The following is a 72,089-nucleotide window of genomic DNA, read 5'->3' as shown; positions in this document are numbered from 1 at the left end:
GTGGTCCTTCCTCTCTATTCAGCCCTGATGAGGCCATGCCTGGAGTACTGGGTTCAATTCTGGGCTTCCCAGTAAAAGACAGATATGGACTTACTGGAGCAAATCCAGCACAGAGACACAAAGATGATTAAGGGGCAGGAGCTTCTTTCATATGAATAGAGGCTGAGAGAGCTAGGACTGTTGAGCCTGGAGAAGAGAAGGGTCAGGAGAATCTTACCCTGATGGGATGGAATGAAGAAGAGTGAGCAAGGCTTTTCTCTGTGATGGAAACTGACAGGACAAGAGGCAATGGGCACAAAGTGAAACACATGAAATTCCATCTGAACACAAGAAAACACTTTTTTACTGTGAGGCTGGTCAAACACTGGCACAGGTTGCCCAGAGACATTGTGAAGTATCCATCCTTGGAGATACTCAAAACCTGACTGGACACCGTCCTGGGTTTAATCTGCTCTAGCTGACCCTGTGAGAGCAGAGGGGTTGGACTAAATGATCTTACGTGGACCCTTCCGGCCTAAGACATTCTGTGCTTTAACCTCAACAACTCTGTGCTATTTTGGGGGATAACGTTGGTTTATCTATGAGTTATTTCTGAGGATATATAAAGATGTTAAGAATGTCTTTGCTCATTTTTTCATTTTTTTCCCTTGTAAAAATGAATTTTCCTTTTCTGAAAATGTATTTTTTTAATGGAAAAATATTTTTGAAATTCAGCCTTTGCTGTTAAAATTTCTGCTTTCAAGTGCACTGTTTGCCTCAAGCATCCATTTTTTTTAAACCATTGGAACATTTCATGTGAGGAAAAGAAGTATATTTCATGAGGAAGATACTGATCTTTTCTGTGAGTGGAAAAAGTGGCCCTTTCATACCTGAATGGTAAAAACATCACACTTTAAGTAGCTTGGGGTTTTTTGTGACCATTTCATATACTATGAGATGACTAGTTTTTAAATTTACAAGTAGCTAATTTAAAATGGACGTTAGTATTTCTCCTGTAACAGGGATTTGAGAACTATTATTCTCTACATTAAGCAGAAACACTTTGTCATTTTAGAGTCACAGTGTCACAAAATGTTTAGTGGGAAGACTGAACAAATTAGTTTTGATAACAAGCCATAACTGGAGATAACATAAGGTTAAGCACATATTCATAGAACAGTTTAGAGGAAGAAGCAGAATCTCGTTACCATTTAGAGACCGTTTTTAAACAAGTGAAGGGAACAGCCATCATGCCCAAATAGGGTCAGCGGCTGGCAGGAAGTAATACTCCACAGCTTAGATAAGTGGAGTGAAAGTAGCAGTGGAAATAAGTAGAACTACGGGATATTTTAGACACTTGTCTAGTTTAATGCCCCTCTGTTGTCTCTAGATCACTACAAACAGTGGCATTATAGAAATCGGTTACGGTAATGGAACAGCATGTATTCTTGCTGTGTGTTCTAGTGACATTTCTGTCAGGTCTTTCCCTCCATTTATACATATATGTACATTTGTCATTTTCAGAGGGGAGGAGTTTGATCTGGTTTTGATCTGCATGTTGGTGAGTCTTAAAGCCCATAAAAAGAGTTAGCTGGTGTGAAATAACTGAAACAGTTGCCATATAAGCTAGAGTACAATGAAGTAAGCGTATTAATTTTGTGTGACTGTAGGGTACTTCATGTTAAGAGCAAATAGCCTTGTAGTAGTTCAAAGGGAATAAAAACATAAATTAATCAAATACAGCCAATGAAATATCTCTTTTTCAACAGATCAGTTGACCTCTTATTTGTTTTGATCCTGTCATTAAAGTTAAGCAGACAATGCATTAGCTTTTGTTCAGTGCTTGAATCATGTACGCAGTTTCAGTTTTAAAATAACAGCTATTAATTTCCAATTCCAAAGGTTTCTCCTTCAAGGTTAATTGAAGCAAACAAGTTTATTTTTCTAGGCCTCATTCCAGAATGCTCAAGTGCATATGTTCTGGCTGAGTGCTTGGAGTCCAGTTTTCTTTATACTTGAATCTTCAAGGAAACATAAAAAAGTGGGGTGGAAAGGGTGGTTTTATTAGGAGAAATCTGGGGTGGTTTGCAGTGAGCAGATGTCTTTCTAGTTCTGTTACAGTAAAAAGCACTCTTCAGTTAGTCAGATCACTCAGTAGCCTAAATATTGATTCCTTTTTATTAGGTTGCTGTTTTCTTTTCGAATGAAGAAGTAAAATCACTCTCTTTTAATATTAAATGTAATGGTTATTCATGACAGCACTAAATGGAGTAGTATTTAAAAAAGCAAGAAGGAAATACTTCCTAACAGCTAAACAGACACTCCTTGCCTTAAGGTGGATGACATCTTAGTCACACAGATATTAATGGCAAAGCTTGCTTGTATTTTACTGGAGCTCAGAAGTCATCCTTGGAGTAACACTTCCCTTTTGCAGTAAGTTATGTGGAGTACTGTTCAGTGTGCTAAAAAAACCCAACAAACATGAGGAAATGTGTCTTAGTAAACATACTTTTATCTTCACTCTGTGCATCCTGACATACATATTACTTACAGACTACATAGTGTCAGTCATTGTAATTGTTAAAACTACTAGATGTCAAAATGCCTCAAGTTGTGATGAATTTTCCATGCAATTCATGGGGGTAGAAGAAAGCGTAGGTGAACCATACATTATTACCTACTTCCACATGACTTCACTGAAATCATAGAATCATAGAATAATTTGGATTAGAAGGGACCTTTAAAGGTCATCTAGTTGAACCCTCCTGCAATAAGCAGGGACATCTTCAACTAGATTGGGTTGCTCAGAGCCCCATCCAACCTGACCTTGAATGTTTCCAGGGATGGGGCATCTACCACCTCTTTGGGCAACCTGTTCCAGTGTTTCACCACCCTCATTGTAAAAAATTTCTTCCTTATATCTAGTCTAAATCTACCCTCTTTTAGTTAAAACCATTACCCCTTGTCCTATTGCAGCAGGCCCTACTAAAACGTCTGTCCCCAGCTTTCTTATAAGCCCCCTTTAAGTACTGAAAGGCCACAGTAAGGTCTCCCTGGAGCCTTCTCTTCTCCAGGCTGAACAACCCCAACTGTCTCAGCCTTTCCTCATAGCAGATGTGTTCTATCCCTCTGATCATTTTTGTGGCCCTCCTCTGGACTGGCTCCAACAGGTCCATGTCTTTTTTTATACTGGGGACCCCACAGCTGGATGCTGGGGTCTCACCAGAGCAGAGTAGAGGGGCAGAATCGCCCCCCTTGACCTGCTGGCCACACTTCTTTTGATGCAGTCCAGGATACAGTTGGCTTTCTGGGCTGTGAGTGCACTTTGCCAGCTCATTTCCCTTAAGACTCCATAGGTTTGCTTTATATCCAAGCAATATGGATGAATATGTGATCTTGAGGTCTAGGTAGATGAGTAGGAGTTCAATTCTGTTTGGCCAGAAACAAATACATTTGTTCTTATCTAAAACCAGTGCTGAAAGTGAATTGACTTCATTAGGAGCAGAACTGGGGTCAGTATTTGTGCCTCTTCAGGGCTGCTGGTGGATTGTTTCTGCATGTCTGGAATGCAGAGTTTTTCTGAAATTAAATTTAAAAATAGCATCTTTTGGTCTTGGAAAATTGTTGTGCTTTGCTGCATTCCTTCTTCCTGTCCTGTCAGTGTAGCTTGTGCACTGATGGTACTTGCGTGGTGATTAAAAGCAGTGCTTTTATTTTGACTTGCTTTAGAAGTATCATACTATTACAAATTGCTGCTATGAACTTTTAAACTCAGGAAAACTTCTGAATAAATGTGATAAGGGATAAGGTAATCCTGGTCTCAGAATTCATTCCCTCTTTGAAAGAAATCACATAATTTTTCAGCCTCACTGGTAACTTTTCTTTTTTTTTACAATAAATTGTTATTTAAAATTCATCTTTACTTTTTAAAATCTCCCCCTGCTCCTATTGAGCCTTCCCTTTATATTTTTATATTTTATATTTGACTGGACAGATAATTTCCTTTGCACGATATATTTTTCTTGGCTTACATAGAATGAAGAAAAGTAAATAAAACAAACTAGTACGAGAGGTGCTCAGTCAGTAATACACAATCCAGACACTGAGCATGACAAGTAATAGAAAAAATGTTATTTCATGTAATTAAAAAAAACACTTTGGGAGCCCTAGAAGGTAATAAAAATTGTTTGCACAGTGCATTTCAGACTGCATTATAATATCACAAACCCTTATAAGCATGACACTGTAAGTGTCAACATAGTCTAACCATGTGTCAGGTTATTTTATTTGAATGCATGAAGATAAAGTGGTATGCTTGAAAAGCAAATGAACCTCTGAGCTGCAGTATCACTCTTTACATTCCCAAAGTCATGTGCTTGAATATTTATTGATTATATCCAAGTAATTCCCCCCCTTAAAGATAATGAAAGTGTAAATATGAATGAGAAGCTTGGGTATTCTAAGAGTGCATGTATGTATAGTATTAAATTTAAAGTATTGCTTATGACTAGATGATCATTGTAGGTCCCTTCCAACTGAAATATTCTATTCTTTTCTATTCTATTCTATTCTATTCTTTTCTATTCTATTCTATTCTATTCTAGTGAAACTGCAAGCTTTCTATGTCTTTGATGCTTTCTCCTTGTGTTCTGCATTTATCACCTGCAGAAGTGCCATCTGTATTTGGTGGATAAAGTTTTTCAGTTCTCCTGGGGATCCCCCACAAAGCTACAAATATGACCTCTTCCAGAGTCCATTGCAGTGTATTTGCATCATGTTTATTATTTAATTGGATTACTCTTGTACCACAGAGCTCTGTTAGTGGACAAGGACACAAGCTATGCGAAAAGCCAGACAAATGTAGAGAGACTACACAATACCCATCTCAAAAGAACATGTAGTCTTTAATATGAGACAGAACAGAGCTAGGCACCGGGGAGCATAAGAAGTAGTAAGAGGTGTGACAGCTGGAGAAGCAGTGGTGTTAGCCCAGACTAGCTTTGCTAGGACCCAGTGGCCAAGCTTTCTTGCCATTCAATAGTCCAGCTCTCATATCCCCTAATTATGGCAGTGCCCTGAACATACTATAGTGCTTTCCTTATATGCATAGTAGATAGTGTTACAAGGCCAAATTAATTTTTGGTTCACTCTTAGTGTTGAATATGAGGATGGAGGAACTGAATTCAAAGTTCTAGATATTTCCTGCTGCTGACAGATGGTGTGCTTTCCTGAACTGTAGATTTTAATCTGGTGCTGGGCTTTTCACTGCCTGCTAAATACATTTAACATAATGTAACATTACACTGTTCTATTTGTTTGAAAGTGAAAAAACTTGCGTTTATGCTCTTGGTATTTCTTAATGTTAGGGAATGAAATTCAGATGCTCACCAGATTTCAAGCATTATTTGAAACACTTACTATGTGCTTAAATTAAAGATTTAAAGTCTTCCCTTTCTGTCCATGAATCTTGTTCATCTTGAGCTACTATAGCCTCTGATGCCTAGGAAAGGGCAATATGTTATTTTGTTATCTTAGACCTATAATTGTAAAATGTAACCTTATCCCCTAATTAAAAAAGCAACCAACATGGCATTCTGGCATTTAAAGCCTAAATCTTTAATATTAACTGTGCTTAAGGAAACAGCATTTTACCAACCACTATAGAAGTATTTACATCTGATTTACTTTATATTTGATTAAAAGTTTAAGTAAATCCCCAAATATTTTGGTATAGTAGTTCTGAGATGTGGAAAATAAAATCCCATGTGGCATTTAGCAGGATTTCTTAAGAGTTACAACTGAAGTAGACATTTAATTGACAGCAGATCTTTTTATTGTTATTTGTTCTTGTTATTTATGTATCCATAAATAAGCAAAATGATGCATTCTCAATTAGTTGTTTTGGTTTGGCTCAATAAAGGACATTTCCCCTGTGCTCCCTCTTGGATTTAGTCTTTCACATGCAGCACTGAGACTGTTTATGGCTGAGGTACTGGATCACATTCCTTTCGAAGCTACCGAATCTGCTACAGCCTTGTTGCAAAGGGGTCACTACAAATCTGCTATGCTGGTTTTTATTCCATAGTTTTGCAAATATAACAAGAAACTGAACCTGATGCTTGCTTACTTTCTGCCTGCCACACCAGTCTCTTCATTCACTCAGTTAATTGACAGACAGCAAATGCTTACCTGTGTGGACTTGTTCTTGCCTGATGTGCATTATTAAGGATAAGGCAATGGCCATTGGCTTCACAATACAAAGTCAGCGTTAGGACTGGCTTTTAAAGCATTCCTGCCATTCCACATTGAGTCTTCTTCATCCTCAAAAGACACACCAGCTCCTAGGGATTGTTGCTGGTGTAGGTGTTTTTTAAGACTGTGGCAAGACAAATCCAAGGCTTGATCTACCTTAAAAAAGAAATTTGTGAATAATGTAAGCATTTCACCTGTAGGTAATGCATGCCATCAGTCTAGAGTGGAGTTTTAGTGTATGCAGAAATTGATGGATTTGTTCTCTGTATCTAATACTTCATTGCTTTTTAAATTATTATTATTGTACTGGGAATTGCTTTCTTTGCCCCTTTTTTTCCTCATTCACTTAATTTTGTCCGTAACAGGATTTGAGTTCAGACAACTAGTTTTAGCTGAGAAGGACAACAGCAGAGGAAATATATGTTTTGGAAAAACAATAAGGATTATTGCTGTTGATTGAAGAGGAGAAGGTTTGGGGGGGGGGGGGGGTTTTTTTTTACAACCTAATCACTGTTTAGTATCTGTTGCAATGCAACATATGCAGTATGTTATTATACTGATACTACTATTACCACTTTTCTGAGTGGTAATTTTTAGCCAGATGATTTCTCCTGGTGGAACTGCTTCATGAAACTATAAAACCCACTTTTTCTTCAATACATATGGGTCATGTTTATGCAGTTTACTTCTTTTAGCTGTGAATTCTGAGAGCAAACAGGATTCCTTTTATCTGTATAAAATGTATATATGTGTGTGTGTCTCTCTGCAAGCTAAATTGCCAGACAAGAAATGCCCATTTTTGGGTTAAAATTTTGTGGAATATTTAATGACTAGCTTCCAAAATACAGTTAGGAAAACTGATCAGTTAAATGTCAGACATTTCTGCTGGCAGGCTAGAGACAGTCATCTGTATTGCTTTGGTATTGATGCTGGAAATACATTATTCATCTCATGTCATCCATTGCGGGCAATTACAATTTTGGTTGCAATTATTTTTACCTTGTATTTGACCAGTTGTGCTTATGATCTGCTCGTGAATGCCATTCAGATTGTTTATACTTCTGCTGATATGCTGGATTCAGCCATTTCGAAGGTCTCAAAATAGTCACAACTCTGAGTACTATCCTTACCATATGGTTCACATTATACATGGTGTAGTTCTACTAAGTTAAATTGTATTAAAAAAGTGCACCTCCTGAGTAAGACTCCAAGTATAGCCATGGGAAATCTTTTTTGGTCATAGTATTTGTCCTGAGTTGCTGTCCAGTTTTACCTCATCAAGAAAAAAAAATTAAAAACTTATAGCAAACAGAATGCATGAGACTCTTGCCCTTTCTTTATATATAACTGAACACTGTCTTCAGAAAGATAAGTTTTCCATAGAAAATTTGTTTGTTTTGGTTACCAACTTTCTCTTCAGACTTTGTGTGTTTCATAGTCTTTATGTTTTGAGAAGACAGAAGATAACATTTTGGGGAAGTAATGTTGCAAGACTGTGGACTGGCATGATGAGTTTTGTACATCTCTAGGTGAAATGCAGTTCCTTCATCAGCCATGGATGGATGCAGCATTTTTTTGCCTCAATGGCTTCTTGCAATTTAGAATTAAGAAGTAAGTTCAGAAGGTTGAGATCTTTTTGTTCTAAAATTTTGAGATATGTGGTAACCAGGAATAGTATTTTTTTGTTAAAGCTGTGGAGTTTTTTTACCTGAATAAATCAGTTTTAATTGCAAAATAAAAACTTAAGGTCACTTCTTGATTCTGGCTTTTTATGTGGCATGTTTAGAGTAGGTTTATTTATCTCTTCAATTGATTTTTAAAAATACTGTGTGGGGTTCTTTTTAATCCATTGAATTCCAGTGAAAAACTGAAACTCAGTGAAGTTTTGGGTTGTTTTTAGGCTATTTGTATGTGAAATGGTCCATATATGTCTAACCTTTAAACTTTTATATTTTCATTCTCATTCTTACTTCATACATGTATCATTTTAAGGAATGACACTGGGTAGATTCTACAGTCCTGTAATTTGTGTAGGACGGTACATGTACAGTTGGCATTTATCTTGCTTCTAAAACTGACTTAATAATTTGGTTTGAGCTGGTATCAATAGTCACAGTGATAAACTGACAGCTTGTCTTTACCTCTGTGGAGGGACACTGTGATGGGTTGGTGTTGGCTGGCTGTCAGATGCCCATCCAGATGCTTTCTCATTCCCCCTCCTGAACAGGACAAGGGGGCAAAATAAGATTAAAAAGTTCATGGGTTGAGATCAAGACAGGGAGGTTGCTCACCAATTACCATCACAGGCAAAACAGACTCAAGAAAACTAATTTAATTTACTGCTAATTAAAAATAGAGTAGGATAGTGAGAAACAAAAAAAACCCCAACAACACCTTCGCTCAGTCCCTCCCTTCCAAGGTCCAACTTCACTCTTTTGTTCCCAACTCCTCTACATCCTCCTCCCTGAGTGGCGCAGGGGGACAAGGAATGGGGGTTGTGGTCAGCCCATCACATATTGTCTCTGCTGCTCCTTCCTCCTCACGCTCTTCCCCTGCGCCAGTGTGGGTCCCTCCCATGGGCTGCAGTCCTTCATGAACTGCTCCAGCATGGGTCCCTTCCATGGGGTGCAGTCCATCAGGCACACACTGCTCCAGAGTGGGTCCCCCGTGGGTTCATAAGTCCTGCCAGAAAACCTGCTCCAGTGTGGGCTTCTGTCTCCATGGGTCCACAGGTCCTGCCGGAAGCCTGTTCCAGCACTGGCTTCCTATGGGGTCACATACGACCTCCTCTGGGCATCCACCTGCTCTGGCGTATGGTCCTCCGTGGTCTGCAGGTGGATATCTCCTCCACCATGGACCTCCATGGGCTGCAGGGGAATCTCTGCTCTGGCGCCTGGAGCACCTCCTCCTTCTCCTTCTTCACTGACCTAGGTGTCTGCAGGGTTGTTGCTCTCACATATTCTCACTCCTCTCTCCAGCTGCAATTGAGCAATTTGGGGTTTTTTTTTTTTCCCCTTCTTAAATCTGTTATCCCAGAGGTGCTACCACTGTCACTGATGGACTCGGCCTTGGCCAGCAGTGGGTCTGTCTTGGAGCAGGCTGGCATTGTATCTATAAGACATGGGGACAGATTCTGGCATCTTCTCACAGAAGCCAGGCCCATAACCCCCCTGCTACTGAAACCTTGCCACACAAACCCAATACAATGACGGTGCACTTTGCCACAAGTAGGCTGTCTTGTCACCTAAATGCAACACATTCAAGCATAACCCTTAAAAAAATATACTGAAATTCTATATTTCTGTTAAGACAGCAAAATCTCTAATGTGGAAAAGAATCTGAAGGCTTGAATGTGTCATGTTTTTTCACAACAGCTAAGTCCTTTCATTGCAAGGATTTCGTCTGATTTTAGTGGTTCCCTCTAAGAATAAACTTAGCATTTGGGAATTGTGCAAAATGAAAAGCTTCTGATTAGTTTCACATTATACCCACTTCTGTTTCCTCATATCAGGTTGGACTGAGGGCTTTATACTGTTTTTACCTTTTTGTAGCCATCTCCTTTCCCACTGCTTCACTCAAGTCTAACAGTGAGAGCCAATAATAGGTAGCTGAGGTTGTTCTTACATGCTGCCTTCCTCCCCAGTTTCTCCTCCCCAGGAGTTCCTTCCTTCTCATGTTGCAAGAGAAATATCCTAATACATTAAACAACAACAACAAAATGTTTGGAGAGGTTTTTTCATATCCATTTAAAGAGAAAATTATGCTGAATAGTCCTTTACCTTCAGTAACTTGGTGAGAAATAAAAATGTGCTTTTCCAGCTCTTTCAGCTTAAAACTGTAGATTTGTCTTTTGGTTCTTCTTCTAATAACTTTTCAAGAACACATGTTGTACTCGTTTCATCTGGAATAAACTTAATTTTCTTCATAGCAGCTAGTATGGGGCTATGTTTTGGGTTTGTGCTGAGAACAGTGTTGATAACCCAGGGCTGTTGTCGTTACTGCTGAGCAGTGCTCACACAGAGTCCAGGCCTTTTCTGCTTCTCAACCCACCCCACCAGCGAGCAGGCTGGGGGTGCACAAGAAACTGGGGGGGACACAGCTGGGACAGCTGACCCCAACTGACCAAAGTGATATCCTGTACCATATGACGTCATGCTCAGAAAGTAAAGCTGGGGGAAGAAGAAAGGGAGGGACGTTCGGAGTGATGGTGTTTGTCTTCCCACATGACCGTTACGTGTGATGGAGACCTGGTTTCCTGGAGATGGCTGAACAGCTGCCTGCCGATGGGAAGTGGTGAATGAATTCCTTGTTTTGCTTTGCTTCTGTGCACGGCTTTTGCTTTACCTGTTGAACTGCCTGTATCTCAACCCACGAGTTTTCTCTCTTTTACCCTTCCAATTCTCTCCCCCATCCCACCGCAGGGGGAGTGGGCAACCAGCTACATGGTGCTTAGTTGCTGGCTGGGGTTAAATCGTGACACTCCTTTTTGGCACCCAACATGGGGCTTGAAGTGGTCAAGACCACTTGAACCACAGGTTTGACTGGAATGTGCTAGATCGAATTTATAGCTGTTATTGCTGTATAGCTATTAATTGGCAGGGTCCTGTACTTGCCATGGGGCTTGTTTCCATTACTGTATATTGGAGTCTCGTGGTCATTAGTGGCTGCTTTTTGCTTTCTCTGCCTGCTGTGCTGCTGTACTAGATAGGCTGGAACTCCAGTGTGAACTCGAGTCGAAGGGACTGTGATGAGTGGATGAGTCCATGTGGGAGCAGAACACTCCAAAGCATCCATGGCCGTGGTTATGTCTGTGCCGCAGCAGGTATACCTTGGAAGGGATTGTGGCCCAGGGATAAGTCCACACTGGAGAAGGTACACCTCGAAGGATCTGTGGCTGTGGATAAGTCTATGCTGCAGCAGGTATACCCCTGAAGAGGGTGTGTGGTGCTTAGTTGCCAGCTGGGGTTAAACCATGACAGATGTCTTAGGATCAGCTTTGTGCTTGGGTGGGGCATTATGAAGGAGATTAATGACTGAGGTTTTGTTTGCCAATAAGTATAACACCTGCAGAAAAGCATTTTCCTCAAACCCCTTGTCCTAAGACATTCTTAACTGCATATGAATGTTTCACACAGTGATTTTATTTAGACCTACGCAGCTGAATTCATTATTCATAAACATATTTCTTGGCAGTTGTCATATGAATAAACTGGGCTTGTATTATTTTTTTCCTTTAAGCATTTCCTTTTATTATGTACAAGTGCTAGAAAGATTTAATTTGCTTCCATAATAATACTTAAGACTTATGTAGTGCTTCACATTATTTAAAAATGCATTATGCTTTTCTTTTTCAGCTTCCTTTAAAACAGCTTCCTTTCCACTTTTACTCCTGTTATGCCTGTCTGTAGTGATAATGCACACCTTTATTCTAGTCAGGATTAAGAAAGTAATGAGAGTTTTATTGTCTTTGGTCTTCTGATTGTTTAAGCACCAATTTACTCAGAATTACATATTGACTTTTCCAGCCAAATTTCTTGCTTGCAAGAGAATTTTCTCTTCTTTTTCCCTTACTGTGAGGAAGTGGTTAAGGCCCCTGATAATCAGTGCACACTGATGTAATTCTGGTTTTGCCTTGGTTACTATTTTGGGGGAAGTGCACTTGCAGGCTGAGGAGAGATAAATCATCCATCTGTAAAGCACTGACTGTATTCTGTGTTAGTCTGCTTGTAAGTTGAGATAAGGTGTGATAGGATTTTGTTTTCTGTGCACAGCATGATTCTCAGTTCTTTTCTGCCTTCTTGAGCAGAGGAAAACTATAGTAACAGAAGTTGCTGTGTTCGGGCCAGTAAAGTAATAGCATCCTTAACAGAAGTTACATCATTAACACAGCTAAGGTTGCAGGGTTATGAGGGTGCTCAACAGCTTAGGTCTTTACACCTATATTGAACTTCTGGAAGGACTGAGTGACTGAAGCAAGTATTTTTGACTTCCAGTTCAAGTACCACTTAGCTATTCTCCCTAAATATTGAAATGGCTTCTTCATGATATGCAGAGTAGAGATAGCAAATCATATTTAGCTTTTAGGATTAAGTTATGAAAGCCTACTATACAAGTTAAATGTTTTCAGTAATCTAGCAACTATATTAAACCATTTCTGTGTGGTTTTGACTCTTTAGTAGACAATCCATTTCTCTTTTCTTAATTAGGTCTTTACTACTGTGCTGACTCACCCAAAATGTCCATAGAAGAATAATGGAAGCCCCTGAATACCTTGATTTGGATGAAATAGATTTTAGTGATGATATATCGGTAAGTACAAATCTTATTTTATTTGTTCAAGTTGAGACAATCTTGGATATCTCAATCCTGATATAACAAACAACACTATTTTTAGAAGCCACACTCCTTTTTACCTCATATATAGGAACGTTTAAATAGGTTGAATCTAGAATAAAATAAGGTGTTTTTGTAAGGGAAATCTCTGATAAGCTTGGAAGGAAAACTTGATTCCTCTCCTTCAGGTAGTAAAAATGACTTGCAAATCAAATTAATAAATGTGGTTTATTTCTCGTTCTTTATCTACTGTCTTGTTTTGAATGAGTTATATGCACTCTAATGTTAGCCTTAGAAACCACAATAATAAGTTTAACCTTTTTTTAAATTGAATGTATTTCAGTTGTAAAAAAACTCCTGCCTCTCTCACCTCTGAATTGCTCCTTTTTCATGTAAGTTGTTACTCTGCTCTTTCCACCAGTAGCCATCTCCAAATACAGCAAGATTTTATCAATAGGTGTGGTGTAGCTACCTGTGACATGGTAGGGTACAGAAAGAGGCAGGACTTCCAGGGGTTCATAGACAGCACTGATCGTTAGTGTCACAACTAAACCAACTGCAGCTGTAATTGAAAGCAAAAGTACTGTTCATCTACATTGTTAGTGGTTCTTATAGGAAGCACTGATAGAGTATATTCTATTACTCATAATAATACTCCTACTGCTAGTGTTTCTGGTTTTTGTGTAAGAGGTTTGCTAATATGTTGAATGCCTGATTAACAATGGACTTGAATACATAAATTAAAAGTGCTATAAGAAAGTTTATTAATTCAATTTTCAGGTCAAAGAAAGTGTGCCACCATCTCCTTCCATGTTTTTTCATAATTTTATAGTTTTATTTCTTTTTTTTAACAAAGGGCCTGGTTTTCCCTTTAGCATTCAGGACTCTTGATTCATTTTAAAACATTCCAGATGCTTTATTCGCAGACAGATTCCTTTTGGAGAAGTTTGGTTTTGTTTTTTTTTTTACCTACTGTAATGTTGAATTTTTATTAAAGAGGAATATGGCAAATGCCCAGGATATTACAAAAGAATGAGCCAATCTTGAGCAAATACCTTATTCTGGGCAACTTTCTTTTTTATTACTGTTATATACTAGATCATGTCCTGGTATCTGTTTCTATACGCAGTTTTGTAAAACTGTAAAACATAATAGATGTAACCTCTCCATGTCTCTCCCATTGTGGCTGTTGCTGCATACTGGTGGGTTAGGTTACTCACTTTTCCGCTGAACAGCTCAGGCTGCCTGTTTTAATAGGCTGTTGTTTCATTGGGTACTGAACCTTGGATAAAAAACCTGCACAAATTATAGAGGTAGCATTTTTACTCCCTGCTTTAGCAGGTAAGAGAACAAAGGATTTGTTGCCAGAATCCACATTAACAAGAGAATTCATGGTTATTCTAGTGCTCTACTCATATCTCCCCATATACAATTTAGAGATACCTGACCTTCACATTTTATCATTAGCCTGCCATGGAAAGAGCAGCTGCACAGCACCAGCGCTAGCAATTTATATTGTTCCTGTTAGCCCTCTGGTTCTAATCCAGTGCAGAAAAGTACTGACTAAAAATAATGGCAGCAAGAAGGCTGTTAAAATGATGTACTTACAAATGTACCTGAGTTAGAAAGCTACTGTGTATAGTCCGGACCCTTGTAGACCATTTCAGCCAAAATGACCAAAATGTAATAGACATAAAAAAATAGACAGGAATTTGTTTTAAAAGGTAATTAGATATGCAAGTGGTTTTGGTTTCTTTTTTTCTTTTTTTTTTTGTTTTGTTTATGTTGCATTTATACATAAGAAAATGAAACTGTGTATTTCTCCATTATCATAGACGCATAGAATGGTTTTGGTTGGAAATGACCTTCAAAGGTCATCTAGCTCCAACCCCCCTTGGTTGCTCAAAGCCCCATTGTGGTGAGTTGACCGTGGCTGGCCACCAAGTGGGTCAAGATAAGGACAGAGAGATCACTCCACAATTACTATCACAGGCAAAAAAAACTTGACTTGTGGATATTTAATTTATTGCCAATCAAACAGCATAGGATAATGAGAAACAAGAAAAAAATCTAAAAACACGTACCCACCACCCCTCCCTTCTTCCCAGGCTCAACTTCACTCCTGACTTCTCTATGTCTCTGTCCCGATAAGCACAGGAGGGCAGGGGGAATGGTGGTTGCATTCAGTCCATCACATGTTGTCTCTGCCGCTCCTTACTCCTCACGCTTTTCCCCTGCTCCAGCATGGGGTCCCTCCCATGGGAGACAGTCCTCCGTGAACTGCTCCAGCATGGGTCCCCCATGGGGTCACAGGTCCTGCCAGAAAACCTGCTCCTGCATGGACTCCTCTCCACAGGCCACAGTTCCTGCCAGGAGCCTGCTCCATCCCGCGTGGGCTCTCTACAGGCTGCAGATTCCTTCCGGGCACATCCACCTGCTCCGGCATGAGGTCCCTCATGGGCTGCAGGGTGGATATCTGTTCTACCATGGTCTTCTCCACGGTCTGCAGGGGAATCTACTCCAATGCCTGGAGCACCTCCTCCCCCTCCTTCTTCACTGACCTTGGTGTCTACAAAGCTGTTTCTCTCACATTTTTTTCACCCCTCTCTCGCAGTTGCTGTTGTGCAGTGTTTTTTACCCTTTCTTAAATATGTTATCTCAGAGGTGCTGCCAGCATCGCTGATGTGCTCAGATTTAGCCAGCTGCAGGTCCATCTTGGAGCCAACTGGAACTGTCTCTGTCCCACATGGGGGCAGCCCCTGGTGTCTTCTCACAGAAGCCACCTCTGCAGCCCCCCACTGCTGGTTTGCCACATAAACCCAATACAGTCATCAATGATGGCCATCCGCCATTTCTCTGGGCAACCTGTTCCAGTGTCTCACCACCCTCATTGTAAAAAACTTCTTCCTTATCGTCAGTCTATATTGACCCTCTTTCAGTTGCCCCTTGTCCTGTCACTACAGGCCCTGGTAAACAGTTGTTCACTATTTTTCTTATAAGCCCCCTTCATATATTGAAAGGTCATGAGAAGGTCTCCCTGCAGCCTTCTCTTCTCCTGGGTGAACAAAGCCAACTCTCTCAGCATTTCTTCATAGCAGAGGTGTTCCAGCCCTCTGACCATTTTCATGACCCTGCTCTGGACCCACTCAACAGGTCCATGTCTTTCTTGTACTGGGCACCTCAGAGCTGGATGCAGTACTCCAGGTGGGGTCTCCCGAGAGTGGAGACCAGGGGGAGAATCACCTCCCTCAGACTGCTGGCCACACTTCTTTTTGTGAAGCCCAGCATACGGTTGGCTTTCTGGACTGCAAGTGCACGTTGCGAGCTTATGTCCAATTTTTCATTCACCAGTATCCCCAAGTCCTTCTCTGCAGGGCTGCTCTCAGTCCCCCAGTCTGTACTGATAATGGTGGTTGCCCTGACCTAGGTGCAGCACCTTGGCCTTGTTGAATTTCCTAAGGTTTGCATGCACCCACTCCTCAGGCCTGTTAAGTAAGGTCCCTCTGGATGGCGTTCCTTCCCTCAAGCAAATCAACTGCACCACCCAGCCTGGTGTCATGTGAAAACTTTCTGAGGATGCACTCCATCCCACTATGTCATTGATGAAGATATTAAATAGTATTGGTTCCAGTATGCACCCTTGAGGGATGCCACTAGTTACTGATTTCCACTTGGAGATTGAGCTGTTGACTATAACTCGTTGGATGTGGCCAATTCCTGATCCATCTAACCATCCATTCATCAAACCCATATCTCTCCAAATCAGAGGCAAGGATGTTGTGTAGGACTGTGCCAAAGGCCTTACAGAAGTTGAGGCAGATGACATCCATAGCTCTTGTCACTCCGTTGTAGAAGGCCACTAGATTAGTCAGGCACGATTTGCCCTTTGTGAAGCCATGTTGGCTGTCTCTGATCACCTCTCTGTCATCCATATGTTTCAACATAACTTCCAGGAGGATCTGTTCCACAGTCTTCCTGGGCAGTGAGGTGAGGCTGACTGGTTGGTAGTTCCAGCGCCCTCCTTTTTACCCTTGTTAAAAATGGATGTGATATTCACATATCTCCAGTCACTGGAGATTTGACCTGACTGCCATGTCTTTTCAAATATGATTGAGAGTGGCTTAGCAACTACAACTACCAATTCCCTCAGGGCCCTGGAATGCAAATACAGTGCTTATTTTGCAAACTAAGATGGTACTATTCTAGATGCATCTGGTATAGTATATTTGAGTGTAATTTAGAAAGCAGAATAGGTTTCTGGGACTCTTTGTTTACATTAAACAAAAATAATATTCTGTCTGCAATGATGTTAAGCAACCAAGCTGAATATTTTCATTTATTTCTTCATTATATCTACTAACAGAAAGGAAGAAAAAAAATATAACCTTTAAGTTGCATTAAATGATAGATACAGTTAAAAGTATGTTTTAAACTTTCCCCTTTTTCCCATTAGTACTCTTGATTTTGCCAATAAATTTATTCCTGCTTGTAAGTTGTATGCTATTGTTATGGTTACCTGAAGGTTTCCTAATCCTTTAATTAAAATATGGGATTTCTACTGCGCTGGCAAACTGTGCAAATTTAAACTATTGTGTTTCTTGGTTTACAGAAATAATACCAAATCACCTAGTCATAACCAGAGCTCCTGGTGCTAGTTATTTGTAAACTGTTTGGGATTGAGTGTATAGATTATGGCTCTGATCATTCAAATAGCTCTATATGAATAAAAGCGTGGTTCAGTGGTGCCAGTGCAGGACTGGGCCTAATTTGAAAGTTTGTGAAATGTGAGTGCAGTAAGTGAATTAAAAATTAATTAAGCAGCTGAATTGTCAGTTATTTTGAAACAGCTTGAAAAATTTCTTCATGTCAGTCCTCACCTGGCAGGGCAGATGTAAACTATGTATGGTCAGGAGCATGGCCGATCTTCTGGCCTCCCATTTAATTCGCATGGGGCACGTCCTGAGCCTGCTGTCACACTCTTCCTTGGCCATGGGAGGAGCTGGGTTACCCCTCAGGTTCACACAGGTATACAGGTGACACACAGCCAGAATTTGCCTACCCAGTGACCAGGACTTCAGGGCTCAGCATGGAGGGTCCTACATAGCTGCACAGGCACAGGCACAGGCATAAACTGCAGTGGGTTGATTTATTTCCCATCCAGCTGATGAACTCATTGATAATTTTCTTCTTTATTTTCCCTCTCTTCCTTTTCAGAATGAAACAAAATGCAGATGGCCACTAAAATGTTCATAGAAAGTGTTAGATTCAGACAGACATTTTGTACCTTTAACAGTGTTAGTGTCTATATAGGTGTCCTTTAAAGTTAAAGGGCAGAATAACATAAGGAGTGTCTATTTAAGATGCTATAAACAATACATAGCACAAATAACCTAACCAGTACTCCAAAGATGCTGATCACAGCTGTTAAGTAAGAATTTTGTTTGGGGAAGATATTATTTCTCAAATGCGCTGTGCCAGCCTAATTTCTTTCCTCCACTTTTTTACTCTGGAGCTGCTTAAATTGACACTACTATTGAGAAAAATCTTTCTGCAACCAAGTATTGTTGCTTTACTTGGTCTTGATGTAGCTTGCTACTCCCAAATAAATATCTAAGAAAAAGGGTGGAGTTGCACAGTTATAAATGATTAAGCATATGTAATATAAAGGTATTAATTTAATGGGATTTGAATATTAATGTAGCAGTTTATTTTCCACAATAGCAAATAAACTGAAATGAGACTGTTAAATGGCTTATAGTAGTAATAACACCTGGAAACAAATAAGCTATAATGAAGGAAGGTGTCTGTTTTCTCTATCTAAATGAAAACAAGCAGCTCTGCATTTAAGAGCAGGACACAGTCACTGGTGTCTTGGTCCAGTGGAGGTGAATTTGCTGAGTTTTGATACTGACTCCAGTTGGAGCAGGACATGGTCCTTAGTGTTTTGGGGGGGAGTCGTGGTTCTGATGACGTGGTCTTAGAGTCACACTATGTGTTCAACTTTGCCCTTTGACTCAATTTCAGGACACATTAAAGATATTCTCCACAACAGAATGTTAAAAAATAACTTCTGCTTTTTATTTTACTTTTTTTTTTACTATTTTGTGTATACATTTCTATGCTACTATTCATGATTCAGTATTTCTTCTTCCTGATACTTCTCAGACACAAGTGAGTCTGCAAGTGGCAGACAAGTGGCACTGCACAAAAGAGCCTTAGTAGAGATTGAAGGTTTTTTTCTCATGTGCTGGGTTTAAAATTCATTGCATTAAAATTTGAGAACCATGTGAAATTTAAAAGGTTAACATTTGCATTAACTCAAATTCTGTAGTGCAGTTTTACATAATGAACAAATGTTTAGTATGATAAGGGAGGTTCCATTTTCCCCTGAATTAATAGTGCCTGTTGAAGAAAATCGGGAATATCTTGCATTTGCATGGATTACTTGTTAATGCTTCTTGTCTCTTGTTTGCTATTGATACTGTTCTTCCACCTTACAAAGTTCTTAAGGGGTCTACTGAAATTCACTATTTCGGCATGCCTTAAATGCAGAACAGGAACCCAAACCTCAAACAGCAATCAAAAATGCCATTGTATGCATTATCCTGGGAAGAAGCCCTTAGTTTTGTTACTGAATTTCACCATCAACCACAACACACTTTGATAAAATACCAACGATCACAGTAAGCATTGACTAACGAAGCAACCTGATGTGCTTAGCTCTCACATAGGCACTTAGGCCTTTGGGCATGGCCCTCAACTCAGGTTGACTTGGTTACTCTAATGGTGATATGTGAGAATTGTTTTTTGTGTGTAAAACAACTTAAACTTATTGAATGAAAAGTGGGAAATAATTAATTTTAAATGCCATTGAATAAGCATTAGGTCTAAAATTCTGTTCCAGGGAAGGGTTGCAATCTCAACCTCTTTTGCTGTCTCTCTGTGATACCACTAGTAACCTTGAAATTTTTGGTTGAAGAAAAGCTAACAAACATTACTCTTGATCAGAGCTGGAGCTAGAGTATGAGAGAAAGTAGTTCTAGAGGGAAGAACTGGCAATGGATTGTGCTTATGGTTGGGCAAGGTCCACTTTAAGGAGTAATTTTAATTGCTTCCTGGACCAAAAGCCAGTTCTTCACATCTTGACCACAAAATACAGATGGCAGAAATGTAAATGCACAGAAGTCTTTTTGAGGACAGAGGTGAATGGGAGGAAATCCGTTAATGAAATCAAACCAATATGATTAAAATGTATAATCACATTTATAACATCTAACAGATTTTTGGTGGTGGGAGGTGGTTACTGAATACATTTTAGTGCAATGATGAAACAGAAAGAAAATCCCTTCTTCCAGGAAAGTTCAGGAAAAAAGACAAAAATAAATACGGCTTTCTGTTTTTGAGGTTGCCTGACAAAACACGTAGCAATGGAATACAAAAGGCCTCATTCTAATTGAATTACAAACTGTGTAATAGCTTAAACTGCACCAGCTGGTCTTATGAAGCTACCATATTCCTTGGAGACATGTTCCTTGGATTCTCTTAAGAATCTTACTAGACCAGTTCAACATTGCCTTCTGAGTCTTTGTGCTGAAATAGCAAGATGTGTAGCTTAACTGCTCAATCTTTATTAAACAATGACTAGAGTGAAGCACAGCACATGGTGTTTGTGCATGTGTGTGTTTAACTTGTATTAATTTGTATTTAGTAGCATCTTTCTCCCTGACTCTGTTCTTCTGGCCTTTGTCGCTTTAGGCCATCACATCCTGGAGCAGTCACAGCCTTATAGACAACTCCTTGTTTAATGGGGATTGGAGTCACTGGGTAGTTCTGTAGAGTACTGCTACACAGTTTAATTAATAAGTTCTGTGTTGATCCTGGGAATACTTATGAGAGATACTTTTTGTATTCGAGGTTTCTCAATACATCCCTGAATTAGGACAGCAAGGGAAAAAGTAAGGCATGGGAGGTTTTTGAGGCTTAATAAAGTAACGATCAATTGACCAACAGTCTTAAACTTGCACCAGAGAAGTAAATTACTTCTGCAATTGGTCACGAGGTCGACTTTAGATTATTTTGAAGCAGATTGCCAGCTGTGCATCAGAAGCACATCAAACTTTGAATGATGAATTATCAGCAAAAGACAGGACAATGTGTGACCACTTCTTTTTTGTGTGGAATGCTCATGTGGTTTTATGTGTCGTTGTTTTACTTCATTGGTCAATAGCACACCAGCTAAAAATATCTGTCTTTGAAAACATATGGTGTTTATATATTCTTTAAATTTTTTCAGTTGTGCTAATCCTAAATGCTTTTTTCTGTTTTAGTTTCCAAAATACTGTTTTTAATAGTTTTTTTTATATGAGCAAAGCCATTGATCTTTCACAAACATAATGATTTTCATTTGTTTAAGTGAAGATTCCTGTAACATTTAAGCATTTGATTAAAGAAGGCTTGCTATTAAGTAACTTAAGTTCTGTATGTCAGAATGTGTAGTTTTGTAACACTGGATCATGTGTCTTACCAAGGGTATTCCACAAGTTTATAGGAAAAAGATTTCTGTTAGTAAGATACATATGTCATCCCTGGTTTTTTTTTTCCTTTATAATGCTGAATTCAGAGAATAACATACTGATTAATATCAGGCATATCCTGTCACATCAAAGTAATAATGCAAGTTTGCTTTAATAAAGCCTAGTTTAGAGAAATAAGCCTGTCATCCGATGTGTATATGTACATATACATACACACAGATGTATACTGTACATATACATCTGAGGATGTGTATGCATCCCTCTCTGAAAACAAATCTCTACGGTGCAAATATTCTGCATCGCTTTTACATACTGGTTTGTGAAAGCTTGAATTCTAATTTTTAAGCATGAAGTGTCTTGCAGTATAATCACCATAATAGATGCCCAGGTGGACAAAGTGAGAAACCTTGACATTTACTGTGAAGCCTACATCTATTCTCACCCTTGTTGTATCTTGCATTCCATGGAAAGGATGGATGTATAAAAAGTATTTGTGACTCAGATAATGGTGATCTGCAGGAAGGAGAAATCTGAGGTGGGGATATGCTTTGCTGTAGCTTTGAAAGTCTGTTTGATATCCCTCAAGGTGGGGCACAAAAGCAGATGCCATCTGCTTTTCTCATGCAACCTGAGAGGACCATCAGAATGCCGGAAGTACCCTTGGGTTGGTAGATTTAGGCTGTGCCCATGACATCAGGACCTCTTGAAAGTCTTACTTTTTATCTTTTTAACTTAATTACTTCATACACATTTTTTCTTTTTTTACAGTATTCTGTAACTTCTCTCAAGACCATCCCAGAATTATGTAGAAGGTGTGATTCACAAAACGAAGACAGATCAGGTATGATGCCCACTTCTGTTCACCCATCATTTTCTAGGCTGCTTTTTATCATGTAAAACTTGGCAACAATAGCTTCTTGGCAGTGTTCTGTTGTTTTGTTTTCTCTCATTTTTGTACAGCTTTCTGGAAACATGACTTTTTTTTTTTTCAACAGATGTTAGTTCATTAGAAAGAAAAAAGTTCCAAAAAAGGATTTGGCTGTATACAGATAAATGTAGGGCTTCATCTCAGCAGCTCCAAACCACAGTATATGCAACAATTTACTTGAAAACCCGAGAAACCATTGGTGACAAGACGTAATAATGTAGGCGCCAATGAAAAAATGTTGGATACATTTACTACCCATATGGCCACGACCAGTTTGAGGGATGATGTTTTGCCAGAGTCTGAAACTGTATCAAGGATGCTACATGATAGAATCTACTCTAAGGCATACTGTAATAGTTAAGATTAAAGCTGAGTTTTTTAGTTTAATAGTGTAAACTAAATGAAGAATCATGGCATATAGATGAGAACCAGCTGGAGACTTTCCCCCTGCCCTCCTGACAAAAAGTGTATTCAGTGTTGTTTTTCACTCTGTAAATCAGATTAGTCCACTTTTGTTGTTCTCTTCCTGATGGAGGAGAAATGAATTGGTGAGAGGAGCATTTTTGTTGAGCTATGAAAAGTTTATTGTGCTTTCTGATGTTTTAATTGAACTTTCATTAATGTTGTTTCATCAAATACTTTTATAACAGTAATGGGAGACCTGGAATTTGTGGGATGTTAAAAAGCTTTAAGAACTGTGCTATACTTTGGCAACTTTTTTTTCTATATTTCCTTCCAGAGAGTGGGAAATTTCCGAGGTGCGTAACTAAGTTGAAACTTTCTGAGAGCTACTTCTACCAGAGTCATTAAAGGCCAGGTCATCACAGCCGTATGCCACTGCCCTTGGCAATAAAGGGAAGAAAAGCTTTCCTTACCATACCTCCTTGCTGTGTTACTGCCCACACAGGGCACAGCAGTGACTGTGCACAAGGTATTATCTGCTGCAAGGAGAGGCAGGGAAGAAGTGGAAAGGCACAGGACCCCTGATTCACCCCCCTCAATTTGCCCTATCTCATTCTACCACAATCTTCCCCCGTCTTCCTCCATCCTCTGCCACCCTCCCCTGCATATTCCCCCCATCCTCCCCACTTCCATCCTTGCCCTGCCTCACTCCCACCCCTTTTCTTTCTTCTTCCTACCTTCTTGCTCCTTCTTCCCCCTTTCCTCATCCCTTTCTTCCTCCCTTCTTCCCCTCTCCTTCCCTCTTTCTCACCCATTCTTACCCCCATTCTCCCCACTCTCTCCCCATTCTCCCATTCTTACCCCGTTTCTCACCACCATTCTTCCACCCATTCTTCCCTCATTCCTTCTCCTTCCTTCCCTCCTCCTTCCCTCTTTCTCGCCCATTTCTTCCCCCCTTCTCCTCCTCATTCTTCCCTGCCATTCTCCTTACCATTCATCCCCTCGTTCCTCCCCATATTCCTAGGACCATTCTTCCCCCCATTCCTCCTCCCATTCTTCTGTCCCCATTCTCCCCACCATTTTCTCTGCCATTCTCCCCACTGTTTTCCCACCTGTTCTCCCTACCATTCCTCCCCACCATTCTTCATCCCCATTTTCCTCAGTGTTCACCCCATCATTCTTTCCTCATTTCCCCAGAGCTTACCTTTTCTTTCCCCACATTATTCCTTCCCCAGTCTTTCCCACCATTCTTCCTCATGAGTCTTTCCCCTGTTATTCCCCCCAGCCTTCCCCCCAAGTCTTTCCTAATATTCTTCCCATCATTCTTCTAGACCCTTCTTCTTCCCATTCTTCTCACCATTCTTATCCCCACAATTCTCCATCCCCAACCTCTCCTGCCCAAAGAGGCTGTGGATGCCCCATCCCTGGAAGAGTTCCAGGCCAGGCTGGATGGGGCTTTGAGCAACCTGGTCTAGTGGAAGGTGTCCCTGCCCATGGCAGGGGGGTTGGAACTAGATGATCTTTAAGATCCCTTCCAACTCAAACCATTCTATGTTTCTATGATTTACTGCTCCTCATTGTCACACCCTTCATTGCCCACCCAGTAGCCCCCTCATCTCTTCCACATCCCCTTCCCCCCTATTTTCCCCCTACTGCCATTTCTCCCCTGCCCCTACCTGTCAGTATTAGCAGCTGATCATGTGACAGCAGGGCATTATCTCCTCTTGTCATAAAAAGAGTTAAAGCCACTCATTCCTTCAGCTGCTCCAAGAGCAAGGTGAACCAGAGAAGCAGAGCAAGAATAGCCCCTAAGACATATCGTACCGGGTGGTCTGTTCATGAGGACTGCTCCGTAACAGTGGCAGCATCAATATCTGTTTTCAGGAAGCAGAGGGTATTCTTTTCAAAATTCAGATAGTAATCTTAAAGTAAAATGCAGACCAATAGCAAAGAAGAACTGGTTATGAGCTCTTCCTTAACACTGTGGGATATTGCCAACTTATTGTGTAGCTCTGTTGTCTCATGGTCGCCTCTGCAGCCGGACATTTTTCAATGATGATTTTAATTACATCTACACTCATCTATTGCCTTGAAAAGGGGTTGACAGAAGCAAGTACAGGCATTCCTGGAAGACGGTAGTAGCACTGGGGATTCTGCCAGTGAAAGTTAATTCACAGCTTTGTTTAAAAGTCTTGAGTCAAAAAAGACGTTTTTAGCACTGATAATAGTACTGGCAAACTGAAAACTGTACTAAAATCTGTTTTTTCTCTCTACTTCTCACTTATGAGTTTTGGTGAATTGGAAATAGTACTAAAATCTATTTTATTTTTACTCTGCTTAATCACTGAGTAAACATACAGGGCTGAACAGGAAGGTATCACTTTACATCTCTACAGACTTCAATATCTGAAGTATCTTGAAATATCAACAGAGCTGCATCAGTCAACATTGTGTAAGGCCCCTTCTGTTGTTTTTTCATAGTTGCTTTTGATGCAGTTTCTTGCCTTCCTCATATCGTAGACGATTAAAAACAGTTCCCCAAATTATTTTTCTATGTGCTATTCTTGATGAAGATATATTATATCATAAATCTTTAGTATGCATGACATGCTATTTTATATCTGTATTCCATTGACAATTTAAGTAGTTACACGTAGAAAAACTCGGAGGTTTTACAAAAAGCTGATCCAGCTTTCTACGTCATACTAACTCCTGCTTAGTCAGAGGTTGCATTTCTTCTTTAAAACAGGGAAGAATGTGTAAGTAGAACTATCCAAGAATTATTTTTTTTTTAAAAGAACTAAAAGTTAACCATAAGTTAGCCATAGGATTAGATATGTCAGGACCTTAATAATCTAAAAAATAATTCTCTGTCAGCTTTGTCTCAGAAAAATATTTAGTTCACTAAGACAGTTAAGACAAAATTATAGAGAAAATAAGACTCAACTTTATACTTTTTTATATATATATATATATATATGCAGACAACCATTTTCACCACCAAGATTGTTAGAACGGACTTAAACCAGACAGTTTCTGTTTGTGGAATTACATTTTTTAATTACATGGCTGATATTATGGAAGTCTTACTATTCATTGTTCACAAATAAATTTAGTAAATAGCCCTGTAAATCTCATTTTCTTTCCCTGTTTCATGTAAAAGTTGACTAATATGTTAGTAACATTGGGCAGTGTTTGGTTACATTGTTTTCAAATTACTTTAAGCACTTTTAATCCTAGGCAAACATACCAGTGTTTACCAGTCAGTGTGCTTTCTCAAGCATTTCACATAGACCTTTCAAGAGGCTTTGGGGGTTTCTTTAACTATTTCTGCCTGCCTGTAACTTTTGCTCAAATTACTTGTTCTTTTGGACGAGGAGAGATCAGAAAGTCTGAGAAAGGATTTCCCTACATGTAGTTTTTCCCCCCTGAATTCCCACTGTCACTTCCCTTTATTGGACAGCACTGGCCAGTGATCGGTACCAGTGGGAAGCTCCTGTGGTTCATTCCTCACCCTTTTGCAAGATGTGCATGAAAGTCATGCAGTCAATACAGTCTCAGTGCTGACTCCTCTGTGTCCTTCTTTGGATTTAAGGAATTCTCACTCAGGAGAATTCCAAGGGATCCTTGGAGCCAAAGTGTGTGTGTCAGTACCCTCAGATTACAAGGTAAAAGATATATGAGATTGGAGAAAAAGTGTGGGGGCAAATCCTGGTTTATCCACAGTAAAGTGTGATTAAGGGTAAGTGTTTTCTCTACCATTAAGCTTCCAGAGAATGATCTTTGTAGCTAGCATAATAACCACTAATATGGGCATTGTTCTTCTTCAAAGATAGAAAATTAAACACCGTAGTTTAAAAATGGATCTAGCTAACTCATTTTTCTGAAATGAAGTGTTAGCTAGCCTGCCTATTGATTTCCAGCATTGTCTAATGTAGAATGATGAATTGAAACAGAAATCAGTCCTTTATGCTTTTGTTATTAAGCATGAAATTGGTTGCTTTCTTTCTGGGCAGATTTTCTAAGGCCGCTTGAGCAAATGGTTCAAGACATCTGTGTTCAACAAGCTTCACTGAGCCATATCGTTGTTGAAGTATATTCTGTCAGCTGTGATGTCTTTCGGTTGTCATTAAATGTATGCCTCAAATGAGGACAATATCCTACTCTAGATCTTTATTCACAGGTTGATAAAAGCAAGTTCATCTTTAATCTCCAGCAGTTATCCTTCTGCACTGCTTTATTCATTCCCAAAGCAAGTGTCATTCAGAAAATTATTCAGAAGATTAGTTTCCTATTTAAGAAAAAGAAATAAATCAGTAAATATAAGATTGCACACAGTTTCTGTCTCAAGGTCTTGGTAGTTTTTTAGCTATAAGAGAAAATAAAGTAAAAATGGATTTGGAGGCAGTGTTATATGGCATTAATTTTACAGGGTCTGTTGTACTCCAGATATTTCCCAGGCAAATATGTCTGAAACAATACAATATTGATTGGATAATTCCTTGGTAGAATATTGAAGACATTTCTCAGAAAAAAACCCAATAATTAGTATGCAGTGACACCTGTGATAGCTATATATAAGCTCTTTTCCTACCTCGTTTTCACATCCTCCCTCTTCCTGTTTTACACATGTTGCGCCAGAATGACCTCTTCTGATTTTTCAGTAGAACTTTACTTGCTACCTCCCTTTCACATTCGTAGATCAGTCTGGACAAGGGTAAACCCAATTTATTAATTTTGAAATTATCTTTGCCTCTTCTATATACTCTGCTTGAGAAATGACAGCTTTTGTAGTGTTCTTCCTCAAGACGAGATAAGAAAAATCATTTATTCACTGAGGCTCATATTAAAGTTTGAATTACCTGGCAAGGATGCATTGTTATTTAAAAGGATGAATTGTTATTATTTACCCTGTTTACCCTGTCTTTCTTCTTTAGAGTGGCTTCAAATTCCACTTAAATGGGAACAAACCCTCTCTGTTCTTATCTGTGCAGGGCTGTTTTTTAATTCAGGTTCTGTTGCTATACAGCTTACATTAAAGAACCCTAAAATATACTCCTGGAAGTTATTAATATATTAAAACTGTAAAACAGTGCCACCTTCAGTTAAAATTGTTAAATATTATTTCAGCGATATTAATAAAACAGTAAATAGATATTCAGAACTAGTTTTGATTATCCATTGATATGTAAAGGACATCCCTTCCTCCATCTCTTGGAGTTCCGATATTGCTGCCAGTGTTGGAGATAAATTCGTGTTAACAGCCACGAGGAATTTTCTAAAAGTTTTCCTAGTGTAGACAACACCTTAGTGTCTGTATACAAAGTCAGAATCACAGTGCTCTAAATGGACCTGGAATGAGTACAACTCTTAATTGATTCAAGAATCTCTGCTGAAGACATATCACAAGGAAGAAGTTCAGGCATTTTTTTCAGAGAACAGTAAACTCCAAATGTGAAACTTTGTCTGTACTTCCTGCAGGGCCCCAAATGATTATATAGTGCATGAGCAATATGTCAATACTGCATTTAAAAAAATATTTCACAGGTATGGGCAGTTGTCAATGCTATTCCCAGGCTTCCTTGTTGATGATGATGGAAAGTGAAGTAAACTCCACAGTAAGTGAATTGTTAAAGCAAGGAGGAAGATTTTCAGATAAAGAAAAGTCATTTGAACGCATTCATCCTTTGGTAGCAATGGATTCAACCTAACAAAGTTTGGTTTTATTTATAGAATCATAGAATCCTAGAATGATTTGGGTTGGAAGGGACCTTCAAAGATCATCTAGGTCCAACCCCACTTTCATGGGCAGTGACAACTTTCACTAGATCAGGTTGCTCAAAGCCCCATCCAGCTTGACCTTTGAACACTTCCAGGGATGGGTCATACATAAATTCTCTGGGCAACCTGTTCCACTGTCTCACCACCCTCATCGTAAGGATGCAAGACCTTGCACTTGGTCTTGTTGAACTTCATGAGGTTCACATGGGCCCAGTCCTCAAGCCTGGTCACGTTCCCTCTGGATAGTATCCCTTCCCTCAAGCGAACCGACTGCACGACTCAACTTGGTGTCATCTGCAAATTTGCTGAGAATGCACTCAATGCCACTGTCTATGCTATTAGTAAAGATATCAAACAGTACCAGTCCCAATACAAAGCCCAGAAGAACGCCACTCATTACTAATCTCCATTTGGACATTGAGCTGTTGACCGCAACTCTTTGGATGTGGCCTTCCAGCCAATTCCTTTTGTGTCAAACAGTCCATCCATCAAACCCATCTCTCCAAATTAGGGGCAAGAATGTTGCAGGGGACTGTGTCAAAGCCCTTACAGAAGTCGAGGTAGATGACATCAGTAGCTTTTCCCTTGTCCACTGATGCAGTCACCCCATCATAGAAGGCATGATTTTCCCTTGGTAAAGCCTTATTGGCTGTCTCTACTCACCTCTTGGTCATCCATACGCCTTCACATAGCTTCCAGGAGGATCTGTTCTACAGTCTTCCCAGGCACGGAGGTGAGGCTGACTGGTCAGTAGTTCCCAAGGTCCTCCTCTTTACCCTTTTTAGAGGGTAAACAATTGAAGCCTAAATGGTAAAGAAGCTGCTTCTTGTGTAGTCGGCAAGGGTAGAGAGTACCTCCCACTATTGTGTACTGGGAGTGTCCAAGTACATGCTCTCAAGGTGTTGAGGTAAAAGCCCCCAGACAGTGTCTTCCCTTGTCTCTTCGTCAGTCTGGCACTTTGTTTCCAGTCTTGCTACTACCTGCAGGCAGATGGCATTCTTTCAGCATGGTTACGTCTTCATCATAGCATAACTTAAGTCAGAAGGCACCTCTGAAGGCCATCCTGTCCATGTCCCTGTGCTGAGAGCAGTTCCAGTTACACCAGATTTCTCAGGGACCTATTCTCTAAATGAATGCTGCAATAAAGAACATCACAGCCAGGTTACTTCGGGGAAGTGTTATTAGGGAAGCAACCATAATGCTCCCATTTCTTTGTCAGCAAGAAATAGCTGTGATTCAACCTACAGGTTCATTGACCATTGAAAGATCTATTAGGCATTATAAAGTCAGCAGATAGTCTTAGCATAGTCAAGGACTCTCAGCTCCGGGGTTCAAGCAGCATATTGTTCTCCATTATTCACAGTTTTACTGTGGTTTGTGACTGCACATGCATGGAGTTCATAGAAAACAAAGGTTGAAATACAGACAATTTAGAGTTAGCACAGTCTGGATGCAGGTCAGGTCATTAGGCAGAAGCATTAACGGCATTGATGACTCATAACTGTTTGGATAAAAGGACGTCATCCAGTTTTTCTCCTGGACAGTGGTTCAGCGCAGTTGACTATAAGATACTGCTCTCCATCCTGAAAAGGAACAGAGATAGTAAGCTAGAAAGGCTCAAGAATTTCATTGAGGGATGTAGCATAGTAATGGGGATCATTTGTTGCCACCTACAGAAGAACAGGAGTGAATTGTGTAGGTGTCAAGTGACCTAGTAGAGCAACATGGACAGTTGCCAACTGATCTGCAAATGATTCAGATCTTTACATCCATTTTTCTGCTTGCCTGTAACGCTGCCTGTTGTATGTCCCAGCTGTTCAACAGCAGCATTCGTGACTACAGAACATTGGTCACAGCATAAACCTAAGTGAGTCCATGGTGATGGTGACAGAAACACACTGTTAGAGTTTGACTATTTCCTCAGTCAGTCAGTGCTCTTTGAATGTGAGTCATTCTGGGTTCATGAAGATCTGGCATAGCAACATCTACAAATACCACTCTGCAGTATGTTCAGTTCATTTTGCAATGGTACTAATATGTGATATACAGCCTTTTGCCACTTCCTATTTGTGTCACCAGTGCTGTAAACTTCATGAAGCCATCATCGCTTAAGGAATGTTACCCATATGCCAGGGAGACAGGCTCTTGCACGCACACCAGCAATGAATTTCAGCAGTAGTTTCCTTATAGAGCTGAACTGAAAGCTGAGTTCTTTGTTATTTTCATGATAATCAGGACAATTTAAAGGTATTCTGAAGTTTGGCATTAGATTGTAAGTATTCACAGAAACTGCCTGTCACAAGGGTAAAGTTTCATCTGTGCATGAGGTAGTCTTGATGGTTGGACAAAACTCATATAGATACCCTATAATTTTACAGATGCTCATATACCAGATAAAACTCCCCCTCTCACTTCCTCATGCCCTAGGTACAGAGATGATGTTGAAAAATGCTCTCAAGTCAACACATGCTTCCAATTGGAAACACGTTATATGGATCTTTTTTAGAAAGTGCAAGGTAAATTTTGATTCCTAAAATAAAATCTGATGAAGTGATTAAAGTGACAGAGAAGTTGCTTCCTAATTGTCCCCTTTTCTGATTATTGGCCCCCAGTAGCTCTAGGACAGCTATAAATAAATAAATGAAACTATAGTTAAGCCTACAGGCCTCTTTATTCACATTTTGCATTTTCTTTTCCTCAAGAAGAGCGTAGAGCACAATATATAGTGAAGAACTACTTTTGCAAATTTGACCCTTGCAGATTTTCATCAGATAATATTTTCTTTGGTGCTAGGGAAATGCTTTGACACCTCAGGTCTACCAGGCAGCACGACACCTCTTTACTAATGTGAATGAAGTCTCCCCAGTTTTTGTGTTCCTCTATCTTTTTACTTCCTCAACACAACGACGGGATCGCCCAAATCTCTCATATTAATGAATAAAATTAAAGAAATAATTTTAGGAACGTAGTTGGGAAAAAAAATTGTCATCACCTTTTTACATTTGAGATACTGGTGCATGGAAGAGATGTGGCTTATCAGATTATATCAGAATTATTTGTCAGATTCTGGAATCAAGCTAGCTGCTCCACATTCTAGTCCCCTGCCTTAAACTCAGACCATTCTTTACTGTTGTTTATAAAAGAATCAAACAGTATTTATTTGACCCAGACTTTTAATAGCCCCTGCCTGAGTTCATAAGTATGGATAGATGAGCAAGAGGCTTTTCCCTTGGAGCAGCTGTTGAAGACTACTCACATAACTCCTGCAGTGCTGGTGTTTTGGAGGACACAGGCAGTACTTGCTTTTACTCCTTCAGGGAACAAGCATCTGAAAACAGAAGAGATTCAAGCCATGCCCTGGTCCACTCTGGCCTATGGTTTCAGTGTTTTGTAAGGGGAAACCATGCTGTAACTGCCTAAGCACTGATGCAGCCTGTACAGCACCCAAATAGAAAATAGCACAAAGAAGGATTGTGTCTACCAGTCTGACTTGCTTTCTTCCCTACTGCTATATTCTCATCCTTTATTAAATGCAGTGTAAATTCATCATCCAAGTTAAATTAAGAATATGTTTATAAGTCAGTAAAAATATTGCTAACTGTTCTCGGTGTTCCAGTTTGTTTTCTGGAAAACAATGGTTATAAAAAGGTGTTGGGAAGAAAAACAATGAAAAAAAATGAAATACCTTACTCTGCAGTAACTGTAACAAAAGAAAAGAGAAATACATGACTTTACAATGATCCAAGACAGATTTGTAACAAAGGTCATTCCTTCTTCACAGTGTCCGATTTTACAATTTTGTCATCAGTGGTTTATGTAAATGTGCGTTATTAAGGTTAGAAAGTAGAGAAGGCCAAGCAACAAAATAAATGTAAGCTTAAATAAAGTGACGACAAACAAAATGCTGATGCCTTTTCCTCTGTCTAGACCCCTGTGTGGAAAGCAGTGTTTTCATAAAACTCAGACAGAATTCATTTCCATACTGAGCGCTTAATAGTTCCTGTCAGAGCAAAACAGCTGGCAAACATATGGTATCCATTTCCCTGTATCACTTGGAAAAAATTTCACATGTAAATAAAACCAACATAAAAGTGTAGGCCTTTGAACCTAGAATCTTATACAATACATAAATAAGTCAGCACAGTGTGTTCTTTGTATTGGCCCACTAAGTTACATGCCTTTTGATTATTATTATTTTTATTTCTTCTTCGGAAATGTATTCTTAATCACTTCCAAAAGTATTAAGGTAATTTTCAGACATCCGTAACTACTAAGCTGGACTAATCTTTCACTTCAGACATTAATGTTGCACTGAAAGTGTGTGTATCTGTTTCCTTAGGAAGGTGTTCATGGCAAATTGTGTGTTTTGACCACAAATTAGATCCCACTGATATGCAGTTAGCACATGTAATAAATCTGCTTTGTTTAAACAGTATTCTTGACTTTTAGAATGCATTAACTCTTAGTGTACATTGAAAGGGGCATAGAAACTGCCTAAAGGCTTTAGTGGTTTTAGTGCTGTCCCTCAACTGAAAATAACAAAATAAGGAAAACTGTTTGCCAGAGTTCCACTGATTATGGAGATCATAAGTATCAACAGCTGACGCTGTGTGAAAGAGTGCAAGTTCAGTGAGTTTGAGTTCAAGTTCAATAGGATTAAGAGTTCAGGTGTCTTAAGCTCCCTTTCTTCTCTGCAAGTCAGATTCACTGGTCAAACTCCATATCCTGCAGTGCACTGAAATAATGGTCTAGAAGGTCCAGAGCTATATGTGTGTGTGTGAGTGTGTGCGTGTGTGTGTATATATATATATGTGTGTACAGTTTATATATATATAAGGGATGGAAAGTTTGACAGAGAAGCCCAGCACAGAGAGGGAAAGTGGAAGAGGAAACATCATACCTGAATAAGTAGGGTTAATTTTCAGATCAGAGAATCACAAAATCATTCAGGTTGGCAGGGACCACTTGAGATCATCTAGTCCAATGGCTCTGCTTAAGCAGGGGCAGCTAGAGCAGGTTAAACCCAGGACGGTGTCCAGTCAGGTGTTGAGTATCTCCAAGGATGGAGACTCCACAATGTCTCTGGGGAATGTCTCTGTCTCTGTGCCAGCGTTTGACCAGCCTCACAGTAAAAAAGTGTTTTCTTGTGTTCAGATGGAATTTCATGTGTTTCACTTTGTGCCCATTGGCTCTTGTCCTGTCAGTGGCCATCACAGAGAAGAGCCTTGCTCCCTCTTCTTCACTGCTTCCCATCATGTAATTATACCCAAGGATAAGATTCATTCTGGCCGTTCTCTTCTCCAGGCTGAACAGTCCCAGCTGTCAGTCACTATTCATATGAATTCCAGTTCTTGTATGAAAAGTACATCTCCCAGAGATAACAAGCCTTAAAAATTAAATTGTTATTACTGTTGTTAAAACAAATCCACTAAAAAGTTTTGACTAACCCTTTTGTTGACCTCCCAGAAAATCATCCTACTCTTATGATGTATCTCTGTGCAATAAAAAAAGCAGAGTGCAAATTAGTGTAGTTGGACAAGACCACTGTAAATGCCACTAGGCTCTTATTGACGCCCATTACTTGATTAAAACTACTTTATTTGTAATTGATTACAATGTATGTCCTGTTTGAAGAAAGTTTATTTTCTGGATTGTCAGATTCTTGAGCTGTTTTGATAGAGGTGCCATTAAGTCTGCTTAGATATGAATGTGGCATGTTATCATGTAATTCTTGTTTCCGGTGTTTGGTCAGGTATATCTTTAAAGCATGCTATATTATGTCACACGTCTGGTAGTAATCACTTCTAAGTCACATTCCTCTATTTCTCTAGTTTCCAGCAGCAGCTGGAACTGTGGAGTCTCAACTCTTATCGGAAATGCACAGAAACCAACAGGAATTGCAGATGTGTGCAATAAATTCAGACCAGTGAAGAGGGTTTCCCCATTAAAGCACCAGCCAGAAAGCTCTGAGAACAATGAAAGTGATGACCAGAAGAATCAAAAAGGAGAATACCAGAAAGGCAGCGATTCTCAATCTGTGCCTCCAAATGATGACCAGAGTCCAGGAGAAGGAGAGAGTCTTAAAAGCAAAAACATCAAGCCAACTGTTCTGCTTGGGGAGCTGGAGCACTATGACCTGGATATGGATGAAATTTTGGATGTGCCTTATATTAAATCAAGCCAGCAACTTGTTCCTTTTACAAAGGTAGCTCCTGAGAAAAAACTTTTGGGTGTATGTTCAACAGTGAATGGTCTTAGTGGCAAGACCTGCTGTGCAGGGAGCACAGAGAACTCGCCTGCTGGAGGGACACAGTTCTGTGTGCTGTCTCCTGTGAAAGGCTCTCAGCTGAGAAAAACGCAGCCCATTGTCCTTGATCAGCACAAGCATTTAACAGAAGAATTAGAGCTTTCCCAGCCTTTAGTTAAGTGTAGCTCAGTCCATGAATCTGAAGCCCAGGGCAAGGGCTTCCTCAGCAGGACATTTGTTGATCCTCATGCTCACAAAACAGAGAAGACTATGCCAAACTGCCACCTAAGGACTTTCCACCTGCAGACGGCAGTGGCAGAAAGCAAGCAGCTAGAGGAACTGAGTATGAACTGGAGCAGTGCAGGGGGCCCAGAAGAGAGGAGCGAAGAGGTGAAAAAAATTAAGAGCATCTTAAACATTGTAAAGGAAGGCCAAATATCTTTACTCGTAAGTATCATCTTTTTCATAAACCACATAGAATAAGGGCGATCTGTGATGTGGTGTATTAAGCCAGCAAAGCTGATGAAGTGCGCATTTTGAACCACTGCCCTTTTTATCTTGTACGCTCCTTAGAAATTGAGCATATGGGCTTCCAAATGGAAAGTTTTAATCTTTAAATCAAATACATAGCAAAACCAAGATACTAGTTTTATGTAAATGTGGCCAAGATTACTAGTTTATGCAGTACACTGAAATAATATATAAGGCAGGTGTTTTAACTACAGAGATCACTTAAATATTGAATTTAAATCTTAACTGAGTTTTGCCTTTCACAACATTCATGGGTCGCTTTGTTCAGTTATTGCTGGTTTACCTCAGTTGTTACTTAGAGGCTGATGATGGGAACAGAGGGGCTTCTGTTGTATTCTGATTATTATTCAGGAGTGTTTATGCTGTCTTGTTGCAGCAGCATTGTCGGGCAGGAGCTTTCTCTAAAGCCTCATTGGCCTCTGACCCATATGAAGTTTTTTAGTAAATTCTAACACTGTGATCAGGCACTATCAATGATGGTTTCCAAAGTAACTCGATGCAGGTTAACACAATGATGCAGAGCATGTGATCTCTACTCAGAACGGCTGGTGGAGGCACAGTATATGTGTAAGAACTGTTTTTGTTAAGATTTTTGTTTAGCTTCTCTGTTTACCAGTCTAGCTCAGGCACAAAGGCATGCTATTAACATAGCAACAAGAACAAAGGGAGATATTCAAAGACTAGACAGAGGCAGAAGAGAATATTAGATTGCTCAGTAAGAAATAAAAGCAAATTAAATTCACCCTGAGACAGGAATTGGGGGGAAAAAAGAGGTCATCACAGGTAGGTAGATGGAAAGAAAATGCATATTTTTTCCAAACAGGTCAAAACCTCTGAATGAAGTAGACTTATTGAACAGTACTCTGGCAAGACTGCACAATTCTAGGAACTTATCATTGCTACTCCTTAACTCTGTCTTCCTTTTTCCATTTTCCTTCTGGAGTTTCTCAATCCAATTGCTTTGTTTCAAAATTAGATTTGGGCAGAAATAATGTATTAGGTTGTGTAGTACTTCAGATAAATATTCAACAATTTTTTTTGTGGAAACAAGCTGTCAGATAAAAGTCTTCTGTAACGTGTTTCAACTACATTTTTGGTGGTGCTTAACAAGCTGCCATTTTTGTGATGAGCAAAATTAATCAGGAACGTTTTTTAGGAGTCATGGATGTTTTCTGTTCAATTACTCATCAATATAATGCCCCCCCCCCAAAAAAAAAGAGAAAGAAAAAGGAGAGAAACCAAATGCTAAATAGGCAAAAATTATGAAAATATGGGTATTTTTGCAGCTACTTCATTGATTGAAGTAGTACAAAAACTTAAAGCTACTCAAGATCTTGCACTGTTGTATGACAACTGCATGAGAAGGAGCGAAGCTACGCAGTGAATCAAGCCTGTGAGCATCCCACCTCTATCCTTTTGGTAAAGTTGCCACGTTCTGTATAGTGAACTGAAAAGCTCTTGGTTTTGAGTTATAAAAGAATATGCCTATGGGGAAGCATCTTTGTATTTGGCTTGTGTCTTTGGCTGTGAGGCTTAATGTTCTGTGTATCTTTTTATCTTTAGTTGTAACTAACATAATGCTTTTTTTCACAGCCACATTTAGCAGCAGATAATCTGGATAAGATCCATGATGAATGTGACAACAATCTGTTGCATGTAGCAGCATCAAAGGGACATGCAGAATGCCTGCAGCATCTCACTTCTTTGATGGGTGAAGACTGTTTGAATGAACGAAACATTGAGCAGCTAACTCCAGCAGGATTAGCAATAAAGGTAACTTGGTCTCTCTCTCTACTGTAATGTGACATAAAGGTCATTTATTTTCTTTCTGTGATGGCAATAAGTAATGCATCCAGCAGGATGTTATTTTTCAAGCATTTTGGTAAGTGAGAGCAAAAAGAACTGTTGGATGATACCACATAAGCAAATAAAAATGGATTACTATGCAGGATACAATATCAGCTGTACAACATTGACATTTTATATGTTGTTGTCAATGCATATACATTCATTTTTAAATCAGTTAACTGACTTTTAAAAAGTTTGTTATATTTTAGGGAACTTTCCTTTAACTCAGACTCAGTTGTTTCTTTAGAGAGCATAACAGTTGCTTGATTTTTTACAAATACAGGTATAATCTTGTAAGTAAGTCAAGTGTGAGAACATGTTTACAAAGCATAAAAAACCTCTGATCCACATCTGGAGGTGAAAATTCTTGGATGTCTAGAACAATCACATCAAGGTTAAAATGTACATGTTACAGAACAACCTGTTAGAAACTGCAAAAATTGCTGTCAAAGCTTACAGAAAAACCTATTATGTAGGAAAATGGGAAAAATATTGGTGTTGCTGCACTGAAATAAAACAGTGGTGTACAGGAAGGCTCATAATTTAACCATATTGATTCTGGTTCTTCAGTAAGTGAGATTGAATGGTTGAATGCTATTCCTTTTAGTCACTAAGTACCTTAATAAGAATCAAGGCAAGGGGTGAAATATAATACAGGAGTTTCTGTTTCTTCTGGGGGTGTATTGGGTTTTGCTTCTAGCAAAAACTTTAGAAACTGACAGAAGAGTGGTGGATTCCAACCTGCAGGTTTCTATCTTTGAGATGTCATTTCAGTAAGCTAGGGCCCTGGTGCAGGTTTCAGGGTTGGATTTTTTTTATTTTTCTGGGACAAGCTGTATGAATATAAAATTAAACTGATACCTAGTTGTACTAATGAAATGCTATTATAAAAGTCAGATATTTAGGTTCAATACCTTGGCCCGTGTCCAAACTGAATAGTTACAGCCTGCCAATTTAAAGTCATACAATTTTAGTTGGAAATAATTTTCTTTCTTGTTTTTTCAACCTGGGTACATAATGTGTTTATAAGCCAATAAAGCCTTTTGTCTTTTTCTCCAGAAAGATTGGCTTTTTTAATAATTGGTTCCTTTAGTTTCTCTATTACTTGAACATGCTTAGACATTCACAGAAAAGTGTGTAAATGTAATGGAGTTCTTCATGTAAGTGAGGGTACTCAGGCCCAGATGTTTCTAAGGATGACCTACCTGGCTGGACTTGTCCTGGATCGTTGCAAATTTTTGTGAGAGCCTTAAACTAATCTGGCATAACTAGACTTTGTAGATCTTGATCCTTACTCTCAGAGTGTTTTTGCACACTGATAGAATGGACTTTATTCTTCCTGCTCTTACTTTATACCATTAACTCACATAATGTTATACCATGTGGGGCATGCACATAAGTTCTGCAAGAATTATGACTATCAGAATAGAAGAAAACTTACATGCAGGAACATAAATTTCCATGGAAGAGAATTTCAACAGTTTAGTGATGATCCGTAACATTTCCTAGTAAAGAATGAATTAATTAAAACTAGTTCTTTTGATTAAGGGCCTCTTTCTGACCTTGAGACAAGAGCTAGAGAGTGAAAATGGAGTGGTATATTATGGCCAGTCGCACTGTCATATTGATAGTTTATTTTAACTAACTGTGGAGAAATCCCTTCCACATTAGCAAAATTATCATATTTAGCAGGTACTTAATTTTATTAATTCTTTAACTAAATTTTAAAAATACAAAAATATTTTACTCAGTTGTGATATAAAGGAAAACAAAATAAAAAATTATTAGTTAGTCATGCTTACCAATATTTGAACCCAAATAGGATTAGGAGGATTTTTCTAGCGTAGTAAAAAGCATACAAGTAGTTTCATTGTTTTGCTTCATTACTGAAATTGAGAGAAATAGATTTAAGTAGGTAAAGGAAAATGGTGTGCATTTTTGTGTTTATATACATACATTACATATGGAATGACTAAGACAAATATCAGATTAATTTTATTCCAATTTTTCTTTCTCCCATATAATTTTAAATGGGTTAATATTTATTACATTCTTCTCCTTGTTCTTATAAAAATAAAAATGAAACTTGAAATAGATATTTCGTTCCTTCTCCTGATGGCTTTTTCCATTTTATGCACACAGACAGCTTTTTATGTCATGTATGTTGACCTCTGTGAGGTTTTGACTGAGCAATTGAAATACTTGTTTCAGCTATAAATGATATAATAGCTTTTATGAACAGGAAAGTTGAAAAATGAAGTAAAAGCAGGCTGGAATGTAGGTCATGCCAAACTGCATTTACAAAGGTACCATTGCTGAAAAGGGGCCGCAGCAAGAGAAGCTGCTAAAACCTCCTACCTTTACGCTGAGCCACATGCGTGCTCTGAAGAAAATGTTCCATCTGTTTCTACAGCATCTACATCCCACTTCATATTAACTTGCAGACTACTAGGAGTGTGCATAGCAGCTTGGGAATCTTGAGACGAGGCTCTAAAAGGTGTTCAGGGCCAGAACCATCTCCTTGTTTGTGTTTGTACAGTATCTATTACAGATAGGTCCTAATCCATGAGGATTAGGTGTTCAGATACTACATACATGAGAATAACTTAGGAAGTGTGCATTTAATTAGTGATTAATGAATACTTGAGTTTGTAGGGAGACTGTTCGCTCTGCTCCAGCAAATGATCTCATTTAGTCATTGAGCCTTGCTGTCCAAGTGATAGAAGCAGAACTATGGTTTTGCTCTGAAAAATCTGAGAGTGGGGACCAGATTGTGTATGTAAGACTGTCTGACTGGCACTTTCACATTGCCACTTTCACTATAATCAGTAGCCAAACTGTAAGTAACACAGGATAGCAAGATAAACAAGGGCATTACACGAAAGCAGATAAAAGAACACATTTTCAAATGAATTGGAATTTCATAGCATTTTAATAATTCTGATAAGCTTTTCCCTGTTTAGTAGAAGTGTTTAGAATTGAAACAGCTGGAATGTAAAATTTGTTTTTATTTGTTTAGAACGGTCAGCTGGAGTGTGTTCGATGGATGGTGAGCGAAACAGAAGCTATTGCAGAATTAAGTTGCTCAAAAGACCACCCAAGCCTTATTCATTATGCAGGTTGCTATGGCCAGGTATGACTTTCATTTACTTTTCCAAATAGGTTATTTAGATGCTTATACAACAATTTCAATTTAAAGCATGTTTATAATTTTGTGGCTTTTAATTACAGGTGTTCTGAATTAGTTCAAATACAGCAAGATCTTTTCCAACTTAATCTGTGGGGTTTTTTTTGGTATTTTCCCTCTTAAGTCTTTTTTTTTTTTTTTAAGCTTTAAGTGATGGCTAGGAGAAGATCAGCTGGCATATTGGGCCAACCTATCAATCCCAAGAACATCAGGGAAGATTAGCTATCATGATCCCTAGAGGACTCTAAGGACACATCAGAAAATCACCAAACATTTTGGGATAGTTCATATTCTCTTTCCAGGAGAGACTAATCTCAAAAAATTTTGGCAAATTCTGACAATTTAGGAATTCAGTATATTGGCAGTGAAGTGAAGTGTGGTGAAACTTGAACATCATCTGTCTAGCTCTAGCCAGTTTTATTGAGAATTACATATAAAAATATGTTGTAAATCAATAGTGTTCCACACCTAACTTATCTATAAATCTAATGATGAGAAACCACAGAAGTACAGCATTTCAGTGCTTTGCTAATGTCTGGGGAAACATATACTACTTAATTGCACCACATTCTCTTCCCACAAAGTCTGTTTTTCCTGAGTAGACCTTGCAATAACCCCTCTTCAAAGGACCTTCTCCAGGATCTGCTATGCAAGGAATAGTGATCGGTTATTCTTCTCTAATCTCTTTGGCAGGTGGGCCACTTTATCACGCAGTTTCTTCAACAGACTTTAAGGATAAATGCATAAAACCCACTATTTTTGTGCTAATGCTTTTTTTTCTTTTACTTGTTAAGAGAGAACAAGCAAAATGTAACCACTAAGAAAATTATCTTTTTCTTTCCTGTACAAGTGTGGTTGTTTCGTTCAATGCCATACGATTATTGTGGCTTATTTCTGCTGTTAACTGATCCTGTCCAAGAATGAATTTACTGGAGGGGGAAGGAAAGAGAGGGGGCAGGTTTGGAAGGCTATAGAGCTGGAATTCTACCCTTTTCCCTGCTGTTTCCATAGGCACACAGACACCCTTGTTTTCATGCTGTGCAAAGACCTCCTTTGCCTTTTCTCCACTCACCTACTATGCAGATGTTACCGGTGCAACTTAGGACCCTGCCGGATATACTGATTGATTGTGTCCTGCTTTCCATAGCAAGTTTGGCCTGTAAACCTAGCACTGAATATAGGGAGGCTGGGAGCCAGATCAGAACTGGATTTGAGAAAGGCATGTTTGCTACTGGCAAGAAAAAGTTTGGAAGAGAAAGTCTCATATGAACTTACATTCATATCTTCAATTGATTAGCCTGATTTTGTCCTCATCTCTAGAGATATTTATACAAACTAAATCCAGTGAAGCTTTGGGTTTTTTCAGTGAGCTATGGTGTCTACTGCCAGAAACATATCTGGCACACTTTATCTAGATTCTTTTCAGAACAGGACAGAAGCTCTACCAGTTAAGAAACACCAGCTACAATCAGCCACCCGTGAAATTTAAAAAGGTGATATATAAATTGCTGCCAAATTTTTTTAGTTAGCTGAATGCCAAAGAAAGTTCACATGTAATGTCAATTATCTTTTTTTTATAATCCATAAACATCTTGCAAACATGAGGGAATGCTGAGGCTGAAGGGATGCCAGACTATCTTACCCAACTGTGTTAAGAATAAAAAAACTGAGAAATTCAAATGCGTAGTTGGCACTATCGTTGAAGCTTTAATTTATTTTACCATTACGTACACAAGAGATAATCCATGTAAACACTGGTCTTGGCAGAATTACAAGAGTAATATTTTTACAAGGAAGACCTGTTATTGAATCATTTTCTAAAAGAGCCAGTCCGTCCATTGTTTCCCCAGGCATTAGACATGCGCACCATATTTTTCTTCAATAAGTATCATTTAGAATGGGCAGCAAAAGGGAGTTCATAGCAATGCTCCTGTGTGAAAGGTGATCAAACAACAGTCATGGCCTGACTCCAAAGACATCTCCACAATTTTATATTTTCCCAGTGAGAGAGGAACCACAGAAGTTCATCTGATGGAAGACGAGAAGTCAACCTGTAGCCTGGTCAGCATACCTCCTAGCAAGGGCTTCTTTAAGCATGCAAGAAGCAACCATGGCTGTTGGCAGGCCTCTCCATGCCAAGCATAAGTCATGGGTACATGGCAGATTGTGTACCAGCTGTGTCTGGCACAGTCACCATGTGACAGGAGGGGATGCTGGTGCAGTCCTAGGTGCACATATTAGGCCCTGACTAAGCTTCAAAGGGCTGTAATTTCTTTTCAACACAGATGCTGTGGTAGCATGGACTGCACAGGTAAGAGGCAGAGAGTGGGGAATGCCAAGGGTTTGTTGCCTCTGAGCTCCAGAGAGTCTAGAGGGACTTTGGGGAACCAGAGCTACAGCATGACTGAAGACCTAGAAGGGGTTCTGTACACTACTTGTCAGTGGTCTAGTGCTGGAGAGTGCAGTGGGGCGGAGTGTGTGACATTCAGATACGCAAACACCTAACACCACACCTTTTTTGCACCTCCGGATGTTTGTCTTCCTATCTAATGTCATTTTTGCAAGAGTAATGTGTTGTTTTCACTCGCTCCTACTCCTCCACTGTGAAGGGATACTGGGAAAGGCAGCTTATTTATCTAATACTGGGTGATGGGGCTAGGATTAGCTGTACAATCGGTACTCTTCACCATGCTAATCCTTCCATTTGTAGTCAATTTAATTATTTAAATGGTCTTTGTTAGTTGTTCTTTCTGCTTCAAAAGTCAGCTGATGGAGCCAAAGTCTGCAGCCTGTCCCAAAACAGAAATTACATATTGTGACATTTTCCCAGAATCTTTTCTTAGGGAGGTTTGAATTATTATAGGTCTAGAATATGCCAGAGGGATGTTAACCACTGCTACAACATAAGACCATTGTAGGTCTTAAAATTATCAGATATACTGAATAATTTGTCAGTATTTATCAGTGCCTGTTACATAACAAATATGTGATCATTTTCCATTATCTTAATATCATGAATTTTCTTATTATCCTTCATTTTGTCTGAATTGAGTTGATGACTATAAACCTACTCTTAAGAGTACTTTTCTTCCAAATACCTAATGTGAGTGTTACTAAAGTGATACATGATATATTTTGATATATGATGTTTTCATTTTCCCTAGATGTAAGTGAAGAAAATAGTTGTTTTCTTTTTTTTTTTTTTTTGTTGAGGATACATTTGTTAAAAAACAGTCATTTGAGAGAAACACAAACTCTCTGAGTAGGCCTCTGACTCTGTGCCTATGATCAGCTGATGCACAGACAGTCCTAAGTACAGATGATTGCATTTAGCCATCCAGGCACTTGATTTCCGTGATGATAAGATAAATGACTAGAAAGCATCATTTGCTCCATGCTGATTGTGATCATAAAATTACAGAACATGCTTAACATTCTGGTGCCTATTATGTTCCAAAGAAATATATAATTTCAAAGCTATAGTTGTCTTCAAATTCTGCAAAGGAGCTTTGCTAAAATATTTTTCTTTTAATTATTAAAACATAAGGGCAATTCATAGGAGTAGTGTAATCCTTCTTCACTGCTGGCCAACACCACAGGCATCTCGAGAAATTGCTCAAAAGTATTTTAACAGGGATATGTGATCTGAAGTCATCTCTTCATGCTGGCTGTCAGCTGTATTGGGCATTCAGCCAAGGAGAAGTAAAAATACCTATCCCTTCACCCTGTAATAAAAACAAAACTGCTGTTAAAGTGGAAATATGAAGAAGGTAAGTTCCAGACAGACTAGCCCTCTGAAGTAGTGAGCAGAGATCCAGGTGCTTGAATGGGCAGAATTGTTTAGAGGAGACCTTAAAGAGTCTCAGGATCCATCTCCTTTTCCTTGACATTAAAATTTCTGTGGTACTTTTATACATAAAATGAGGTTTATAGCCAACGTTCCTAGCTAGAATTTCCTTTCCTCATTCTTATTCATTCTTTTTCCTACATGATTACTGCTCAGAGTCCTAGACATGCTTTCAGTACTGTTTTATTTAGGTACACTTCAGTCTTACAGACCCATGTATCTGAGGGTGGTTATGTACTTACGTACCACTGAAGCTACCAAAGTGCTGCAGGGTTAAGTCTGTGCATTGGTGTTTGCCTCACCGACGCTAGAATCTACAAAGCCCTTTTGAACTAGAGGTCCTAGCCGGTATAATGCATGACATATCAGTGGAAGATAAGAGAAAATACATGTTTAAATAAAAAAGTTTTAAGATAGAAAGTAATTTATTCTTTTCAGCTATTCAGGTGCAAATACTGGGAGTACAGCTGTACTGTATGGCATAGGCAGCTATGCTTTAATGGACCGCACTTTTTATGTAATCTATACATTTATTCTAGATTTTCAATATGTATCACATTCAGCAGGGTACAATGAAATTTAATCTGAAGGGGCACAGAAAGTTCCTAGAGAGAAGAAGGTTTTTCCAAATAAACCTGCTGGGGAAAATAAGAAATTAATTAAGTTTAGTGCACATATATAAACTTCATTGTTAGAAATGAATGCCCATATAAATGTGTATTACACCTCCATATACACAAAGAGTGATGTTAAAAAGAATTGTTGGCACCTCAGTTTTGGCTTCCAGGCTTTCACTTGCAAGTTTTGCAGTCCAAGTCTCCCCAACCTTCCCAACATGCAGGCACATATAAATGGTCCATTAGTCAATACACTGAGATCTCAGGATAGAGAGATTTCCTTGTTTTAGTTGTGTTGCTTCTCCTCTTGCACAACATCCCAGAGCTGAGGCATGATGATAGATTGGAAGAATCTAATTGCTCAGCTCTGTGATCTGCACATACTCCTGTTTTAATTTTCCAAAGAGGCTTGTGAAGTTTCACCAAATTTCACAAGCTGTTTTTCAGATTGACACACAGGCTGTTCTGCCTCAGGTCTCCAACATACAGGCATGCATGCTTTTTAATGTACAATTTCTCAGAATGTGTTACAGTACTCATATTTTTCCTATTGTCTTTTTATAAAAGAAATAAAGTGTTTCTTCTTACTTCCCTGGGGAAAAAAAAAAACCAACCAAATCAGAGGCAGGCCCATGATACACTAAGTCCTACAAAGTTTCAAGAGACTGAAAACAAGGAATTATTAGACAATATTAGTAGCAGATGACAGAACCAGTATTCCTCTAGTACATTTAGCTTTTCATTATTTAATTATCTTTTGTGACATCTCTTTCCCTCTCCCCCTAGGAGAAAATCCTGCTGTGGCTTCTTCAGTTTATGCAAGAACAAGGGATTTCACTGGATGAAGTTGACCAGGATGGAAATACTGCTGTTCACATAGCTGCTCAACATGGCTATCTAGGATGCATACAGGTAAAGTGATATATCAGATGTATCAGACACTCCTTTACATCAAACTTGAATGACAACAACCATTAAAATAATTATAGATCTTACAAGTGGGAATAATTATTAATACATTAAAATATACTAGAAGGAAGAACTTTAAACCTGTAGGACTCAGACTGAAATACCAAAAAGCTCTGGTTTTTTGGATTCCATTCTGTTATGGTATTGTTAGCCTAAAGTAACTGTTGTACTGCAAGAAGAAAGCAGGATTGTGTTGTTTCTACATAAGCAGCTAATGCATGTGTTTTTATGTTACAAAAGGGCAGCCAGTGTGTATATGCTTACTCTACTGTTCTGATACTTTCCTTCTGTTTCTTTTTCCAATGAATAGTTGTAGTTCTCCAGCTTAGGGGGAGTCTAACAGATAAGTTTGTTCTATGTTGAAGGATTTCTACCATGAGTAAACCATCCTTTCCAGACTTGTAATCTTTGAAAGTATCTATGCTAAACAATGCAGCGTGATGGTGATTTCTAACTAATTCTCAATGAATCAGCTTTGCCACTGAAAGCAATATAGTTCTGTTGTAGATTACTGCTGAAAAGGGTAATTTGTCCTGCTGAGAAGGCTTACACAGCTACAGTACTTTGGGAGCCAGATCTGAAAAAAACAGTTTGGATGCCTCTGTACAGTACCAGTGTTCAATGCAGACATACCAAAAAACTGTAGGGTTGAACTGGATGGCTAGGTGAAGCGTCTCGACTTTGCGTTGAATTGCAGATGTACCCTCTGTCCATCAAAGTTACTAGAACCCTTAGTCACAGGAGTACATTTCAGTATTTGGTGTTGCCAACCCTTTGAATGAAAGCTCTTTGGAGAAGAAATAATAATAAAATTATTACAGGAGATTGCAGAAAGGTATCTGAGAAACAGATTAGTCACTGGAGAAGAACAGATAAAGAATAAATAACCACATGGCAGAAAGGCAGGAAATAGAAATCAAAGTGATCTAGTCAAGTAGGGGAGGAAAACATGTCTAAGAAGGAGTAGTAATTATCAGAGTCTAAGGACTCAGATACATATCAGTAAACATGTTAATCCTATTATCACACATGAACTGATCCACAGCATCTCTTAGGCCAGTGCACATACAGAAGATTTGTATTAGTTGAACCCTAAAAGAAATACAGCTAGCCAATTCTCATTAGCTAACCTCTTCAGAGAGCTAAATATATTTGTGCACACTGTTATGTTGAATCTACAGATGCATAGCTTATTATTATTATTACTATTACTACTATTACTACTATTACTATTATTATTATAGCAGTCTATTTATATATCTGGACACAGAGAAGATGTAACTCCATAAAACCCAGTTTGAGAGTCTCACACAGTAAAGAAAGAAAAACAGGTGGCAGTTGAGCTGAATGAATAATCTTGAAAAGAACAGTTAAATAGATTTAGACAACATGACCATCTCTGCATTTTGTCACTGATGGGACATGTCTGTCTTTTAAAGATGTCAGGAATGGACCTTGTACAAATTCTTATGAGAATAAAATAAACAAATCATCACATTCGAGCTAAATCAAGTGTTTTTATTATTGTATTGTAGATAATTGCTATGATCAGTTGGAAAAAAGTGGGAAGAAATGTTTATGATTTACTAGTGGGGACCATCTTTGTGGTAGGGTGTGTGCTTAGGGTTGATAACTCAACAATGCCTCATCAAGGTGTACAATGCATTTGAAGGAGAAATGAGAGTAGATGATTTTGAACAGAGTGGTGACATATGCAGGCTGTTTTCATGGATAAAACTAAACCAAGAAGAGAATAGCCCTGCTTTCCCCATGAAGAACGAACATTAATAAATGGCTTAGAATTCTCAAGATTATTTTAATGTAGATAAATATACAAATCAACAAGTGTTTTGTGTTGAAGTGAAGCCATGAGAAATAAATCAAGAAAATATCTAACAACAACAAAAATACACAATGTTAGTAATGTCACTTCATTAACACTTCACAGTCTTTAAGTGTAGTTGATGTTTTGTTGTGCTGTGAAACAAAATAAGCCCTCTGCCCAGTGAGCTTATAGTCTAATTTAAAACAATGTACAGTGAATGATCTGGTAAAAAGAAAGAAGCAATAAAGGAGTCAGAGAGAATATAAGGAGCAGTACGAAAGATGGAGTGTCACAGGCTGTCAGTGATTCCTTGGCCCTCTCATTCACTGTGTTTATGAGCAGGTGACACTCCTATCATGTTCCAAACTGAAAGATTGCTTTCTTGTAGGGTCATAACTCTCTCTTCTCTATTTTCTTTATTGGCAAATTAAACCAAATTTATTGACATGAGATGCAGTGCAAGACTGTTCACAAGTTTTCTTTCTGTATAGATTTAGCAGACCAGACAGACCACCACTCCTCTCTCCTGTCAGCAGGTGTAGAGGTGTCTCTGCCTGCTGGTTTAAGTCAACAAAGCCACTCCAATCCTTCGTGGCTTACCAGCTCTGCTTGGATAAGTCAACCAAGAGCTCAGCCACACAATTCCTCTTCTGCATGTGTACGTGTAATGCTAATGATGCTGTAGTTTTTGAATGCATCATGATTTTGTTCAGAGTTTTTTCCAAAGTGCTATGAGCCATGTGTGTCTGAACATTGCTGAGGACATTTAGGTCCTATTCTAGGCTCTTCGATAAAGTGGATACTGTATAACACTGATTATCACAAACAGATCAGAAAGAGTGAAGGTTTGGTCTCAATTCTTGCTTCAGTTATTGGATGTCTTGAGGTCAGCCTGGCAGAACTTCTTTTGCCCTTACAATGCTCTGGATTCAAGTCCCAGAGGTAACTCAGATGTCATGCTCACAACCTGGACAATTCTCCAGCCACAAGCTAGGGTTCATAAGCCATTACTTTTCTTAAAGACTAAAAGCTGACATATATCTGAGTATCTCTTTAAAAGAAAGTAGAGGGTGATCAAGCAATTGCAAAGCAATGAGACTTCTTTCAGCATTAAAAAAAAAAAACAACAAACCCCAAGCAGATTGAAAAAGTCATTGTACAAATATCTTTCTGCAAAAAGAAATTTGTGCCTGTCTGACCTAAAGGAGTTTTTGGAAAGTATCTGCCATACCTTTCATATCCAAACATCACTTGGCTAAGGAATCAGGACATTGAGACTGCTGCGTTGAGTGTTCTAAACTCAGGGATTCTGCTGTGGTAGGAAATTGAGAGCCAAACCACAAAAGGATTCAGCAAATTTTGTAGCAAAGACATTCCTAAAATGAGATTCTAAGGGTGTGTTGCAATGCCTTGCAGTGTGGAGATCCCATGAACAGCAAATACCAGACCTGATCAGTCATTACAGCTCATCACCGCCCTCTATAAACTAGCTAGCAATGTGTTCATGCTGCCCTGGACCCTGATTTTATCCAGCACAGATGTCCTTTGAATTGCCCTTGCCTGTGTCTTCTTTTCTAGGTCTACCATGTGCAAAGTTAGCACAATGTTTAGTAATGCATAGACAGGTGCATCTGAAAAAGTTTATCACTGTGGCTCAGGAGAGAATCAATAGGTGCCTAAATGTAAGTCCTCTGTTTTCATTTGGCGGTTCCAGTCATTGTATGAATGCTACAAGTCATGCTATGCTGTACAAACAAATGAACAGAAAAAAAATTGAGTAGAATGGCAAGGGAAGAGGAAGGAAGAATATAGTCTTTTTATAGTTCTTCTGAACCACAGCTCAGTCTTCTGTGTTATCCTTGCACCTGAGTGATAGATTTTAGTGGTATGTGTTTTGAGTTCAAGCCGCACACAGACTTGTCAGTGACTGATTTTTAAAAATGATTGGCTTAGACCAACATTTTCAAGCATTTTATTCAGGAGAGCTTTGTGTCCAGCTGTTTTTGTGGTTGACCAGAAGTCACAATAGAGACCTACACTTACAGGTGTCAATGTTTCCTTTTGTGTTTTTACAGACGTTGGTTGAATATGGAGCAAATGTAACCATGCAAAACCACATGGGAGAGAAACCCTCACAAAGTGCTGAGCGACATGGGCACACCATGTGTTCCCGCTACTTAGTAGTTGTGGAGACATGTATGTCATTGGCCTCGCAGGTTGTCAAGCTAACAAAGCAGCTGAAGGAGTAAGTGTTTCACTGTTAGCAGAGGGATCATTCTTAAAACACCACCCTATTTTGTCTTCAGTTTATTAGCAGTGTCTGTTTTCTGCTTCTTATGTATGATATTTTCAAGTCATATTTCTACCTTATTTCTCCACTCTTTCCTGCTCTTAAGCATTTGCCCCTTCCCCTTTAGCAGCTCAGTTTTTCAGCTGTTCTCTTTTTGGCAGTTTACTGTGAACATAGATGAAGGAGTGGGAGTGGAAAAGGGTATGTATGAAGCAATCCGGTCCCTTTTCCCTTTGCATACCTTGGGATCGTTGCTGATCATAATTTCTGTTCACATAGCATGCTTTTATATAGAGTGAGTGGCTCTTCCCTGTTACAGTGCTGGGTGTTGATGTTGGGAAGAATAATGGAACATAGTTGGAGGGGTTTTTTTGGACTTGGAAGGTCACCAAAGCCCACAATGGCTACTCAGGAAATATCTTATGTGCTGTTTTTTCTTCATAGGAGCTGGTATTAATATTTTAGTATGGTTTTTAATAAACATTCTGTAAAGAGCTTGTTATTTTGAAACATGAATTTATGCAATTGCTTGTTTTTATTATAGGTACAGTTACTGTGACTTAGCATGTCAATGGGCTCGTAAGATAAGACTCTTAGAAACCATCAGCACTGACCTAATGTTGTTGCATCTTACATAAATGATCAAGAGCTTGTCAGCTACCACAAGCCTTGAAAATTACTTCTGACAAACCCATGTTTAGAGGAGACCATATCATTTTATGCAAGCAGTGTGTGGGTAATTGTACTGGGAATAAATTACAAGACTGTTAGCAGGGGAGCTGCAGGGGTGGCCTTTATAAGAACAGGTGAGGGGCTGCTCTTTGCTGGACACAACTGGTTCCAGCCATCTCCGCAACAGACCCGCTGCAGGACACAGCTAAGCCCATCAACCAAGTTGTTGACACCTCTGTGAAAACATATTTGAGAAAGGGCAGAAAATGCCAGAGAGGAGAAGGGAAGAGAGGAGTGACAAAGAGAGGGAGCAGCAAGGTCAGAGGAGCCGGAGGTGCACCATGGTGGAGCAGGCATATCCCCAAAGAGACTGTGGCCCATGGAGTACCCATGCTAGGACAGGTATACGCCTTGAAAGGACTGCAGCCCTTGGATAAGCCCACACCAGAACCAGTGCTTCCCTGAATGGACTGCAACCTGTAAAGGACCCACAGTAGAGCACAGGAAAAAGTGAGAAGGAAGGAGCAGCAGAGAGAAACTGCTACACACAACCCCTGACCTGTGCTGCTCATTGCCTCACTGAAAAGACTGAGTGTAACTGGCAGCAATGACAAGAGGGGAGGAGAGGTGTCTGGAGTGAAGCCTGAGAAAGGGGGAGAAGAGGGGCTTGGAGTGCAGATGAACCTGGGAATGAAGTTGAGCCTGGAAAAGGGGAGGATAGGTGTTTTAAATGTCTGTCCTTTTTTGTTTCCCAATACCTGAATCAATAATGAAATATTTATTCTAATTGGCAATGAATTAAGTTAAATTCCCCAAGCTGAGTCTCTTTTGCCCATGACAGTAATTGGTAAGTGATCTCCCTGTCTTTATCTTGACCAACGAGCTTTTTTGCCTCTCTTCTTCCTATTTTCTGCCCCCATCCCACTGAGGAATAGGGGCAGTGAGAGACCGGCTGCATGGGTGCTTTTTGCCAGGTGAAGCCAACACATTACACTGATACAATTTTTAGTTTCAAACTGCATGTCTTCCACATAAGGGTAAAAATTATCTGTATTGTTAATTCACCCTTTTGGTATAATCAGGTATCTCTTTTGTACTGTTTTCACAGCAAAAGGAGTATGTAGTAGCAGTCTTCTCTGTCATTACAGAATACCTTCCTGAATTTGAAGTATGCTTATTTTTATGTTTGTACCTCTAAGTTTTATATTATAAAGGCATATTCTCTTTATGATATCTTTACTTTTCTTTTACCTTCATACTCTCATAAATACCAACAGAGAACTAAGGGTTATTATAATTCTCACTGTTTTCATTTTTACAGTCTAACACTGTTCACTGGATATTTCAAAGTACCAAGTGTTTTGTAGCTGGTTCATTTGCTGAGAAATACTAAAATATACAAATCAGCTGATATAGAGGAAAAAAACAGAACAGGGTATTTCCTGAGTAGCCTGCATTAGCAGCTGACTCATCTCAATATACAATGAAATGTATTTTCCCCATAACTCAGCAGAAAAAACCCGCACACACCAGGAAGTAGAAATGGCAACCACAGATTCTCAGTGTTTCAGTTCTCTTCAGTGCTCACCCACTACTTGATATAAGTGTTAACCTCTCATATGGGAAAGAAAGACTTGTAATGTCAGTCAGCAGGCTGTTCACCTCCATAGAAATATTCTAGTTCTGACTTTCCTGACAAAAGCATTAACACCGTTCCAAGTCTCCCGCCCTGTCATCTCACAGACTGCATGCACAGGAAGTCATTTAAATCATTCTTATCTGGCTCCTGATGGGTTCCTTTGCTTGTCTCAGCTGGAATTAAATCTGCTTCCCTTCAGCAGCCTATTTTTTCAGGCTTCAGATTTAGCTCCAGTAAGTGCAGCAGCAGCCTTTTCTTCCTCTTCTACAGAGATGTCAGTCTCCTGTGCAACCCTGTTGCAGTTTACTGAGGCAGTGAAATATTCTATTTTCTTCTTGAAAGAACAGCTTCTGCGTGGCTATTTGGGCTGCAAGCCTCAGGCTGTGAGTGGCTCTGATAGAAGCAATGGACCATGTTCAGAAGCCCATGCTCAGGAGCCAGAGGGGTTGATGCAAGAAGACTCTTGCCCAGTTTTGCAGCCCCATCCTGCATAGAAATCCAAGGATGATAGGAAGGACATGCCTGGGGCAGTTTCTCAAGGGGCCTTACCTCTGGCATAGCAGGAGAATTCATTGTCTACAGCACCTCTGAAGATCCAGAAAGCATCAGATGGCAACAGATGGAAGTCCAGTTTACAGTCTGAGTCACTTCAAACTGCTGTTACGTAGGAATAGCTCCAACTTGGGCAGCTGAGCTGGCTTTCCTGTATTGTCTCCACTTACTTCCGCTGGTGTTAATGGATGTTGTTCTAAAGACAGAAGAGTTATGATTGTATCATGATGGATTACTTGAATGGTCAATATCAACACAGAAAGCCCTTATGTGCTTCTCAGCCTTCCCGCAGCTGCTGTAAACACGAGCTGATAATGCAATCTTCCTTTATTCTGTGTGCCTTATTAGCCAGGGATAAGAGCCTCTCTCTGATAACACTGTATGTCCCCAACCACAGGGAGACTGGAATGGTTGATATTGTGCAAGAAGAACAGAAGCGCAGAAACTGTCTTAGACCAGCACCTAGCAAGAGTTATCTTCAAAGGTCCTAAGCCAAAGAAGGAACTACCATCTTTCATTCTCTTTTTATAATCTCTTCCAGTCATCAAGGCAACATAGAGCTGTTCTAGAGAGAAGTTATCCCAATCCATCACGCTTTTTGGAGCCATTCCTGAAAAGAAGGCACAAACCCAAAACAATAAAATCACATTTTGCCAGAGTCTTCACATCTTTCACTACTTTGATCCAAAGCTGCTCAGATGACAAATACAGAGGAATATAGCAAAACCTTTTGAGTTGGGTCTAAGTCTCCATTCAGAGAGAAAAGCCTTTATGTTTGAAAGAAGGAAATAAGTCGTAACTAGAAATGTTCCATTGAATCTTTGCAAGAGGATTAACTGAGACTTTTCCCCAAAAGAGGGAAGGAACCAAGCAATTCTTTCCATAGGTAAAAAAGGAAAGTGGCCCACAAAAACTGCTGTTACTGGCTTCAAAATAAAAGCTTTGGTTTTCATCTCTTGCTAAGTATAGAAGTTTGGTCAATCCAATAAGACTTTCTGAACTAAACAAAATGCTTAGGACAGTCACAAAAGTTTCTCAGAGTCTATACAAAATATTGGCTTTCATTTTACTTCCTGAGGTCTCCATAGGTCTTACATTCGTAATTATTCTCTCACTGATTATATCTGCCTGAAAAAAACTTAGTTGCTAGTGTAGAAAATTCCTACCTGCACAAATACATGGTTTCTAGCACTGATGACATTAGCAGTAATGACTTTTATTGTTTGGGCTTTCTGGGCCTCAGGACACCAAGTCAGAACTAATGACATAAGATTAATGCTTCCCTAGACTTCTTTACAATGCTGCTTGATGACAGACCATTCTACCTGCATTCCCAAAGGTTTGCACTGTCCTACATTTATGGACCTGGATGTGCAAAGCAAATAATGAATGATCCTTTTAATACACTATCAAGCCAAAATCTCTGGCAAGGCAAAGATCAAAGCAAACCATGAGTCAAAAGATGAAGATGATAAAGTGGTTTAATAGCCTCTGTTGCCACTACTTTTCTGTATTCTGCAAACAAAATCCATGATTTTCCTGAAACTTCATAGGAATAGCTGTAAAAATAGCTGAATAAAAAAATTATTGTAGTGGTATGGTAAGGTGTGTGCAACTTGCTGATTTGGGGGGCTTTTTGGTGTGTGTTGTTAAGTGTTATATAAATGTGTAGTAAGAAACCCAATATAAACTTTACAGTGTTCACCTATTTTTTAGTTAGTTAAGCTGGTTTATTTTCTGCTTTGTAGCGTGGCCATTCTTGTTTTATTTGAAACAAAACAGAGAAGGCAACATACTGTGAAAGGTACTTCAGTAGAGCCCAGTGCCTCAGCCTGTTCCCTGTTCAGTTACTGAGCTCCCTGATTTCATTAGCAGGTAGCTGGGGTCTACAATTGTCTAAGTAGACACAGAAGGGTCCTTATATATTACTTACTGGGAACATTGTCTAAGCTAAGACCCTCAGAATTGGAGCATTAAATATAAAGTAAGTAGACCCTCTTACCACTGAAGCTACAGTGATCTTGTCTTCTAAATCAGTCTGGTTTCAATACTTAGCAATATTGCTATTCTAAGAACTTGTGATCCTTTGTTTTCAATGTTAGCTTAGTATATATGTGTATGTTATATATCTTCAGAGGTAGTGCTGGCAAGATGTGTGTGTTTCTGTGAGGTATTTACTAACTGGTTAAACTGTTAAAATGGAGGAAACTTTAATTCTTTTAGCACAATAAAATATTTAAGTGGAATGAGAACATTAACTCAGCAGAAGAGGTGTCAGAGATTTCCATTAAAGCTAAAAGCATAAGAAGCTGCTAGCTACATTATTTAGATATTTAGAAGTAGAAGTTGAAGGAAGCATAAAAGGCAAATAAAACAGATAAATTGCATCACAATCTAATCTCAAATGAAAATTTCCCTGGCTCTTAAAATACAGTATCTGGGGAGTTGCAATATAAGCCAATGTTGACAGATGGTAGGAGTAAGGAAGATGGAAAATTAAAGGAAGAAAGGATCTACGTAAAGTATGGTTGTATTGTAAAATGTGATGGCAAGGCAATATGTCAAGATCCCACCTTTATTTCTGTGGCACTTTTCAGAAGCATTCTGATACGTTAAAAGTAAAACGTTTGTTTTCTGCCAACTCTGCAAGTATACCCCCTAGTCTAAAAAGTCATCTGGATTCTTTCTGGCTTTGACATTGCCAGTTATAAAGAGTGCATTTGGAACTCAGCTAACTCTTCTGCTGATGGCATGCAAGCTAGGAAAGAGTCCAGCTCACTGGTGGAGAACTGTATTAGTTCTGCAGATCCAACAAGAATAAAAGTACTAAAACCGTATTACTTCTACGGCAACAGAAGCAGAGCCTGGGGGAAGCAGATAAAAAGTCATTTTCACATGGTCATTTGATCAGAACCAGGGAATAAAACCAAATGTACCAGTTGTGTACCGGGTGAAAGATATCATATGTACAGTAACAAAATGCTGTAAGTCTCTTGTTTTCTAGTAGTTTCCCAATAATTCTGTCTGTGCAGTGTTTAGAGGCACTGGAACAGGTCACTAAACAGGATTGAATGTTATCTGTGGTGGTCGACAAGCTAAAGGGGTGTTTTGATGTTAGAATGGAATGTCTAAATTGGATGGGAGCAGGGAGAGGAAGAAGAACTTTTTGTGGCAAACTGATCTATTCCTTCATTTTCATAGAACTACTTGAAAGTTTGCAGGTTATCTTTTTCAACTGAGTCCTTCTTATGGAAAGAAGCATATGGCAGGACATCAGAGATTGTGACTATAGTTATGTGGTAAATGGACTTTGTAGTATGGATGTCACTTTGATATTACTAATATAATTTTTACAATTTTTTACACATGGGTCTCTAAAGTTATTTACAAAGCAGCATAGATCACAAGACCACACTGAAAGTGATAGACTGAGTAGGTACAGCACAACTGAGTATAAGGTGGGTGCAGAGCACAGGTAGGACCTTTAGTAAGGCTGGGCAGCAAGCAGATGTGTTTTTTCCTACTCCCCTGAATACACAGAGGTTATGCTTATCTCCATCCTGTAGCTGAAGAAGATTGGACCAACCCTTCTCAGTGGGTAAAGGCTCCTCTCTAAGTTCATTTGCAGATAGAAAAGGAGAGAGCCGTTGTCTGAGCTATCACTTAGCTGAGTAAAAGCCATCAACTGAATGTAGGAAGTGACTTCTTAATCTGTCCCTTTCCTCTTCCTTTGCACAAACAAGTAAGAACTAAGTGGTCCTAAGTTTGCTCTGCCATATCTTGTTTCTGGACTGTTATTTTCTGTGAGTTACTCAGTTCCAATTAACTGCTGCTTATGATCCCACTCTTGTCCTTATATGAAGTAAAATAAATAATCTCTGACAAGTGAGCATCTCTCAGTTGGTCTTGTACAGTGATCACAAAATGTTCACAGGGATTCAGAGACAAACTCCCTCTTTATGTTATTATTTATAACTCCTCTTTTTATTTACTATGTAAAGTATAGGTGAAGAGGACTTCTTTGAATACAAAGTTGAATGGCTAGTATCAGTTATCCTGTAACTTACTAATGCTGACAGTTCTACAATTCAAGGTAAACAGTCTTACATTTTCTTGCAGGCAGACAGTGGAACGTGTGACATTACAGAACCAGCTCCAGCAGCTTTTAGAAGCCCAGCGGTCAGAGGGCAAGTCACTGCCCACATCCCCAGGGTAAGGTGACTGGAATTGTGTTGCAGCCTGGATTTGCGCAGTTTCATGGTACATCAGTTATCAGGAGAAGCTGTAACCTGTCTAAATAGCAGATGTGTTCTGTAAAGTAAATGTGGTTTTTTACCTCGTGGGCTTGAAGCTGACCTTCTAGAATTTGACAGTGTATAATGTTGTATAAATATTGGAAATTTTGAGTATGAAATTAATAGTCCCTGTTTCCCAACAGAGCGAAAATCAGATTTACAGTGGGATACAATATATTTTGTATTATATGAATAGCAGAGGATCCTAGAAACCCCTAGGAAAGTTGTAAAGTTTGACCTTGTGGTGGTCCACTGTACATTACTGCCAGCACTAATTCATAATTCAGTTACCAACAAAACCTGCTTTCAGATTAATAAGACTCCTTACGTTCATTAAATCTTTTGCCTGCAGTAGCTTGTATAAAAATTCAAAACTCCAGAAATTTTATGTATTGTTTACATATCCTGCCAGAAGTCCCAGAAATAGACACAAACTGAGTAACATTAAAGAGAAGGAAAGTAAAGGAAGAGGACTGGATCTGGAGTCTGCTAATGTATCTCTTTGACTTCTGCCATAGACTTCCAGTGTGATGCATGGAAGTGAAGCAAGCACACGACTTCTCTCTGATAGCAATCTGAAGAAGACTTTGAAAGGAATTAAGTAACTCACGTGCAAATAGGACTCAATTTATCATTACCTTCTAATGCAGTTTCCTCTCTGGAAGACATATAGAGCGCTTCTCCTTGTTTCAGAGTTGTTAGGGAGCTACATATATGTTGAAGTATAAAGCCAGCATAAAAGCTTCTGCAGGCATTGATGGTCAGAGTTTTGGGTCTTCAAGTATGAACTCATAGGATCAGTGACTGCTCTTTTTCCATTCTCACAGAATCTCAAGCACTTTTCTGGAGAAGTGATCCATGTCCCTGAATTTCATGTGTCTATTTCAGACAACACAAACAGTTACAGAAGTAGATAACAAAGACATTGGGATTGGAGAAGCTTTGTGTAAAGGAACTTCAGCTAGGAAAGGGCTGTAAACTCCAAAATCCTGCTGAAGTAGAAAAACACACTGGAAAGAGTTGTACTGTCCTTTTTTTTTTTAGAATCATGGTCTTTGTCTTCCCTGTCTGCCAGCTCAACAGGGACAATGGGACCAAACACTGTCTTCCAGCTCATTTGGTTTCTGTGATTTTTGCTGACTGGTCTTTCCAAGTGGTCTCGCATCTGAGTACTGGTGAGCACCAGGACTGTTTTACTTTCAGTTTCAGATAAGATCAGGTGAGAGCAGATCTCTCATCATTCATTATTGCTTTAAAAGGGCAGGTTTCAACATCTTTTTAATTAAATGAGGAAGTCTGAAAATTTATTTCATAGTTGGCTACTACTTTTCCTTCCAGCTAGAACTCACTTGTGGATATTATCATCATCCAAGGAGCCAGTAGCAGATTTAAGAGAACCTATCCCTTTTACTAGGAATGTCTATTGTACATACATGCATATTCTTCAGTGTATGTTTTGGTTTCCCACAGGAGAAAAAGCGCAAAATGAATTGAAGATGGGGTGGCTAGTATAGGCATGTGAATTTTGTACAGTGTGAGATCTATGGACTCATCAGAGTAGAAGTTGCTTGCAAAAAAAGAAATTAAATTCATTAATGCACTGCCTCACACAGACCTTAATTTTGTCACCTTACCCTTGCTTAGAGGGAGAGTGGTTTAAAATAAGAATGGAGTATTATGAGCTCTGGCATATGTCACGGGGAAAGAAATGGTGTCTGTAATTTACGTTCCTTGCAAAGACTTACTTGAGATTGCTGTTTCCTCGATACATAACATTTGGAGTTCAAAATTTAATTTATTATTCTAATAGTATTGAAATAAATTCATGTCACCTTTCTCATGCTTTTCAGCATTTCATATCTGAAAAGTTTTGAGTGCAAATGGCCCTGACTTTTTATGAGGTCTTATATGGCTATTATTAATACCAGATGAAGTTTAGATTTATGAAATCATTGCTATGCAGAGAGCTGGTACTTTTGCAGTATTTAGAATAAGCTACTTTTGTATTATGGTGTGACTTGGATAGTAGGCATTTGGCCTTGCAGGTTTTTTCGCCTTTTAAAACATGTCAACCCCCACAAATAGGAAATAGTTTCTCTGAAGTTTTCCTCAGAAAGTCATCTTTGGCACTGAAATAACCATTCTAAGTTTTGATTTTAAGGAGTTTTCTTTGTAAGAGAAAGTGAAAAGACTCAAATCCTAATTAGGAGTGGAAGCAGGGTTACGTCCTTCTCTGTGTAGTCTTCACTGTGGCATCATAGTAATGAATTCCATGTGAGTAGCGATGAAGAGGATAAGTAACAATAAGCTGAGACAGACACGTACACTGGAAATGGCAGTTTCACATTTTCTATGTGCATTAATTTGGCTGTGGTATTTCCTCCTCTTTTTTTCTTTAAGCTTGCCATCATCTCCTGCTTCTGGCAAACCCCAATGGAAACCATCTGAAGCAGATGAATTGTCTCCACCAAAAAGTAAATTGAACACCCAAGATGGGATTCAGATTCTTGGCAGCTTGGGAACTTCTAGTCGCTCTCGAGCCAAGATAAAAGATGAGAACTCAGATAAAATCTTGCGCCAGTTGTTGGGGAAGGAAATCTCTGAAAATGTCTGTATGCAGGAAAAGCTGACTTTGGAATTTCAGGATGCTCATGCATCCTCCAAGAACGTGAAGAAGATTTTGCCAGAGAAAAGGGAGCTGAAGTTGGCCAGACTGAGGCAACTGATGCAGAGGTCACTCAGCGAGTCTGACACAGACTCAGCTAATTCTGAGGACCACAAGAACACCCCTGTGAAAAGAACTGACAAACCAAGGCCTCAGCCCATAGTGGAGAGTGTTGAGAGCACAGAGAGTTTGCACCTGATGATCAAGAAACACACTTCTGCAGCAGGACGCCGCTTCCCTTTTGGTATCAGGGTTTCTAAGTCTGTGGACGGCCACAGTCCTTCCCCTACTTCAGAGAGCAGCGATCTGGATAATGAAGCCCCGTATCAGCCTGGTGCTCTACCTCAGAGCCAGTTTTGTGGAGACAACTCTCCGTCCAGCACGGACAGTGCCGCTGCTCAAAAGGTTGCCACCAGCCCTAAGAGTGCTCTCAAGTCTCCATCTTCAAAGCGCAGAACCTCCCAAAATTTGAAACTTCGAGTAACCTTCGAGGAGCCTGTGGTGCAGGTGGAGCTAGCAGAGTCAGAACTAAGCGAGGAAAAGGATAAAGACCGGGGCAAAGGACTCGTGCGGTCTCCACCTGGCTCTGGGGAGCCAGCGGGGGACCAGCTGAAAAGGCCTTTTGGAACCTTTCGGTCCATAATGGAGACACTGAGTGGCAACCAAAATAACAACAACAACTGTCAAACAGCAAACCTGATCAAAACCTCATCGACACTGCCCTTTACTTCATTAGGAAGGAAGACAGCAGACAGCAAGGGAAATCCAGCAGCTCTCACAAAAGGAAGAAACAAGCCAGTGAGTGCACTGAAAGGAGGAAGGGCCTTTTTTTTCTCCTGTCCCTTTAAGTAATGAATAAGTTTGACAGCTTCTTCTTCCTGCCTTTCTGTAGCAAAAGGATGTACACAGATATTTTACTGTATTTGATCTGTAGAAAGCCAATCCACTGTTTTAATTCCTGTTTTAATTTTGGAAGGCTTTTCCAAGGAGTGGCAGGTATTGCTTGTGTACAGAGTCTGTACTCTTAGTGCACATGGTTTGCATATTCTGGGTTGAAAGCTTTCCACAGAGACGTGATTTACCCGGAAATGATGTTTGATATTGCTCTGAGTGACAAGTCATACAATGAGAATATCATGCTTGAGTCTGTGGGGTTTCTGGGGAGTAAATAACTGAAGGACTAGCCCTGTCCTGTTATATAGCCAAGACTGGTGAGGCCAACAGGATAAAAATAAGTGGTAGTATATAAAGAGGAAAAATAGCAGAAATGGTCCTTCCTGCTTCTGTGGGAGCTACAGCCATCCCCTAGGTATTGAAGCTGTCAGTACTCAGCTTTTTCTTCCCACCCTCTCCTCATAGCACAGAGTCTTCTCATGGCAGAGCATATTTTTGGTCTGTAGCAAAATGTACTGGATCCGGATCATCCCCTCTCTGCAGTCAACAGAGTTCCCTTTCTGGGATCCCAACAGAAAGAGGGGTGTCTCCAGTTAGGAGGCTGGCTCTCTTGTTCAAAAGAAAGGAGAAAGTACTTTGAACAAATGTATCTTTCAAGAGAAAGGAAGAGGTATGGAATGAAAGAGGCAGAGGTAGGAAATACTCTGAGTGCAGTGTGTCTGTGGAGCAGAGAGGAGAAGTGCAAACATCTGGAGATACGATAAAGAGTTGAGTGAGAGGGAATGGTAGATGATTTAATCCTCTGTGAAAGACGGGGTGGGAGGGAAGGGGTGGATGGAAAGACATGAGGCGAAAGAATAACTTCAAGATGAAAAAAAAGAACGTAAAGTAGGCCAAGAGGAGGAGAAGGAATAGTGAATTATATACTGTAAAAAGTATGACAAGGTAATGGGAGAAAAACACAGGAAAATCTTAGGCATAGAGGAGGCAAAATGAGTATGGAAAAGAAACAGTGGAAACAGAGAACTGGGAAACAGTGAGCAGTCCATATTAGTGGGTACTGCTAGAACAGTAGCACTATAGCAGAATGTGAAGTGAAATGAAATGAAAAAAATCAAAGGAGACCTAATAGGCTAAGTTGAAGTGGGACTGCATTTATTAAAAAGTTTACTCATAATCACAGTAAGAACTAGTAATTTGAGCCTTTAAAACATGCACCACCTAGCTGAACAGCCAATTTAACATAGAAGTATTTTCATAATACAATGGCAATTTTTTTCAAAACACTGATTCAGATTTTGTAGTAACAGAGGAAAAGGCAGTCTGTTTTCAAAGATGTTCTAATAGATTGCAAGGTCATGAGCAGTTTTCATAGTTCCCTAAGAAATTTGAAGAGTTGGATAAGGTAATTCTAACAGTATTAGTGCATGTTGTCTGTGAAAAGGCCGTGTTTGTATGTAATTGTTGCCAACATCAATATTGTGGAAAGTGTACATTTTCATACCAAGACAAAGGACCACAGCACACATCTCAAAGAGGTAACAGATTCAACCTCATTTACTAACTCAAAAAAAAATCTGTTAAAATGTTATTGTGGCTATTTTACTGCATGTTTTGATAGACTTCCATGTTATGCATGTGGTAAGCTCAGTGCATGTTTTTAACTGATATGATGTTGTACTTCCTTAGGGTCCTTACTGCAGCTACACCAGTCTTTCCTTTAGCACGTTGAATGAAGAACTTCTGTGTAACAATGCTTGGTATGTGCTTATGCATGGTGATATTTAGCATCTCTGTTGCTTTGTTTTCTGAAATTGCATGTGTTTGCTAACGTTATTCATAACTGAAATACTGGAATTGATTGATGCACAAGAAGGGAAATAGATGAACAGATGAACATCTAAATTCCTAGAAAAGCAGAAATTTATGATGGATTTCTGCTGATGTCACCATTGAACTGGCTACAGGATTTCAGTTCCAAGCAAGTATAGAAAGTATTCATACTCATAAATCCACCAGGGAGTATAGCGCACTTTGGCTGAGTATTCAGCCTCTGTTGAATGAAAGTCAAGTACCAGATGAGAATGGAAATTAAATTTCCTCTCATGAGGAGAGCAAAAAGACCACAGTTCATCTCGAAATGGCGAGTACAGAGAACATGAGGCAGAATGCTGTACTTTAAGTCTAGTGCTCTCCTATTCTCACACATTTTTCTTACTCTCCCTCAGACTTTGAAGTTAAATCTGTTTTTTAAATGTCTGATAATTTTGACTGTGTTCAAACTCCTTAATTTAGACATGTTCCATCAGGACTATTCAGGTAGATAGAGACCAGTCCCTCAAGGTCCATAAAGACATTTTGGAAAAAGTAACATTTGACAAAATGCGTGTTTATTTTATAAGCAAGCGCTTTGTAAAAATTACCTGTCATTTTTATTCAACTCTTAACACTTACAAATTCTTGTGATGATAATTTTTTTCTGTTAAACTGAGATGTAAATCCTTTCATTAGGCCTGAAAATTATTGCTATTCACACCAAAATTATACATTTGAAGATACTTCTGGGAAAATTATAAATTAGTCAGTCTGCAGTTCAGGAGCCTGAATTACTTTCAAGTTACTCTTTTCTAAATGTCTAATGATTTGTTGTTGTTGTTCGCTTGTTTTTCTAATGCCAGGACCTTCCATAATAGAAATGGGAGTCTTGATCTGAAATCATTGGCACAGTGTATGTGAAACCAGAAACAGAACTGTAAGGTTTCCAAGAGGTTTCATTCTCTCCTTAAAACAAAGAGGGAAATTCCAGTGCGGAAAACTGACTGCACAGCAGCAGTTTGAGGGAGCATCAGTGGGCAGCCTCCAGTCAAAACACCCAGCTGCCTGTCCAGACTGTGGAGTAATACAAAACCATTAATCTCATTTTTACATTAGAGCTGTCTCCTGGATGTAGCCAGTTGCTGTAATTTGGTATTGCCTTTTGTAAATGCGCTTGTGTGAGAAACCCCTGGCAGCATGGCATTTCCCCAGAAGCAGTGAGAGAGGGGGAAGGTCTGGCTCCTGCTGCAGAGCTGCAGAGTCACCTGCTGAGTGGGTGAAGGTTGGGCTTAAACTCCTGGCTGTCCTTCCAGGCACTGCTGATCCCGGCACCTTGTCCTGAAGTTGGGCACCCGGAAAACCAGAGCAGGAAGCAAGGAGCAGAGTGCACTAGGGGCACAGCTTGAGGAGGCTGTTACTGTACCCACAGATTAGGACAGAAGTGGGCAAATTGTGTGCCAGAGTCTGTGGCGTGAGATTTCCAAAAATCACATAAGAATGGAAGATGTATTGTGCTTTTCAGAAATCAGAACGCAGACCTGAAGGCTCTCAGAGCTTCTAAGCCAGCCTTTGTGATGCCTTTTAGGGTGTGTTGTGATTTTTTAATGGCAAAATGGGTGCCTGTCGTTAGTCCACTGCATGCTGCCCTGTAGCCTGTGAAATTTAAATAATAGAAGAACATCACCATCACATGCACTACAAGCCCCTGGACACTGTCTGAATTTTCCCTGGATGGTCTGGGGGGGTGACTGTGTATTACCATTTCAGAGCTATTCTGAAAAAGAATCTTTCTGGAAAACAGCGCAGTCTTTGGTGTTTTAAACCTTTGTAGATTGTTATATTGGGGGGCTATATTTCTGGACACAGTCCCAAAACCCATTTTAACTCTTGACCCTTATGTAGGGGATTTTATTAGCATCTTCTGAAGTCGTTATACAAAATCTACCTTCAGTCAGATGACATTCCTGTCCACCAGTTTCCAGCTTCTTTTTCTTCAGCTTCTGTTTATTTTGTTTGTCTTATTTTTTCATTCAAAATACCCAAGTACATTAAGGCTTTGTAGTTTACTTTTTCAAATTGGTCACAGCTCAAGAGCAGCACATTGTATTAAATTTTCTAGCGTCCTTTTAAAGTTTGATACACTCTATTTTTCTTCAGGGCCTAGAGTAAATTTCAGATGTGTGGGATGGGTTGGGATATTTTTTCCCCTGTTGGAAGGATTGGCTAGTTTCTTGCATAGTATGACTGCAAGCAAATGCTTGTAGTTTTTTCCATCTTACATGTATGCCAATGAATGGTTCTTTCCCACACTTTAAATCATCTGAGATCTGCAGTACATTAAAGTAAGCACTAACTCACCATATCAATACAAAACCTTGTATTAGCTGCAGCTATCAACAGCAAAAATTGCTTCATATGTCAGGGGCAATCAGCAGAATCTACCATCAGGTTTCTGTCAGATAGTAAACTGGGTATGCTTCTAAAATAGCAAGTGGATCTAACCTAACAGATATCTCACTGCCACACCTAGTGCTGGATAAATGACAACTTCAAATATATACTCTAGAAAAAGGATGCTTGTCTGTATGTCTAATAAAATAGTTACAATTCAAACTAGAACAGTATAAAATCAACACGAAAGTCATTTAGGCCTAGTCCCAAACAATTTACAGTTGTTTTGTTGTGAACTGTTATGATCATGCATCAGTGCTTTTTGCATGAGGGGATTTTAGCATTCCGAGAAGATATTAGAAATTTGGTTAGTAATTAGTAATATTGGTAATACATTTCCTTCAGGTCAGCAGGCACAGTTGTAAAAGGCATGTCTGTTCAGCATTGTCACCTAGAGACATCTGCATTAGCTAAAAACGATCCTCTTTGAGGTCACAATACAACTGTAGAGCTGCAAAATGGTGTCTTTGGAGTGCCTAGTGAGCCTCTACACGGGGGACTCACCCACAAGGTCTTTCAGCACTGCAAGTCTGCGCTAACATGGGAGTTAATTGATGCAAGTCTTAGCCTTAGAGAGCATCCTTTAATAAAGCTCCATGGTTAACGCCAAACATGCTGTTGATAACAGCAATGCATGTTACGTGCCAAAAACTAGTAACAGCAAAAAATTAAGTGCTCCTCTTTTACCTTCTCAAACTCAGTCCTACAAATTCTACCTCCTCTAGCTCATTCTATGTTTCTTGCTCTTGCTTTGGGTATGTGGCAACAGTAATTTAGATGAATGAAGGGTGTTTTAAAATAAAGTGATCCCTCCTGTCCTCTTATTAGGACCCACAACCGTGGTCCCTGAGAAGGTCAGCTTCTGTTAAATCCTGAAGTAACTGCAAGTACTTAGGATGCATCTAGGCATCCTAAGTATCAGTCTCTTGGTGATGTTTGGTTCTTTGTGGTGATTGTAGACTGGAATAAAGCTATTCTGGTTTATAAGAATCAGGCTCACAAATATGTGAATTTAAGGCAAACTTTTTATACACATACTCTTGCCCTTTGCTGTGAGTTTTTAACCTCCCGCTAGTATCTGTCCTTTGCAGCAACAAACCAGCTAGTCATGATTGTATTGTAGGAGTTTTACTGTTCAGCAGTAATAACTAAAAATGAGCCTTTTAACATGTTTGAAAGTTGCTGTGGGCTGGATGCTTAATCAAAAATCCTTAGTTGGAAGAGGGGGCGAACATACTGGGGATTCAGAACAAGGACATATGAAAGGAAGTGAAGAATCTGAGTGTTATAAATATTTAGTGTATAATTGTTCTACTTTAATTAGCAGTTTGAGTCTCATACATGAGCGATAGCTTTTAAATTATTTTTTTAAATTTAAATTTACCTAGTATGGAAATTAAGACACACTATAGAGAAATTATCCTTATCTGTGTATCTAATAAATTCTTAATGATTTGAATTGAGATTTTACCTAAGTTACCATGTTAAAAGAGATACAGACCCCATGTCAGAAAGAGAATTACTGCTTGCCATTTTTCTTGTGGCCTTTGCCACCATCTTCTACTTAAGTGGACACATAAAGTCCAGTGAATCACCTTCTGAAAGTGTTTGTTTCACTCTGATGATTATTAATGGAGACTAGATGATTCTCTTACAGGTAGATTCAGAAACAAACAGGATATGTCTAATGTTTGTTTTAGTGGATCTTTTTATCACTATGGTACTTCTCCCTAAAGTACAAGGAATTTTTGGACAGTCTGTCCATTATTACCAGAACATTATGACAGTGTACTAATTAATGCCATGACTTAAAAAGCTCTTTATTGTCCCATTGGTTTGCAGTTTTGATTTCAGAATAGGGACTACAAGAAAGTCAGTAAGAATCCACAGTATTAAAAAGTATTGTGTGTAGTACATGTCTAGAGAAATAAGCCCAGATAGAAAGATTATTTCAAATTCAATACTTGCAAATGGAATAAAACATGGTAAACAAATGCAAGGAAAATCCCTCTATATTCTTCGTGTTACCATGAGTAATTTTCTTCTTTTTCTTTCCAGGCATGATGACATCAATAGGAAAAGACAGAAATCCAACAGTCAAAAGAGTACTGAAGAGCCAGAGCTGCAGGAATTCTTCCTCTAAACCACATCTTATGATGTCTCACTTTGTTTGAAATACCTGAAATATATCCTTTTGAAACACTAATATGAGACATACCCCTCACCAGCAAAACAGCAGCTGTTAGGATGCCTTAATTTGTAGCAGTTAGACCATATACAAAACTTTTTTATGATATGTATGTATATGTAACTTGTTTGTAAGCTGTGCTGTGTAAAGGCATGGGTGAGCAAAAGTAACAATTTGAAAATCATTATGACACAGGCAACCTCCAAAATGTTTGTTGGGCCACAGAACACATTTTGTATTTTGTGTCTTGCATGGATATATCTTTATTTCCCTTTGTCAGTGGCATATACTGTCAAAGTTTCAGCCAGGACTCTGCCTGCTCAGCTCCTCAGTGAGACCAAGGCAAAAGCATTGATTTTTTTTGAGTATGTGTCTGTGTTATTTCTATTTTTTGTAAAAAGGAAATAAAGACAGTGTTAATAGGACACACTGAGTGCAGATACTTCTTATACTTCAGTGTTTCAACTTTTGAGCTTTAAGTGTTTTATTGGTCTTTTTGGTACTCATTTGATAATGAAACAGTACCAGGATTTCAGTTCAGTCAATCACTTGAGTCAAGAATTGCTTTAATGTTTAGTGGTCCTTTTTCAGCTTTAAAATTTATAGAAATAAAAAGAAAGCATAAATGCAATTTTAAATTAGCATTTATGCTTACTTGCCAAACACTGGCAATGTGCTCGGCTCTTTTCAAATTACCAAGTAATCTGCTAAAACCTAATCCATATTGTCTCAAAGCTGTCATGATCCTTTTATTGAGTGTTCTTTGAACCTTTCAGAGAAAACACAATCTATTACTGAATTCACTTCATTTCTGGTAAACTAAGTACATTCTGCAAATGTGTTCATACAGCACGACATCCAAAAGCAGACTACTAGCCAATCTTTACTTGACACATTTATCTATATCAAATATGTATGTATAAATTTGCTTTATTTTTATTATATTGATCTATTCCATTTGAAGACTGCTACGGTTTGATGAGAAAGATCCAAATACATGAGGATTTATTTTGCTGACTGTTCCAACAGAACATAGGGAAGTCATAGGAAGTTTGCCAAAGAAATTTTTTGTCACAAAGAGAACCATAGAATCATGGAGTGGTTTGGGTTGGAAGGGACCTTTAAAGATCATCTAGTTCCAACCTCCCTACAGTGGGCAGGGACATAAAAAATTATGAGATTATGCAAATTAATTTTCTGCAGTTGCAGAACTAGTAAGTAAATAATGTGGACACTCAAGAAGATTTTGATTAAGTACAAGGGAGTTGCTTCCTGTGCAGTTTCTCTTGCCTGTTTTTTGCTGTGTTCATCTTGACCATTGGGCTTCCTTTCTGGTCAGTGAGAAGAGAGAGGGACTTCCTGAATGTGATTCAGCCTACTTACTGTAGATACCTCATTTACAGGAGTACTAGTCCCTTCCTACTCATTACAGGGGAAGTTGAGGTAGTAGAGCTCTTGGAAGAGTTACTTAGTATTTGAATGCCTTTAATTAAGTGAGATAAATATCTTTCTTCGGGTCACTCTTCAGAGTGATGTCACATTTGGCCATACAGCTGCCATGGACCACGATGACTGCATGCCCCAGGCACCCTGCTTATAGGCTTTGGATAATCACAGGGTACTACTGGGTAACATGGAGCCAACTGAGAGATCAGGGAAAAAAAAAACCAAACAAACAAAACAAAAAAGAACACAAATAGAAATAATAAAAGCGTGCACTTACAGAAATGAAATTCTGAGGTTTTTTCCACAGTTCTTATCTGTCACTTGGCAACACTTTGATTTTTGAGCTAAAGCAATAAACCTAGCACTTGAGCTGACCTGAGCTGTGTTGTTTAAAGAAACAACCAAACCTCCAAAAATATCCATCAGCCAGGAACAGCAATACCTCTAACTGGGCCTCCTGTCATCTCTGTGTGTATGAAAAATCTGAATGTAAAGTGAGGAGAGACACATGTGCTGCAATTGCCAGAGTACTGAAAGAGAACATAAGAAGAAGAGATCCTGTGTCTGGTAGATGGGCTTAAAACAAATTGGCAATTTGCATTTTTGAGAGTGTGAAGAGTGTTGACTATGGTCATATGAGTGGCAGAAGCAGCAATCCTGCTGAGGAATCTTGACTGACTGGAGATATGTAAAGTCTGCCATAGCTATCTGTAGTATCTAGCTGAAGCAGGGGGATGAAACTGAACTTCTGTGAAATGATTTGAAACAGACCAAGGTGTAAGTATTGTCAACTCCTGGAAGAAAGAAGTTGCCTGTTCTGGAGACTGAGGATTTAAAAGTAACCTGCTCTCTGCAGGGGAGCAATTTCTACAGGGTATATTCTCATACAGCACATAGTGAATCAAATTATGCAAGTATCTTAGAGCAATAGGGATTACTAGATGAGATAGGATTGGGATGCCAGAAGATGTTCAGGGTCTGTGGTTAAAGATATCTACTAGGTAATTGATGTTGTGTCGAAGACTCCCATCCCAGATAATTGAATAATTGAATACAGCTAGGGAGGGCTGGATGTTTTGAGTGCGAACTACATGTGCTGTTCATATGGCTATCCATGGTTTCTGAGCACACTGGGACAGACAACAGTTTCAGGGCTAGCTAGTGCAAGAGAGGCCAACTTGACGTAAGCATGAAAAGTAGTGTCTGGAGGGTTTTCTCTCTGGAGAAGGTGAACTCATATTGTATAAACTGCTGATTTTATTGTTCCCAATTTGTAGTTTCTTTCCTACCTAGGGCCCCAAAGCCTACACGTGGTACAATCTGATGTCATGCCTATTAGAGAAATGCTGATTCTGTGATCTTCAGCTGGCTGAAGCATGTGCTCTGCATATTTGTATCCTTAGTGGCTATAAAATCCAGGTGCCATAACTCCTTCTGTTTGGTTTATAATCCTCCAGGCAGATCCCTCCTGGCACAAGTCTAAGTCAGGCTTCTGTCAGCAAAGCATAAGCATTTCTCGGAGGCAGAAGAGCTGATCAGGGACTTTCCAGCAAACATCTTCAGAAAATATCAGTTAGCCAAAGCTTTTAACAGGAGCACAAACCCCTTTTGATTACAACCCTTGGCAGAAAAGGTCCTCCCCTGTCCACCCAGAAATTTCTTAACAAAAGAAGGCAGTGAGCCAATACGTATCCTAGTAAAACTATATCTGTGGACAGCACCAGTACAAAGAATGGTTTTTCGTGTTCTCTCACTCCCAAAGATGTCAGAATAAGACCTGTCTGTGTTTGTCCTGCAGTTCTGTATCAAAGGTGATAAATAGGGTGTTGGAGAGCAGTAGTGAATTCCCAATTTCATGTAATCTCAGGCTCTCCTTTTTTGAAGACTGAAAATCATTTGCTAGGAGCCTTGTTTTTTCATGGTTGGCTGATTCATTTGGTTGTTTCGGGTATTTGAGATGGGCAGCATATGGATACGTGCAGTATCAAAAATGCAAGTACTGTACTTCATCAGCAGGATGGTGTGCTATGCTTTGTCCTGCATTAGTAGAGCAGCATTTTAGTAATATTTTATTTATTTGGCTTTCAGTCTCCATATTAGAGGGCAAATACATTGGTTTACTAGGTCACTAATGAATAAAATAACTATAGTCATCATAGTTGCTGGATGAAGGAGATGAAGGAGACAAGTTAGACAATTTAGATTTAATATTCATTTCACTGCACCTGTCATTCAGAAACCTTTTCATAACATCAAGCTGACATAAGATCAATGGCATAACAAAATACGATTGACAGCATAACAGTAAAAAAAATACTCCAACACCCACTTATTTACAACAAAATGGTAACTTGTTTCAGAAACGTTCTCTGAGAGCTGATTTGTTGCATGTTTCATCACCTACCATTACAGCAATGTCAGAATATGGCCATGCAATGCAGTCAAAAGTAAAGTAAAAATGTCAGGACATCATATGGTAGGTATGAATTAATGGATTAGTGAATGGATCTCATGGTCAGACAACTTCTGTCTGCAAGTAGACCAAGATTCAGCTCCTAGTACCCTTGAAATATTTCTTAGCCTTTTATAAACCTCATTGATGAAAATTTGACAGAAAGGTCTGTGAAAAATGTAGTCCCTGCATTTGTAGCATCAAACTGCAAGGCTTAATTGCATGTCATGAAATGGTTTGTCAATGACATAATAGGAATAATTTCTCTAAATTATATTGTATTTCCTATTGTAAGTTCAGAAATGTCTTTCTAACTGTACATCAACTGTACCCGAGTATAGCCTGTTAGATAATTAGCTCTCATGTAACCTTGTTTCTCTGTTTATAAATGCATCTTGAGGTTGCAGGTAAGTACACAGTCGTGCATGAGAGGTATAGCACATGCCCTGTAACCAGAATGTCTGTCAAACACAGAACTATGTTGAGTATAAATTACCCAAGTGAAAAAGCGCAAGCACTGGACAACCTGTAGTTCATCCTCTGCCTCAACACAACATCACTGCCATATCACCTTGCATACACCAGACATACTGCCCACTATTTGTACCCATCTTTTCATCGTTATATTGACCAGTTAATACGTAATTTTGACCCAAGCATGAGAGACTGCAGCCGGAAGAAATCAGGTAGTTTCTTAATATGCTGCACAACCTCTTCCAAATAAAGAAGGGGTGCTACGTATACAGCGTCCACCATCTATCCTCCTTGCACACATTTAATAATGCATAACCAGTTCTCCAGATACTCCAGATTTTGTAACATGGACTGCTTTTGTCTAACATATATGGACAGCTATAAATAGCTCAAGCCATCTGTTTCCTGAAGAAAACGTTACTCTTTGACATCTGCACAGCTACTTCCTTTCCCACTCTAACTGCTAGGTGTTTTGCCAGTATGCTTCCTGGCAAGCAGTGCACAGGAGGAAGGAAAATAATTATTCTGGGTATATTTGGGAAACTGATAAGAAATCCTGAGGCTGCTATAACACGGAGCTAGCCTTTAAGTATCTCTTTTGTCAGTCAGCAGTACTGCTCCAAGAAAAGACAAAATAAAATTATGTGGCTCTGGATAGAAAGAGGCCTGAAAGGAGTTTACGCTCCTTCCTATATATACTTGAACATAAACTTACATGTTGATGGTGTGCAGATATCTGTAGAACCTTGAAAAACTGCAGAATAGGGACCAACTCAGGGGTTTTGCAATGCAAAAAGCTGTAGCCCAGTCATATACATATATGTTTGCATATGCACGCACATAAATATCTGTATGGACATGCAGTAGAAGAAGACAATCTGTACATTTTTCTTCTCAGCTGTGGATATGGACAGCAAACCTAGATGTGTATTAAACAATGAAACATAAAAGTACACAAGTGCAAAGCCATAAGGAA

General features: G+C 39.2%; 1 protein-coding gene across 1 annotated transcript; it reads left to right on the top strand.

Annotated features, from left to right (window-relative positions):
• The first annotated feature begins 12,435 nt into the window (after nt 1-12,435).
• On the top strand, nt 12,436-67,166 carry SNCAIP (synuclein, alpha interacting protein). The gene is made up of 11 exons (XM_010561693.1): nt 12,436-12,540; nt 21,867-21,939; nt 34,041-34,903; nt 36,581-36,760; nt 39,855-39,968; nt 45,273-45,398; nt 49,356-49,525; nt 56,553-56,645; nt 59,129-60,191; nt 61,977-62,047; nt 66,612-67,166. The coding sequence occupies exons 1-11, from the start codon at nt 12,484-12,486 to the stop codon at nt 66,694-66,696; spliced, it is 2,895 nt and encodes a 964-aa protein (XP_010559995.1). The 5' UTR covers nt 12,436-12,483; the 3' UTR covers nt 66,697-67,166.
• Nucleotides 67,167-72,089: the final 4,923 nt, after the last annotated feature.

This window comes from Haliaeetus leucocephalus, unplaced genomic scaffold (assembly GCF_000737465.1).
Source record: "Haliaeetus leucocephalus isolate CR32 unplaced genomic scaffold, Haliaeetus_leucocephalus-4.0 Scaffold150, whole genome shotgun sequence".
Taxonomy (NCBI): domain Eukaryota; kingdom Metazoa; phylum Chordata; class Aves; order Accipitriformes; family Accipitridae; genus Haliaeetus; species Haliaeetus leucocephalus.
The sequence above is the reverse complement of the archived record's forward strand: the minus strand, read 5'-3'. Positions and strand labels throughout refer to the sequence as shown.

What these genes read in the sequence shown, in the direction of transcription:
- SNCAIP (XM_010561693.1), top strand. Translation starts at nt 12,484, where the DNA reads ATGGAAGCCCCTGAATACCTTGATTTGGATGAAATAGATTTTAGTGAT. An exon ending in AAGGCCAAATATCTTTACTC is followed by an intron (nt 34,904 to 36,580) that starts GTAAGTATCATC and finishes TTTTTTTCACAG; the next exon opens with CCACATTTAGCAGCAGATAA. An exon ending in TCACTGCCCACATCCCCAGG is followed by an intron (nt 56,646 to 59,128) that starts GTAAGGTGACTG and finishes TTTTTCTTTAAG; the next exon opens with CTTGCCATCATCTCCTGCTT.